This window comes from Podarcis muralis, chromosome 2, assembly GCF_964188315.1.
Source record: "Podarcis muralis chromosome 2, rPodMur119.hap1.1, whole genome shotgun sequence".
In the NCBI taxonomy this organism is placed as follows: Eukaryota; Metazoa; Chordata; class Lepidosauria; order Squamata; family Lacertidae; genus Podarcis; species Podarcis muralis.
Genome location: NC_135656.1, coordinates 21,141,733 through 21,213,821, shown reverse-complemented (window position 1 = coordinate 21,213,821; position 72,089 = coordinate 21,141,733). Strand labels below are relative to the sequence as shown.

The 72,089-nt window shown below is 46.3% G+C and overlaps 1 protein-coding gene across 1 annotated transcript; it reads right to left on the bottom strand.

Annotated features, from left to right (window-relative positions):
• Positions 1-12,859: 12,859 nt before the first annotated feature.
• On the bottom strand, positions 12,860-50,380 carry C1QL4 (complement C1q like 4). Its single transcript, XM_028712021.2, has 2 exons — positions 49,492-50,380; positions 12,860-17,091 (listed from the first exon to the last, which is right to left on the bottom strand). The coding sequence occupies exons 1-2, from the start codon at positions 50,053-50,055 to the stop codon at positions 16,912-16,914; spliced, it is 744 nt and encodes a 247-aa protein (XP_028567854.2). The 5' UTR covers positions 50,056-50,380; the 3' UTR covers positions 12,860-16,911.
• Positions 50,381-72,089: the final 21,709 nt, after the last annotated feature.

The following is a 72,089-nucleotide window of genomic DNA, read 5'->3' as shown; positions in this document are numbered from 1 at the left end:
GAGGTCCGTTTTTAACCTGAAACTGTTCTTAACCTGAAGCACCACTTTAGCTAATGGAGCCTCCCACTGCCGCCGCACTGCCGGAGCACGATTTCTGTTCTCATCCTGAAGCAAAGTTCTTAACCCGAGGTACTATTTCTGGGTTAGCGGAGTCTGTAACCTGAAGCGTATGTAACCTGAAGCGTATGTACCCCGGGTTACATACGCTTCAGTTCATGGGTCCCCCCCCCCCATTTTTCTCTCTCCAAGTAGTTCTTTATAGTAAGCTGGAACTGAACTGAACAGCAAACAGCTCAGCCGGCCTGCTTTTATAGGCAGTCGGCTGTCAACATTGTAACAACAACAACCCAGGGTTTCCCACCTAAAGTAACTGACGTGGACCTGAGTGAAAACTATACAGTATACACGATACTCCTGGTGTCCAGTGTGAGTACTTCAATACATAACAACCCCTAAACATTTTTTTTAAGAAAAAAAGCACTGTATACTATAGAACTACATGAAAATATCTGAGCAAATGATAGGTAAAGGTAAAGGTACCCCTGCCCGTACGGGCCAGTCTTGCCAGACTCTAGGGTTGTGCGCTCATCTCACTCTATAGGCCGGGAGCCAGCGCTGTCCGGAGACACTTCCGGGTCACGTGGCCAGCGTGACAAGCTGCATCTGGAGAGCCAGCGCAGCACACGGAACGCCGTTTACCTTCCCGCTGGTAAGCGGTCCCTATTTATCTACTTGCACCCGGGGGTGCTTTCGAACTGCTAGGTTGGCAGGCGCTGGGACCGAACAACGGGAGCGCACCCTGCCGCGGGGATTCAAACCGCCGACCATGCGATCGGCAAGTCCTAGGTACTGAGGTTTTACCCACAGCGCCACCCGTGTCCCGAGCAAATGATAAGGTTGCCATATTTCAAAGAGTGAAAACCAGGACAAACCCCTAAGTTGTTGAGCTGTTTGGTTTTTTTTTTTTTTTACAGAAAATGCACCAAATATTTTGTGATTGACTTGCCTAAGATCCAGAACAAAGCACCGCCTTTTGGAAATTAACCCCTGGAGGTCGATTCCGCCTTTTAATTCCCGGTAATGTCCAGGAAAATCCGGACGTATGGCAGCCCTGCTTTAGGATTTTGTTCATACAGCAGCCTAAACTGTAGTTAACTGTCTTCTGGGTTTACGAAGGTCCCCACCTCCACAGGGGCAAAGGCGTAGCCTCCTACCCCATAAGGCTACATTCTGGGACAGAGGGGATGTTGCATTTAAAAAATGATGTCTGGCTCCCTTCTATTGCAGCTGTCATGCCCAATGGGTAGTGATGAATGAGGCAGCAGCCTCTGTTCCATTCAGCTACACCCACCTTGCTTCATCTAAGCTAAATGAGAATTAATGACTCTCTTTCTCCTCCCTGTAACCGTTGCAAAGAGATCGAGCTTTTTAACCACCACCTTCCCACATAGGACTCCAGCTCTTAGTCAGAATCCTGCCTTAACTTTCTTCAGCAGAGTGAAGCATCTGTCTCTTGAGGTTCTTCCAAGGTCACTGCTTGCAACCTGGGCAGATACAAGTCAGTGGTTTCCTTTAGAAAAGCTCAACACTTTGAACCTCAGAGCATGGGAAGTCAACCAAAGACTTATAATTTGGCATAAAATTTGGATATTATAATTTCAAATGTTTTTAATGTGGCTTTTATTGGATTGTTAAAATGGAAAACTATACAGTATATATAGTATACACATATATATATATGTAAAGGTAAAGGGACCCCTGACCGTTAGGTCCAGTCACTGATGACTCTGGGGTTGCGGTGCTCATCTCGCTTTATTGGCCGAGGGAGCTGGCGTATAGCTTCCGGGTCATGTGGCCAGCATGACTAAGCCGCTTCTGGCGAACCAGAGCAGCGCACGGAAACGCCATTTACCTTCCTGCCGGAGCGGTACCTATTTATCTACTTGCACTTCATGCTTTTGAACTGCTGGGTTGGCAGGGGCAGGGACCAAGCAATGGGAGCTCAACCCGTTGCGGGGATTCGAACCGCTGACCTTCTGATCAGCAAGCCCTAGGCTCTGTGGTTTAACCCACAGTGCCATCCGTGTCCACACACACACACACACACACACACACACACACACACACACACAATTTTGGGGTCTTCCTAAAACAACATTTGGGGTGTCCTGGTTTTTACTTTTTGAAATATGGCAACCCTGGCCCAAGTGGCAAGACTGCAAAGCAGGGGTGGGGGTGGAGAACCTGTAGTCTTCCCCATGTTGCTGGACTACAACTCCCATCACCCCTGACCCCTCGACCATGATCACAGGGGCTGATGGGAGTTGGAGTCCACCATCTGACTATAGCAGGTATAGGCAAACTCGGCCCTCCAGATGTTTTGTGACTACAACTCCCATCTTCCCTGACCACTGGTCCTGTTAGCCAGGGATGATGGGAGTTGTAGTTCCAAAATATCTGGAGGGCCGAGGTAGCCTCTGCCTGGACTATAGGATAGGACTAGCCCAAGACAATTAGGCAGTGGAGGCAAACCACAAAATAGTGCCCCTCGCTCCTCCAGGGAAGAAGGGGTGAATAAAGATCTACTGTCAGAAGGGCGGCACTGAGGAGGAATGGTGGGAGCCTCTCCCTCCTCCCCCCCCCCCCCGATCCAGATCCTGACTCTTCCCAGGAGCAGGAGGACAGTATAGATTTGGAACAGTGGTTTGCAGAGGGAAATAGTTCAGAAGGCAGAAGCTGGGAAATACTGGATGGGGAACAGCTAGGACAGGGGTCTGCAACCTTTAAGACAAAAAGAGCCACTTGGACCCATTTCCGAAGAAAAAATAATCTGGGAGCCGCAAAACCATTGCGACATTTAAAACAAATATATCTCCGGAGCCGCGATCTGACAGCGGGCGGGAAGTTGACATCGGGACGGTGCGTGACTAATGCACGCACCGCCCCATGCGACGTCACAGCCAGTACAGCGCCCGCCACAGTGGGGAGTGTTGGGGCGCACAATGCGCCTCCTCCCCTCGCTAGTATCCGCCCCAGAGCCGCGGCAAAGGTGTAAAAGAGCCACATGCGGCTCCGGAGCCGCGGGTTGCAGACCCCTGAGCTAGGAGAAGAAGCACTGGGGGGGGAGAGAGTTAACAGATTCACTGTCTATGGAAAGTATTCACCACACCCCCTTCCCCAAGTCACGGAGAGCTCAGAAAGTGTTAGAACAGAAAGTGCAGAGGCTATAGAATCAGACGTAGGAGTGAGGTAGTTTAATGGGGACAGAGGGGCAGAGTAAGTCTTAGCTGGGAGCACCGCCATTCTTGGAGACGTGTTCTTTTGTCACTCACTGTAATTATTACAGAATCTAACTGGTAAGACGTTCCTTTCATTTGATCTTTTGGTACCATTTCCTAGTGAACCAGGCAACGGTATATTGCCGAAAACTGTGACCTGTGGCTCAGGGCGCCGAGGGCTCATTTTTTTGGCCTACCTGGAAATGTGGCATTTGCACCGCCTAACGCTTCAGGGGGCAATATTCAGGTGTTTGGTGCTGTTTTTGAGTGAATCGGATGCATAGCTGTCAACGTTTCCCTTTTTTAAAGGGAAATTCCCTTATTCCGAATAGGATTCCTTGCAAGAAAAGGGAAAAATTGACAGCTATGATCGGATGATGTTGGAATTTTGGCGAAATCTGTGACCCATGGCTGAGGGCTTATTTTTTGGCCTACCTGGAAACATGCCGTTTGCACTGCCAAACGCTTCAGGAGCAATTTGCAGGTGTTTGGCGCCATTTAAGAGTGCATCAGATGACACATATGGTCACAAGCCCCCCCCCCCCCCCCCGATGACTTTATTGGTATATCAGCAGAATATTTTTACTGCAGACTTTATTGACATATCAGCAGGACATTATTATTGCAGACCACAAGCTCTCCTAATTTCTATGCTCCTAACCACTGTATGTTAAATTAAAGCCACTTCCTTATCTGATGAAGACAATTGTTTAACCAACAAGACATAGCACTGTATGTTTGTTTAACCAACAGGCATAGATGTGTCCATAGATACGTGTTCATGTTCCAGCTGCATAGCTACATCCTGCGCACTTTTGCAAGGTTCTCTTAAAGTTCACCTTGTGGTTAGGCATCTGTTCTAATATTTGAAGCAACTAAAGCATTAATAATTGCTAATGCTTAAGGTAAAGAATGGCCAAGCTATAGATCTGAAATCAGTATACTCAAATAAATGTTTGAATAAGTTGAACAAAACATCTTATTTTATAAGCAATGAAGAGGCAACAGTATATTATTTCTGACATGCTATAATCCTGATTCCGGAGCAAATGTTCCCCCCTCAACAGATCCATTATTTTCAAAATCTTGTGCATACAAAACACCATCTTTGGCAAGTGCAGATTTGTTGTGATTCAAATCTACATTAAAACCATGCTTGGTCAGGGTTGGCGCACTCAGCATATTGCCTGTTAATTCGGGCAAGTAAACTACACCTCTCATTTCATTACAGTCAGTTTTTCTGCTTGCAACACACTTGAGCGAACCTGCTCCTTTCCCTTGCACAGATATTTTATTGTCATTTGCAACTGTAACTGTCTCTGATGAGTTTTCAACTCTGACGTCATCCGATTCACTCCAAAGCTCCTGCAAATGTCAACACGAGTCCCACTGCAATGTTTGGCGGTTAAAACATGTTTCACAGTGCCCCACAAAATGATCCCCTCAGTGTCAAGATTTAACCCAAAACGACACCGTCCAATTCACACAAAAGCGGATCCAAACACCGGCACAACCCCCCTCAAAGGTTTGTTCGTCAAAACTCCACATTTCACAGCGCCCCACAAAATATCCCCTTGGCGCCCTAACCCACAGGGTCAAGATTTCGCTGTAAATCTGACGTCGTCCGATTCACTCCAAAGCGGCGCAAAACGCCAGGACATGGCCTTCTACAAGGTTTAGCACTCAGATCTCCACGTTTCACAGCGTCCCACAAAATGAACCCACAAGATTTTGCCAGTAACCCAACGTCATCTGATACCCTAGAAAGTGGCACCAAAGGCTAGCACAAGTCCTACAGTTTGGCACCGTTTTCGAGTGAATCAGACGATGTTGGTTTTTTTGGCGAAAAGCGTGACCCACGGGGTCAGGGCTCCGAGGGCTCATTTTTTGGCCTACCTGGAAACGTGGAGTTTGGTAGGGTGTTGTGGTATTTTTAGGGATGTGGGGGAGGGGGTATGCCTGCGGTTTTCCTTTCTTTTCTTTTTGTATTTACCAATTTTGTGTTTTCACCTTCACTTCCCAGGCTGAGCATGCACTGGATTCCGGGTTTGGCATCACGTAAGTACAGCAATGTTCTGCCCAGGAAATTGCACAGCCTTTGCTAAGTTTTCACATTTTAAGAGGATGATAGTGAATTAATGTCTGCTCACCCTAATGACACACTGCTTTTTGAAAGTACTTTGAGCCTCGAAGCCACTTTCCTCTCATTTTCATTGCTGTAGCTTTGAATTTTATTTTTTTTAAAAAAACGCTTAAGACAAAAATGAAAGCCATTGACTTGCCTGATCCTCGCTCGAGGTTCTAATGACTGTGGAAGCGGCAATATCTGCAAATGTTCCTTTCAAAAAAAATTGCTTTAAATATCAAAATGTAAAATGGCCATTGAGTGTACGATGGCAGATGAAATTTGGAGTCTGGGCACAAATATCCATGTCGTAGGGGCATGTAATCTTCAGACGCTCTTTGAAGATGAGGTTAGAGACAGGATGCTTGAAATAAACGTTGGCTACAGACAGGGAACTTAGCAACATAATGACTTTATATCTCAGTGAATAGAAGCCGCAGCAGGGTTGGTTAACCTAACAATCGACGTTCCAACAGAGGTAGCACCTATTGCAGGGGTGAGGAACCTCCAGGTGTTGCTTGGTCATGTTTGCTGCAACTACTGGTCTGCAACTACTGGTCCAACTGGTCATGTTGTTCAGATGCCTGATTATCATCTTCCAAAGCAAGTACTCTATTCAGAACTTAAAAATGGAAAACGTAATGCGGGTGGTCAACAAAAGAGGTTTAAAGACTCTCTCAAGGCAAATCTTAAAAAAAAGTAGTATTAACACCAACAACTGGGAAATACTGGCCTGCGATAGCTCTAACTGGGGAATAGCCTTTAGCAAAGGTGTCATGGATTTTGAAGACACTCGAACTTAGGATGAAAGGGAGAAATGAGAAATGAGCATGTTTGGCAAACCCTCACCGTGATCAACTCCCACCCAGAAACCTATGTCCCCACTGTGGAAAGACGTGTGGATTCAGAATTGGCCTCCACAGTCACTTACGGACTCACTGTTAAGAACATGTTTATGGAAGACAATCTTGCTCTGCTACAAGTGATTGCCAAAGAAGAAGAATGTGGTTCAGCAACATCTGAACCAAAAGTTCCCCACATCACATGTGACCTATGGAAATTTTGTTTTCTTCCTAAATGTATAGAATTTATGGGGAAATCTGGTACTCTCTAGACGTTGCTGGGCTCCATCAACCCTAGGCAGCATGATGAGAAATGATGGGAGTTGGGAGGGCTGCCAAAAGTCCTGATTTTCCTGGACGTTACTGGGATATCAAAGGCAGAAAGGAATTTCCAAAAGGTGGCGCTATGTCCTGGATCTTGAGCAAGTCAATTGAAAAAATGCGGTGTTTCAGCTCAACAACTTAGAAAAGCTCAGCAACTGGTTTTGACTTTTTGAAAAACGGAACATCTGTCTGACAACATCTGGTGGCACTTCAGCTTCCCCATCCTTGGCATATGAAAATTTATAGCTATAGCTTATTCACCTGAAACAAGCTGAGTTCGTTGGGACTTATTCCCAGGTAAAGGGGTACATTGGCAGCCTTAAAATACCACTGAGTTGCTTCATGGCCTGTTCTAAACTTTTATTCAGAATTGAAGTGGATTTTGTATGTGTCCCCCTCTGAGGTGTCCATTTAATAGTCTCCTTTTTGTGGGCGCAGGAAGATTAACTTGGGAAAGAGAGACAGCGAGAGTGCTGTATTCTTTCCTTTTATTGCTAATGTACTCCTCAGACCAGACATGTTGGAGTTAAGGCATCTTCTCCCGTTACGGCTGTATATTCCTTGACCTTGGCAACTGCCATTAAAAGGGGGGGGGGGGGACACACACCATTTTTATGAGACTGGTCTGTGGTAAGCATGCATGGTGTACAGCGCTTGTTAATATGTTGTAAAACCCCTACAAGCTATTATCTGTAGGTTATTAGGCTGAAGACAGGCGATTGGAAGGGCATCAGCGATGAACCTGAGACCTTCTGAATTTCCAGTAAAACAAAACTCAGAAAGGCCCAGAAAACCGTTTGCTATAGAAGGACGGATGGTCTGATAGCATATACAGCAGTTTCATATGATCGATATTTCCACCCCCAGATAGCTGAAAGTGGTAAGAATTAGATATTGCTGCTCGTGGCATAAATATGTGTATTTGTGTGTCCACTCTTGTCACTGCTTGTAAACTCATGTCACTACCAGTATTATAAGAAAAAAACAAACTGCTCCTTTCCCCTTATGGGGTATCCAAGAGCCCGTATAGAGTCCTTAAGTAGGTTCCCTATCGGTAGGAGAAAATAACAGAGGCCAACCAGAGAATATTGAGAAGCAAAGTGGCTAGTAAGCCTGATCTTTATTAAACTGTTGCAACAGGGTCCCCACTCACCACACACAGGAGGGAGGAGAAACCCACAACAATGGTGTGCAAGCCCTTATATGTTGTTGTTGTTTAGTCGTTTAGTTGTGTCCGACTCTTCGTGATCCCATGGACCAGAGCACGCCAGGCACCTCTGTCCTCCACTACCTCCCGCAATTTGGTCAAACTCATGCTGGTAACCTCGAAAACACTATCCAACCATCTTGTCCTCTGTCGCCCCCTTCTCCTTGTGCCCTCCATCTTTCCCAGCATCAGTGTCTTCTCCAGGGAGTCTTCTCTTCTCATGAGGTGGCCAAAGTACTGGAGCCTCAGCTTCACGATCTGTCCTTCCAGTGAGCACTCAGGGCTGATTTCCTTTAGAATGGATGCGTTTGATCTTCTTGCAGTCCATGGGACTTTCAAGAGTCTTCTCCAGCACCATAATTCAAAAGCATCAATTCTTCGGCGATCAGCCTTCTTTATGGTCCAGTTCTCACTTCCATACATCACTACTGGAAGCCCTTATATAGACTTCTGAAACTGCCCGCCCTGTAGCCCAAGACCACCCCCCTGAAACATCATACATACATCACAGAAGGAGGCGGCGTACAGCAGAAATCCTGCCTGCCAGGATACCTGATAATGGTCACTGATTGCATTACCTGGGCAACCTGGCCATTCTTTTGTGATGGTTAATACTTTCGTTCCTGAGTCCAGGTCACAGGCTCACCCTATTCGTACACAAATACGCCCTTAAGACAGGATTTGTAAGCAAAAGACAATGGGGAGGCTTTCCCATTTCCTTCCTCCTTGCAGAGAACTATTTGAGGTCAATTTGGGAGAGTCAAAATGGCTTCAGGATTGCTCTCCTGTACTATCAGACTTATTAGCTACTTTGCTTCTCAATATACTCTGGCTGGCCTCTGTTATTTTCTCCTATAGGGAACCCACTCAGGGACTCTATAAGGAAAAGGAGCAGTACCTCCCCCCCTTACAACACCTTTTTCGGTCCTCCATATGACCTGTCCATATAACCTGGAAGGACAGCTTCTGCATGCCCAAATGCTCCTGAAAGTCCATCTTTCACTTCTGCAGCCTCTTGTCATTGCAGCTCCCTCTTTCCTCGGTGGGTGGTTTGCCTATTGCAAATTCTGGCCATGAGATGAGAATCAGCTAGTGGGGGGGGGGGGGGCGGAGGCAAGATGATGTGATGAGTGGGGAGGGGGGGTATAGGTCAGGACTGGAGGGAATTCTCTCTCCTACTCCTCCCCCTGCTTCCCCCCCCTATTGATGAGTTCTGCTGAATTATTCGTCCCAGAAGGCACCACATGATTCCCTGGCCCTTGGCTCCTTCTCATCGCTGCCGTTTCACCAATCTGATCCGTCAGGAAGTTTTAAATCCCCAGTTTCCCACCTCAGCAGGGCTGGGGAGCTCATTACGGCAAAAGCGCCTCTCATCAGCTGTCAGCCTGGTGACAGGGGCCAGCGTGGAGCAGCGCCAAAGAGCCATTGGTTGCAACAGATATGGAGCATGGGGGGGTGGGTGGGATGCGGGGAGGGGGAGAACGGACTTCACACAGATGGGTCCAGGGAAGAGCCACATCCGCTGGGCGCAGATGCCTTCCCGCACATGGCTCCGGCCACACGTAGGAAACGGCGCAGCAGTGAGAGCGGAAGGAGTCTCAGCGCCGTCGCTGCAACATGCGAGCGCAAGTGCCGGCATGCCGCACACAACTGCGTGCGCAAAAAAAAAGAACAAAAGTTCCATCACCAGGCGTGCGAATAACGCCACGTGCATTTGCAGTGCTCTGATGCCAGAAATGTGGGAGCAGACGTTGCTTGGAGTATGCACCTTGACGTGTTGAAGTACGCATGGTCCAGCTCATGCGATCCATGCAGAATAATAATAATAATAATAATAATAATAATAATAATAATAATAAATAATAATAATTTATTATTTATACCCCGCCCATCTGGGCAGCCACTCTGGGCAGCTCCCATTCGAGTGTTAAAAACAATACAGTGGTACCTCAGGTTACATACGCTTCAGGTTACAGACTCCACTAACCCAGAAATAGTGCTTCAGGTTAAGAACTTTGCTTCAGGGTGAGAACAGAAATCGTGCTCTGGCGGTGCGGCGGCAGCAGGAGGCCCCATTAGCTAAAGTGGTGCTTCAGGTTAAGAACAGTTTCAGGTTAAGAGCAGACCTCCAGAACGAATTAAGTACTTAAACCGAGGTACCACTGTGCACCATTAAATATTAAAAACTTCCCTAAACAGGGCTGCCTTCAGATGTCTTTTAAAGATAGGATAGCTGCTTATTTCCTTCACATCTGAAGGGAGGGCGTTCCACAGGGCGGGCTACCGAGAAGGCCCTCTGCCTGGTTCCCTGTAACCTCACTTCTCGCAATGAGGGAACCGCCAGAAGGCCCTCAGAGCTGTATCTCAGTGTCTGGGCTGAACGATGGGGGTGGAGACGCTCCTTCAGGAATCAAATGTGTGAGCTCCAACCCCACCCAGGGCAGGTCTTGTGCGTTATATGTCCAGTCTTCCTGTCGCCTCTGGCGATGGGTGGGAAGATATGCGCATTTGTACTGGCCCTCAGCACAAAGCCACTCGCATGAATTCCTTTTAGCAATATTGATAGCTCCTAGGCGAGGTGAATGGAGGGGGTTTTTGTGGGGGGGAAGCGAAGGGAGAGAGGAGAGCAACTGTGGATGAAATTCAGGGGAAAGCTCAGGGGATGCACTCTCTGTCATGAGAAGATGTCAGCTGAGGATGCGAAGCATACCCAGGGGCATTTGTTAATACAGGGTAGGGTGATGTAATGATATGAGCCAGGAAGGAACTGAGAGAAAGCCGGGGGGGGGGGGGCTTTTCCAGGGATTGACTGCAACCTACATGCTTTACGCCATTGATTCATACCTTCTCAATGAACACATGCACCTCCGTGCATAGGGGACCACTTTATGCATCTGACAAAATGGGCACTGGCCCATTCAAATCCAGGCCACAATATGTTTTCCTTAAGACAGGGATTGCCATATTTCAAAAAGTAACAGCTGAAAGTGCTTGAGCTTTTTGAAGACAAACCCCAGAGTTGCTGAGCATTTTTTTCTTTTCTTTTTTACAAAAATGCCAAAGAACCGTGATTTTGGGTTGACTTGCCTAAGATCCAGGACAATGCGGTGCCTTTTAGAAATTCCCCCAGATGTTAATTCCGCCTTTGAAATCCCAGTAACGTCCAGGAAAATCCAGACTTTTGGCAGCCCTATCAGACTACAACTCCCATCATTGCTCACCATGCTGCCTAGGGCTGATGGAAGTTGGAGTCCAGCAACATCTAGAGAGTACCAGATTTCCCTGTAAGTGCCATATGCTTAGGGAGAAAACAGAATTTCCAATTCCGCCTTTGAAATCCTGGACATATGGCAGTGACCAAAATGTTCTCCTACAGATTTTGCTGAACTGCAGCTTCCATCAGCCCCAGCCGGAATGGTCAGGGATGATGGAAGTTGTAGTTCAGTTACATTTGGAAGGCCATAGCTTAGCCACCCCTGCTTCAACACAGCTGCCCTGCTGGAATCTGAGACTGAATTTTGTCTTTCCCTTCTTCTTGGTGCCCCGAACACTTGAGCCCCCATGTAAAAAGGTAAAGGTAAACCCTGGACAGTTAAGTCCAGTCAAAGGCGATTATGGGGTTGCGCTGCTCATCTCACTTTCAGGAGCCGGCGCTTGTCCACAGACAGCTTTCTGGGTCATGTGGCCAGCATGACTAAACCACTTCTGGCGCAACGGGACGCTGTGATGGAAACCAGAACGCACAGAAATGCTGTTTACCTTCCTGCCACAGCGGTACCTATTTATCTACTTGCACTGGTGTGCTTTCAAACTGCTAAGTTGGCAGGAGTTGCGACAGAGCAACGGGAGCTCACTCCGTCATGGGGATTCGAACCGCCGACCTTCTGATCTGCAAGCCCAAGAGGCTCAATGGTTTAGACCACAGCGCCACCCACGTCCCTAGGCCCCACATATCTGGAATAACAAGCAGAAGGAAACAAGAGTGCAGGTGGGAGAAAGCAGTTTTAAGTGCACCTCTCCATCACACACAAACACAAATCTCTCGGTGGAGAGGGCTAAGGTAGAGCACGTCTCCCTGCTGTGCCGGGTCCCTCTCCCTGACCCAGGTTTTGTTTAAACACGAGGGAGCATTTAAATCCCTCATTCCCCCACCGCCAGCTACAGTTTGAAGCGGTATGGTCCCCTCTGCCACTTCGTTCTGCTTCTTTAGATCATACATGAGAGAGGAAGTCCCGGTGTGTGTGGATTGTTGAGGCAGGTAATAAGAAATATGTGTACAGTACTTGTACACATCCGCTTTGAAGGGGGAAGAGACTCAAAGGCATTTATTTTGTGTTGATATCACTCTTTAAATGCATAGCAGCAAACTTGCATGTGTGGTTTTTGTGTGTGAAAGAGATCCAGGAGCTGAATTCCAAACCCAGTAATAAAATCCTGTATTTGAGAGTTCTGTGGTGGTGTAAATAGGCTGAAGAAAGAGGTCTGTAGCCTGGAGGGGAAAAAAACACAAATGTGTGCAGGTGTGTGTGTGTGTGTGTGTGTTCTACATAGGGTTTTGCTCATGTAGCTATACATCTGTATGCATGCAAATGCTTCTGGGACTGTGTAAGTAAAGGTAAAGGTACCCCTGCCCGTAGGGGCCAGTCTTGACAGACTCTAGGGTTGTGCGCCCATCTCACTTAAGAGGCCGAGGGCCAGCGCTGTCCGGAGACACTTCCGGGTCACGTGGCCAGCGTGACAAAGCTGCATCTGGCGAGCCAGCGCAGCACACGGAAACGCCGTTTACCTTCCCGCCAGTAAGCGGTCCCTATTTATCTACTTGCACCCGAGAGTGCTTTCGAACTGCTAGGTTGGCAGGCGCTGGGACCGAGCAACGGGAGCGCACCCCGCCGCGGGGATTCGAACCGCCGACCTTTCGATCGGCAAGCCCTAGGCGCTGAGGCTTTTACCCACAGCGCCACCCGCGTCCCAGCTGGGACTGTGTATGTGCATGTAAATGAACGCTTTAGAACTTGGTAAATGTAAATATTTGCATGCAGCTAATGCGATTGTTCCCTGAACGGACAGCAGCAAAGGCAAGATGTGCGTCAAAAACCAGAGTATCTTTATTAACAGGTAAAACACAGATTCTGATCATTTAAAGACACAGAGTTGAGTGGTCCCAGAGGCATTCACCTTCCTGGCAGCAAAACCATCCCGACTGCTGAGTTCACAGCCATGCCCTGGGGCCTCTCTGGCAGGTTTCTGTCTATAGTATGTACGAGGCACTGTCCAGATCCCTCCAGGGATTTGAAAAATTGCTAATGAAAGGGCACACATGCAGTGGGGGGACTGTGCAAAATAGCAAGGCTGCAGACCGGGGGTCCGGCCTGCAGCCACCAGCAACAGAAGCTGAGGATTTCTTTTTCTGTCCCTGGAAGGACGAGGAATGAAAGAGGCGGCGGCGGCGGGGGGGGGGGGAGAGAGACAGAAGCAGGATGGGGTTTAATAGCTGAGGAGGGGATATGAATTTCGGTAATATAAATGTACAGATAAATCATGCACGGCATGTTTGCGCACTAATACATGCGCACTCACATGTTTGTGTGTGTGTGTATATATATATATATTTGTAAGTTATAATTTTATATACATTTTAGGTGCTATAAATAATAATGTACACGGTTGTGCACAAGTAAATTTGCGCACATGGTTGTTGCTTTCTTTTACCACGTGTATGTTTTGTTGTGCAATTTGTGGAGGTTCACATACGGTCTCGGTTTCACAGATTCTCCTCTGTTTCACCCCAAGCTTTCAACTGAGATCTGTGCACCCTCAAATTCAAATGTGCCCACACACACAAATGCAGACAATGGCGTGCAGAGATGGCAGGCATTTGTGAGCACCAATACATGCAGGCAAACCTCTGCGTATTTAATAGGGCTGGAAAAATATCGGAGAAGCCACTGGTTATTTATTTCAGGAATACGAAATTTGAATGATACATACAAGATTCTGGCCTGACCTGACGTTGGCTCTGAGAATTCTTCTCTCTTTCTGTCTCCTGGCTCCAAACCTTGCACATGTAAACTTACATCCATTCTGGCATTCGTGTGGATGTTAATTATAGTGCTGGGGATGCCAGAGACTAGATCTTAATTTGGCAATCCCAATAGATGCACAGGCCAGCAAATGCATGTACACATAAGAGGTCAAAAGGCATTGGTGCGCCTCTCAATGCCCGAGCACAATTACATGTGCAAATGTTCACGTACATGGAAAAGAAGTTTGCAGAGCTACATAAGGTGGGCAGAATAGAAAGGTTCTTCTTTTGTCTTTAGGAGATGGGACCTGTTGCTAGGCAAACCTACAGAGGGAGCTCGTGTCATCTGTCTGCCTGTCTTCCTTCCTCATCTGAACCCGGACGCATGAGAAAGGCAAGACCTTTAAGTCTGATTTGGATGCATATATTTTTATGCAGTGATTTTTGTTTTAATCTTCTATCTCCTTTTGTTATATATATATATTGTGTGTGTGTGTGTTTTGAAATGTTATTTTATGGTTGATTTGAATTGCCACCCTGAGTGATGCGTGGGCACCAGAAGTTCAGGAAGTAAATTTATATTTTTTAAAAAATATTTAAAAGTGTGTGTGCAAGTTGAGGGATTAGGCATGCACAAATGGGAATGTGTTGGAGAAAAGATGTGGGGTGTGTGTGTGTGTGTGTTTTAAACGTAATTTCATGGTTGATTTGAATTGCCACCCTGAGTGGTGTGTAGGCACCAAAAGGGCAGGTAGTAAATTTATACAGTGGTACCTCTGTTTTCGAGTGTCTCGGAAGTCGAACGTTTCGACTTTCGAACGCTGAAAACCCAGAAGCAAATGCTTCCGTTTTCAAATGCTTTTCGGAAGCCGAACGTGCTACACGGTTTCCTTATTGAGTTTTCTGGATGTAACTGCTTCCAGAAATGCATGCTTCGGTTTTCGAACGTTTTGGAAGTTGAACAGTCTTCAGGAACAGATTACATTTGAAAACCGAGGTTCCACCATATTAAAAAAAAATATTTAAAATCATGTGTGCAAGCTGAGGGATCAGGCATGCACAAGTGGGCATGTTTTGGAGAAAAGATGTGGTTGCATTCATTTTGGGTTGGTGGCGATGTTTATTTTTTAATAGATTAAGCTCTGCGGAAGTTAGGTTGCAGAGCTCTCTGAAGGAGAGTCAAAACAGTGGTGTTCTCCCACAAACAATTTGGACGCCCATTCTTGCATCCATCTCCCTGCACCCCTGACCTTCATGGTGCCAAATGAATCAGGTCACTTCACTCTGCGTATGTGTGGCGGAGCTGGCCCTGTCAGATCGTATGGCTGTTTGATACGGTATCTGTTGTGTTCACACCGATGCACTTGGAGCGCGACCCAGAGAGTTTTGAAAGCAGGGTGAAGTCAGGCAGTGCAATTTGCTTGCAGCGCTGCTGCACTATTGAGAGTGTGGGTGAATTTTCTGGGTGAATAGCACACACTCAAAATCTGATTACGACAATGCATGTTTTAGCGGTGTACAATCTTGCGGGGAGGCGTGGTTTTACGTGGCAGGTGTTGCAACGGCAGGTCATGAATGGGAAAATGCAATATATTCTGGTCACCTATCTTGCAGTGGTTTATGCATCTGGGGGGTGTCTGCGGTGGTCTTTTGGCACACAACACACCCTCCCATCCATCAACCCCCTTAATAGACTCTGGTAGCAATGTTGAGCCAGGAACTGTCTCTGGGACATGCTCCCAATCACTTCAGCATGTCCCTGCACTGTTGCGGTGTGCATGTGAGAATCATCATTTGCAGCACAAAGTTTTATGATGCAGTCACCGTCGTCCCCAGTTCAGGGTGGCTGCGGTGAGATATTTACACACAAAGGTGCAGAGACTCCCATTTGTCCCAGCTTGAGGTCTGAAACATGGATAATACCTATATATCTTCATGCAGGTCAACAAAAGATCATCCTATTGGCAGCTGCCCAGACAGACCTGTGGGTTAATGTACAAAGGTAGGAGGAATCGGGGCTCGACCCCCTTCCCCATTCGTACAAGAGTCTCCAGGGCACCTGTTTGATATAGAAGGGGACTGGAGATTTTATTCGGATGGTTTTGTCTCTTAAACGGAGCAGGCTTAAAACAGTGAACCTTGCACAACACACGCTTAAACAAAAAGCCTAACCCTTTCTTGCTGCTGGCATGCAACATCACCAGAGCAAAAGATGTATCTCCCTCTGTATATGTTCATGGTCTTGCTGGCATGTTGGGGGAACACTGCTATGGAGAATGGGGAAATTAAACCCAACTGTACTGCCCCCTGTTCCCGCAGAAGACCTCCTCATTCTCCCCCCCTTTCCTGTTGGATACATTATGATTTATACAGATAATGAATCCCACCTCCATAATTGACCAATATATATATATATATATGAGGCATCTTGAGTCAGCAGCGGGTGTAATAGAGTGTTTGGACTAAGATAGGAGAAACCCAATTTCAAATCCACACTTGACCACGGAGCTCGCTGGGTGGACTGTGGGACTGTCTCTGGGCAAAATGAGGGAAGGGAGAATCATATAAGCCTGTCCTGAGCTCACTGGAAGAAGGGCGAGATATAAACGCAATCAATAAAACATTTCCTGTGAAAAGCTGATGAAGGGACCGGACTGCACTAATGAAACCACCCCTCTATGAATATTTGTACCTTACATCTAAAGGGATGCTAAGGAAATGGAATTACAGAGCCAATCTGCAGCAAGTCTGGGCCTTGTTCCCCATCCGTCGCCCTTCCCTTCATCCTCCGATCCTGGACGTGGCCTTGCTTCCATTGACCAGGGCCCACCCACCATGACATTATGCTCCCCTGTATCCACCCCCTCCCGGATTTCCCCATGCACCAAAAATCCCTTAATCCTCCCACCCCTTTTCACAGTCGTATGAACCCAAGGGGGAGGACCTCCTCCCCCAAAGTTTCCGTTTCAGTCCTTATTGGCCGGACCTTGCTGGAAGGACCTTCTGGGTCCAGGGAGTTGGTAAAGCCAAGGGGGAACAAAAGCTGACCCAGAGCGGGGAAAGGGTTTGGGTAGGCAAAAAAAAGGAGGCGGGGAAACAGGAGCCGGCGGGGCTCAGTCTGGGTAGATGATGAAGCCAGAGAAGGTGCTGTACTTGTTGGTGTTGCCTCCATGAACCTTCCCTCCGTCCAGCTTGATGAAAACTTCGTCGCCCACGTCCAGGTGTAGAATCACGCTGTTGCTGGCGTAATCGTAGTTCTGGTCAGCATCCTGAGCTATGGCACTGGCCCGGACCTGGGAGAGAGAAGAGAGAGGTTAGCAAGGGGCTGGCAGTGTTATGGCACTCTGCCACGAAGGTTCATCGCGCAGCCAAAACCAAATTACCAGGCCATGGGTAGCAAAGTGTTATGTACTGAGTTGAATAAGACCCAAAATGCAGCAGTCTGATTGGTCCTAGAACAATAGGATCCAAAATGCAGCAGTCTGATTGGTCCTAGAACAATAGGATTCAGAATGCAGCAGTCTGATTGGTCCTAGAACAAAGCAGCAGTATGATTGGCCCACAGAAGCCACCCAATCCAGCTCCAGGTGGAAGTGAATCCACAACCTGATTGGCCAACAGGAGAATCCTGGAATTAGCCAATCACGTGCAGCCCATTGTGTAAACAATGTATATAAAGCAGATATTTTGGGGGAACTTTCATTCCTCCTCACCACTATGAGCTGAATAACGAGCATGAAATCCACTCTCGACTCCGAGTATATTTCACAAAGGAAAACAGAATTTATTCATGCACAGGAATGGTGCATCATCCACCTCACGGTGTGGCCAAGAGACCCCAATTACAGGTTACACATATGCTTTCACAAACCCTAGGGATGCGGGTGGCACTGTGGTCTAAACCACTGAGCCTCTTGGGCTTGCCATTCAGAAGGTTGGTAATTCGAACCGCGACAGGCTCAGCTCCCGTTGCTCTGTCCCAGCTCCTGCCAACCTAGCAGTTCAAAAAAGTAGATAAATAGGTACCACTGTGGCGGGAAGGTAAATGGTGTTTCGGTGCGCTCTGGTTTCGCTCATGGTGTCCCATTGCACCAGAAGCGATTTAGTCATGCTGGCCACATGACCTGGAAAGCTGTCTGTGGACATATGCCGGCTCCCTCGGCCTGAAAGCGGGATGAGTGCCTCAACCCCATAGTCGCCTTTGACTGGACTTAGCCATCCAGGGGTCCTTTACCTTTTTACCATCACAAACCCTCCAATTGCCTCTATTTTCCTGGGACAGTCCCAGATTTACAGAAGCATTCTTGGTTTCTGATTTGATCCCAAAATGTCCCTCTCTTCTTGGGACAGTCCTATTTTCATTGGAGAAATGTAGGAGGAGGTGTCTCTATTTTCACTGGAGAAATGTTGGAGGGTATGCTTTTATAGTTTCCCATAAGCATCTTGATACCTCATTCCCTCCTTGCTTGTCCCACCGTTATGAAATAGCTATAGCCCAACCATAACCTTTGATGAGCAACCTTAAACTATGCATTTGGGGAGAATTTCCACTACATCTCTCTGTCTCTGCTAAGCCCTTTGGACTTCCTTGCTCTATTTGTAGTCTGGATGGCCTTTTGTTTCTTCTGCGGATATACTTCCCTTACAAGCTTCAACTTTTGACATCTGGCTTAACCACAACTTTTTCTGCTACTTCGCCTCTGGTCTGGAGGCTAGGTGTTCAGAAATGCAGCTATTAGCAGCTTAACTGTTATTGCTGCCTTAGCTCGTTTCTCTTGACCAGAGTGCCTCTATTTTCCAATACAATGGGGAGTTGGGAGTTAGGAGCAGCCTTTCTGGTCCTCTGGATACTACTGAGACTCCAGCTCCCATCAGCCCCAGCCAGCATGGCTAATTGTTAAGGATGATGGGAGTTGTAGTCTAGAAACATCTGGAGCACCACATGGAACACAGGAAAATGCCTTATAGCAAGTCAGAGCACTGGTCCATCAAGCTCAATATTGTCTACATCTGAGGTGGAGAACCTTTTTGGCCCAGCCGGCCAGATCCTTATCACAATCCATATAACGGCTAAGGCACTACAGTCATACCTCGGGTTACAGACGCTTCAGGTTGTGTTTTTTCAGGTTGTGGACCACCGAAACCTGGAAGTACCGGAATGGGTGACTTCCGGGTTTCGGCAGTCGCGCATGCGCAGAAGCGCCGCTGTGGGTTGCGGATGTTGCGGGTTGTGAACATGCACCCCACATGGATAATGTTTGCAACCCGAGTGTCCACTGTAGTTAAAATCAGGGATTTCCCCCCCAGTCAGAACTCACCGGAACTCAGTTCCGGCACCTCTCAGGAGGGCGCCATTGCCATTATAAGAGAACAAGGGAGGCGTTCATGGTGAGTTCCAAGCATCTCTTTTTCTACAAGAATAGCACCGGTTAAAATTATTCCGAAAAACAGAAAAAACTTCTTTAAAACGCCTACTGAAACAGCTGGCTACATGAGCAGTGCAGAGCGATATGGTGCTGAACCTGTACTCAAATGTTCTGAAATGTCACAAGGCAGCCAGTGCTTTCTTCTTTTGAAGCTTAGCTCCTCATCCATACAGGCTCTTAAAAAACCACAACACACACACAACCCAAACATTAAGACAGACACGTTTGAGATGCTGGATTCGGTTCGAGGTGCAAAAAATCCTGTACTTGCGTGGTGCGATCACAGACCCATGTAACAAACGCAGCTCTGAGCATACCAAGCAGCTATTAAACAAGGAGAAGCAGCGAATAATTGTAGGCTTTCGATGGGTAGCAGCAATTCGCCGATACGAGCTGGGGCTAGTTCAGGCATCTGCCTGTACATCCTAAATGGCCATTATTTCAAAGCCCTATCCCAGGTACGCAAAAGGCATCTGAGAAATATGGCCCTGAGATCTTTCACCTAATGTCCTTTTGCTTCAGTAGCCTGCAAATCCAAGGAAGCTTTTTTTGTTCTGCATCTTCACATCAGTGGAATATGACTGCAGGGGGGCAGATTAACTATTAATTCTGGCCAATGCATGTTCCCATTGGTTTAAGCAAAAACCGAACAACCGCCCAACCGCCTTGCTTCAACGCATGCAAACACCCTGCGCATCTAGAAGCCTATTCACCCCAATGGGACTTGCTTCTGAGTTAAGCATCTCCACGATCAAGCTATTTGTGTGTCTGTTAAGGCATCTGCTTCAGGGCTGCTTGTTTTACTATTTTATTTTCTTACATTTATACCCTCTGCTCCTTCTGTTATGGAACCCAGGAATGGCATCCATTCATTTTCCAGGCAGTCACCCATCCAAGCACAGATCAGAGCCAGACCTGCCTAGTTTGAGCAAGGTGATGACCTCATCTACCTTCAAACCATGTCCTGGGGAAGACAGAGGAGGCAAGCTTTAAACCGATGCCTTGAAGAATATTGTTTTGGGAAGGCATATTTGGCCAAAGCACACCTGGCCAACAGCATTAGGGGCCCGAGGGTTGTTAACTTTCTAACCCTTTCCTGAATCCTCTTTCTGTGCTATGTTTAAAGTGATGCACTGCCGATTTGCAGCTTTCTTTGCACACACGAAGCCTTCATTCAGCAACAAGCGGTTGTGAGCAGTTGTCCCCCTGGCTCATGTGAGCTGGCCCGCCGGATTCCGAGAATCAATCTGACTTATAAATAAAGCATGAAGAAAGATTAAAATGACCAGGACTGTTTACTTAAGTGAAAAGGCAATTAAGAGGAGACTTGTTCAAAGTCCATAAAATTTTGTGCCAGGAAGAAAACGTTGCTTTGAGGCTCCTTATATTCCACAAAAACAGACAAGAAGGAAAAAACCCAGTGAGGTTTTTAACTCTATCCTTCCCAGGCTCTGGTTCTTTTACCCCTGAATTCCAGGAAAATTCAGGTGTCTTGTGCTTTTCAGACATGGATGTTATTCTTGTCACTGTTGAGTGAATGATGTATGAACAATAGCCTTTGTATTATGGCTAGGTAGTCATCTCAGTGATAGACCAAACTTACTGTATGATTGTGAAACATGGACCACTTATAAACACCATCTCCAACTCCTCAAAAGATTCCATCAACGGTGTCTCCAAAAGATTTCACACATCACTTGGGAAGACAGGTGAACTAATGCCAGTGTACTGGAAGAAGCAAAGATCACCAGTGTTGAAGCAACATCAGTTGATGTTGACATCGACTTTGTTAAGCCGGTTGTGTTGTGCGGATGCCTGATTATCGTCTTCCAAAGCAACTACTCTATTCCAAACTTAAAAATGGAAAGCGTAATGCTGGTGGTCAACAAAAGAGGTTCAAAGACTCTCTCAAGGCAAATCTTAAAAAATGTAGTATAAACACTGAGAACTGGGAAACACTGGCCTGCAAGCGCTTCAGTTGGAGAACAACCTTTACCAAAGGCGTCATGGGCTTTGAAGACACTTGAACTCAGGATGAAAGGGAGAAACGTACAAACCCTCATTATGATCAACTCCCCTCCCTGCCCAAACCTATGTTAACACTGTGGAAGGATGTGTGAATCCAGAATTGGGCTCCACAGTTGCTTACGGACTCATTTTTAAAACCGTATTTATGGAAGACAATCTTACTCAGCTACGAGTGATCACAGAAGAAGAAGAAGAAGAAGAAGAAGAAGAAGAAGAAGAAGAAGAAGAAGAAGAAGAAGAAGAAGAAGAGATTGCATGCAAAAGGTCCCAGGTTCAATTTCTGGCAAGTAGCTCTGGGAGGTAGCACTAGGAGACCCCAGTTCTGGAGAGCTGGTGTCAATCCTTATTGACCAGTGGTGGGGAACCTTCAGCCCATAGGCCAATCTTGGCCTTCCAGTGGGTTCCAGTTGGCCTGCGAGGCCACTTCCCTCAAACCGCACCCACAGTGATATCCATTTATGGACAGTGCAATGGGGTTCAGTTCTGCATTGGCCGCACAGGTCCCCTGCATTAGTTGGCATGGGCAGCCAATACAACAGGATCTAACCCCCACTTAAGAGCTGAGGAGCTTGGGGTTAAATCCTCATGTGTTTGGCAGGGTTCAGTGCAAATCTCTTCTTGAAACAGGAAAGGGGCTGCATTGAAACACCTACTCCAGCAAAGGGGGGGAAATACCTTCATCTTAAAGGTAAAGGGACCCCTGACCATTAGGTCCAGTCGTGGCCGACTCTGGGGTTGCAGCGCTCATCTCGCTTTACTGGCCGAGGGAGCCGGCGTACAGCTTCCGGGGTCATGTGGCCAGCATGACTAAGCCACTTCTGGCGAACCAGAGCAGTGCACGGAAAACACCATTTACCTTCCCGCCAGAGCAGTACCTATTTATCTACTTGCACTTTGAGGTGCTTTCAAACTAGGTTGGCAGGAGCAGGGACCGGGAAACGGGAGCTCACCCCGTTGTGGGGATTCGAATTGCCAGCCTTCCGATCAGCAAGCCCTAGGCTCAGTGGTTGAGACCACAGTGCCACCTGCGTCCCAGTTAAAGTGGTACCTCCGGTTAGGAATGGTTTCAGGTTAAGAACGGACCTCCAGAACGAATTAAGTTCGTAACGAGAGGTACCACTGTATGTGCAGAAGAGCTGTGAGGGTGGTGCAAGGACATAGCAATACAAGAGTCACGTGGGAAGAAGGACAAAAGTATAAGGTATAGCCATAGAACTGTAGAGTTGAAAAGGACCACGAGGATCATCTAGCCCAACCCCTGCAATGCTGGACTCTTCATGCCCCACGTGGAGCTCGAACCCACAACCCTGATGGATGGGAGGATGAATGACCCAAATTCTTTACTGTATAGTTAAATCATGTTGGTTGTACGCAACATTACGGGCCTGATTCTCTTGACTGCATGCCCTCCATTGTGACACACCTAACAGACTCTCAAAAGTGGTTTAATTCAGACGACCAAACAACCCAAGTTCAGAACAATCTGAAGAATATATCCCCCCCCCCTCCTGAAAAAGGTCAAGAAGATAAACTTGAAGAAATCTGATAGGTCTGGGCGGGAGATACAGCGCAGGCAGCATCAGCAATTTTTCTTTGTTGAAATGTAATTAACACATGTTGTATTAATTCTGCTTAATTAAATTTGCATTATTAATCAATTTGGTAACAGAGCATATGCTGCTTAACCATTCTCTCCTGCCCCCCATACAACGCAGCTGAATTCTGCTTTGCCAACCAGCTACATACAGTGCCAGATTTACATATACGCTAAACAAGCTATAGCTTAGGGCCCCACTCTTTTGCCCCCCTCCAAAATTTAAAGGTTAAAAAAAACCCTGGATGTACATTTCCAAAATATAAGATAAAAAGCAAATAAAATAAAACCTACATTGTTTTGTGTTGTGTTGCTACACCAAGCAGCTTACAAAATTGTGTAAAAGTTTTGAGATTTCGTAACTTTGTGTTGTGTTTTGTGTTGTCTAGGCTCTTATGATGTAAGTAATGGGCCCCGCCTGTTAGCCTGCTCCCTAAAATACCACTGGTTTGCTTATTTCTATATATAGGGTGCCTACATTCTGCATGGACAGATTGTATGGCAACATGTGCAAATGGCACATGTTACCTAATAGGTAATAGATACCTATTAGGTCCATAAATTACCATATAGCTTATATTCAACACACACAAAAAGCAACTATTTGTTGTTGACAAAGGACAGCTGGACATATAAAGGGCCCCATTACATTCAGTAGCTTACGGCCTCAATAAACTTAAATCCAGCCCTACACAGCCCTACGCATTCAAACACAGACCGGGACATGCACAGACCTTGAATGCCCACCCAAATTCTCAGCCTTCTGAGCATATGTGTACATGTGCAGATACATGCCCCACATTCCCATCCAGAACAGTCATCCCCATAAGCCAGCAACAGGATTTCTTATTCACCTGGATATATATCCCTCTTGCTTCCAGCTGATCACCACCGGCCTCCTGTCCCGATCCCATCTGCATACAAACCTCGCTAGTCCAAATTTGTGAAAGGTCAAACCCATCTTTTTACTCTGGGGGAAATGATAATACAAGCGAATGGAGGAAGCCAAAACCACCCTGGGGCCTTGGGTGCCTGAGCACTCACAAAATTCCCCATGAAGGGACCGGGCACCCACAAATTTCGGTGCCAGAGCTATGCACGCTGCATGGCACCCACAGCGCCTAGTATTCACGATTGCAGGGCCAAGTTGGCACTCCTGACACTGTAGCAGCTTTTATGCTTTGCGTTATAAGTTTGCAATAATGTATAAAAGTCATAATGCTGGCCTCAACCTACATCTTATAGCATATTTTTAAAAAATCCAAGGTAGAGGCTTTTGTGGTAGTTTTTAACCTTTCTTTGCGCTTATCCTCATCCAAAAATACAACAACCTTGGGCTGGAGTTCGCTGAAAAATGAAATGGAATAGACAGACACGGAAACGGATTAGTCACCTGTGAAGGGCAGAAAGTGGAATCCAGAGGGGATATGAATTGCTACATAAATAAAAGAACGAACGCGTCGCTTCGTGCGCACCACTGCTAGAATTCTGTTGATCTCCTACTGCATGCCAACATTCACATCTGTGATCAAGGGCATGTTGGATTGATTTAAATGGAGGTGATTTTAAATCACAATGAAATGAATTTTCCCTGTTGCGTGATCCATGTGTTTCCAGAATGTGGAGGTGGATGCATTGGTGCTGTGTGACAAAACCAAAGCATAACTGGTTTGCAGTAGAGCCTTTATGGAAACTAGGAGCGTAATCCAAAACCTTTGGACAGTAATCATGCATCTTTTTTTTGCACTGCAGAGTTTTCTGCTTAGAGACAAAGTAGACAGGTGTGAAGGTAGGGAATTTCTTTTTGATTTTCCATGTGCTTATGCAAAGGCACTAAACAAGACCATTTACTCGCTGGCTAAATTCCCAGTACCACCCAGAATCAAGAATATTGGGTTAGAATAGTGTTTCTTCAGGAGGTGGGAGAGTAAAACATCAGGCTAATATTTCAACATTGAAGTCAATAGAACATAACATTGCTTAATCCAATTTTATGCTAGTTTATTCAGAAGTAAGTTCTCTTGATTTCAATAGGAGTCACATCCTACTGCATTTAGGACGGCAGTTGATTATTCCCTAAATGTCTCTGCTGCTCAGGTGAGTCATAAATATCCATAATTTGCCAAAACGGCCTATTGTGTGTCTAATTTTTATAATGTTTCACCTCAAAAGTCACACTCCCCCCCTTTTACATAGAAAAGTATGATTCATTAAATCAGCGTTTTCTAGAGGATTATAAATGCAGGTTGGGGTTGTTGTTTTTCAAGTTCTATATAGACTGAAACATGCTGGTTTATGTTTTAAGTCAGATTTCATATTAAACCATTTTTTAATGGCACTTAACATAACTTTAACAACAAACACTTCAGACTTAAATTATATTTTAAAACATAATTTTAAAAACTGTGTTGTTTCTGAAATCATTGATTCCCCCCCCCCCCCATCCACTCCAGCAAAAGAAAAACAGTGGCTTTGGTTCCCTAGACATCCAGCATGGCCGTGCTACTTTAAATCACCACCCCCTTCTCCTCCGGCCCCTAACCCCTCAAAGCCCCCGTGTCTGATCCCTACTCTTTCCGCTGGAAATGGGGTCATGGTTATTAGAAAACAAAGAAGGTTCTTTTTGTTCGAGGGAGCCACTAAAGTGAAGAAGATGCAAATTGCTTGTGTCTGGAGTTAGCAAGGGCTAATCAGCAGTTTTCATCTTTCCGTCCAGCCCAAGGGACAATTAGACTGGGCAGAGACAACGTAGTCTGGTAGTCTGTGTTGACCACCAGATGTGGCATAATATAATTTGGCAACCGGATTATAATATAACATAATACAATTTGCACAAGCCCTACGTGCCTGGTTAAACTAGCCTCCTCTTTTTGATGCAAGATAATTTCCTCAACACCAGACAAGCTGCACAATCTGTGTCCCAGTCATTTTAGTTATATATACCACATAGATAATTGTGCTCAAAGTGATTTTCATCACGCAAACAGACATTGTGGGGAAGTTCTTGCAGTGCGAAAAAGTTCTAGATTATTTGGGCAAGTGAACCAAGCTTGGCAGGGAAGGAGAAGGCAAATATTGTCCAATCAAGATGCCACTTCTCATTTCCCAAAATGCATTGGCACCGTACGAAGTCGGGGTGCTTTTCAGAGTACCTTTCACACATAATGTATCAGGGTGCTGATCCCACGAGCGGATAGGTGCTAGGCCTGCATAAACTTGTCAGTTCAGTACAGGAGACGCTGTCCATCTCAAAGCAGCGGTACTTCTCTGAGGTCATTCCTATTGTTTCCGGAACCTGTGTATGTTTGTTTATTTTTAGTTTAATTTATTCATTTAATTTGTATACCTACCTTTACCCAAAGATCACAGGGCGGTTCGCAACATAAAAAATACAAAATAAGGACACACTGTAAAAACAAGAACAAGCCAGTACCTCCCACAAACACATTCAAAAGGACATAGACTGTTAATCAGCCAAAGTCAAAGGTCTGGTTAAAGGGAAACAATTCCTCCTGATGCCTAAAGATATGCAAGGAAGGTACCAGGTGAGCCTCCCTGGGGAGAGCATACCACAAACAGGGAGCCACCACAGAAAAAGCCCATTCTCATGTTGCCAACCTTGAGACCTCTCATGAAGAAGGGTCTCAGATGATGATCACAGTCAGTTCATATGGGGAGAGGTGGTCCTTTAACATATTGCAGTTCTGAGCCATTTAAGGCTTTATAAGACCAAACCAGCACTTTCAATTGTGCCCGGAAAGTAATTGGCAACCAGCGCAGTCGGACCAGGATCGGTGTGATATGCTCAAACCGCCTTGCCCTGGTAAGCAACCTGGCTGCCAAATTCTGCACCAGCTGAAGTTTCCAAACCATCTTCAGAGGCAGCCCTACTTATAACGCATTGCAGTAATCTAGGGTTGCCATATTTCAAAAAGTGAAAATCTGGACACAGAAGTTGTTGAGCTGCCATATGCCCGGATTTCCCCAGACATTTCAGCGATTTCAGCCCAGACGCTGATTACGAGGGCTATGTCTGGGAAATTCCAGACATATGGCAACCCTAAGTACAGTGGTACCTCGGGTTAAGTACTTAATTAAGTACTTAACTAGAGGTCCTTAGTTAAGTACTTAACTAGAGGTTAACTTAGTTAAGTACTTAAGTAGAGGTCCGTTCTTAACCTGAAACTGCTCTTAACCTGAAGCACCACTTTAGCTAATGGGGCCTCCCGCTGCCGCTGCGCCGCGAGAGCACGATTTCTGTTCTCATCCTGAAGCAAAGTTCTTAACCCGAGGTAATATTTCTGGGCTAGCAGAGTCTGTAACCTGACGCATATGTAACCTGAAGCGTATGTAACCCGAGGTACCACTGTAATCTAACCTAGAGGTTGCTGGAGCATAGACAACAGACGTTAGGCCATCCCTGTCCAGATATGGGCATAGCTGGGCCACCAGCCGAAGCTGATGGAAGGCACTGTGCACCACTCAGGCCACCTGAGCCTCAAGCGACATAAAAGGATCCAGAGAAAAACCCCAAGTTACGCACTCCAAGTTATGCAATCAAGAGCAGGCAATCTTCTATCCATCTGGTTTAGGGGACCACCAACTCCTGTCACCAGCCTGACTCATCTCTTGACTTCCTTCCTCCAACTTGCCTGCTTCAGCTTCTGCCTCTGATTCTGACTTCTCTCTGCCACCAACTCTCCCAGCTCACTAAGACCTGTTCCCTCTTCCCAATTTTCTCCCACTGACCACTCATCGCCATCCCACCACCACTGTCCGTTCTCTGAGTCTTCTTCCCTCGGTGCTTCCTCAGATGGTTCCTCCCACCATTCTTCTGCATCCTTCTTCTTCTTCTCTGGTGATCACTCGTAGCCAAGTAAGATTGTCTTCCATGAACACAGTCTTAACAGTGAGTCCGTAAGTGACTGTGGAGGCCAATTCTGGATCCTCACATTCTTCCACAGTGGGGACATAGGTTTCTAGGCAGGAGTTAATCATGGTGAGGGTTTGCCAAGTGTGCCTTCCTCTTAGCACGTTTCTCCCTTTTGTCCTGAGTTTGAGCATCTTCAAAGTCCATGACTCCTTTGGTCAAGGCTGTCCTCCAATTGGAGCGCTCGCAGGCCAGTGTTTCCCAGTTTGTCAGTGTTGATACTACATTTTTAGATTTGCCTTGAGAGTCTTTAAACCTCTTTTGTTGACCACCAGCATTACACTCACCATTTTTAAGTTCAGAATAGAGTAGTTGATGATAATCAGGCATCCGCACAACATGACCAGTCCAACGAAGTTGATGTTGGGGAATCATTGCTTCAACACTGGTGGTCTTTGCTTCTTCCAGTACCCTAGCATTAGTTTGCCTGTCTTCACAGGTGATGTGTAAAATTTTTCGGAGACACTGTTGATGGAATCTTTTGAGGAGGTGGAGATGGTGTTTATAAGTGGTCCATGATTCACAAGCATACAGTAAGGTTGGTAGTACAATCAGTTCATGACAGGCAAGTCCTTTAATCCTTCAGTGCTACAGTTTTCAGGAAGAGGCCTGTGTTGTGCACCTCGCCTCATGGCGTGTGTGTTTGTGTGCGTGTGTGACAATGTGAGGAATTCACAGGCTGCAGGGACCAGGGCCCAGGTAATAAATTCCTTAGATAGACAGATCAAAAGAGGCCAGCATCAGGCCTCTCTAAACAAATCTCTGACAATAGAGTGAGATCTTACATGGATCAAGCTGTCACCAGGGGAGATGAAATACTGCCCGTATCGCCAAAGAGAGGGATAAACCTGTCATGTGGGGCTTATGCTGGGGCCATAAACATAGGGCACCCGCCATTGGGCAAGGGACAGGATTTAATGGGGAATCTGCTGCGTCCTGAGGTTGCTGGTTCAAATTCTGCTTGGGGAATTTGCTCTCTGTTCTGTAGTCTTTATGAAATTGACTAAAAATCCCCAACAACCCTCCAAGGGTAAATCTCTTGCTTATTTTTCTTGACGCTTAAGTGTGTTTAAGACCACAATATAAAAAGCACCGACACTTTTCTTCCCAGCACTGGGAGAGAAATGGCTCCTTCAACCCTCCAGATTAAAAACCAGTGGAGATTATCTTCTTCTTCTTCTTCTTCTTCTTCTTCTTCTTCTTCTTCTTCTTCTTCTTCTTCTTCTTCTTCTTCTCCTTCTTCTTCTCCTCCTCCTCCTCCCCTCCTCCTCCTTCTATGATTTGGGATATGGGAGTGGGTGGGTGGTGGTCTAAATCTTTTAACACACAGCCAGGGTATAATAATGTACACAAATCAGTGAGTTTGAGCGATGCAACTTGTTTCTTGCAGTTCAAACCTAGGCATGTTAGCTGGATTAATGGAGTTCACACACCAAGTTGCATGGTTGTCTCACAAACTCAGTCCAGCACAATGGACAGAGACTCTCGCAGAAAAGCAACACATCCACTCTTACAACGGGCAAAAAAACCTTATGGAATAACCTAGATGTGCAGGAAAAAACCTGCATGTACTTCGCTGCACGAGAGATTTGGGCAAGCTAGTGACACAAACTGTAAATACTCCAGGTACTGTGTGTAATTGAAATATGTTCTTGCCTTGTTTGCCCCATCTCCATATCTCTTCCCCTTCTCTGCTGCCTCCCTCAAGTCCCTTTTTAGATTGCAGGCCACTTGGGGCAGAGACCTGTCACCCTCATCCCCTTTCTAAAGCACTCTGAATGCAGATGGTGCCATATAAATAAATTAATGAATCATAATAAATACAGAGCTGCCGTAAGTCTGTACATTCACTAAGAACTGCAACATTACAATGCACGCTGTTCCATAACATGGAGACAAAGGATGCTGTAACAAAGGCGTTCTCCGTATCACAAGACACACGCCAGGCAGTGTCGAAATACCTTTCAGCTTCTCTGTCTCCCAGTGAGGGGGAATTCCAAAAGAAACTTGAATAAATTAATGCATGGAGTGATTGTGTTAATTATACAGCCAATGGGGAAATGGAATGAATAGGCATGAATAGGTGGAATGGATATTTATGGTCTTCCTGGAATAAGACTTGCATCTTTAGTTCTGCACAAGCTGGTTCCCTTCTTTCTAGAATTTTAGGAATTTTAGGAATCTTAGGAATCTTAGGAAGTGTGCTTGGATGCTTCCACGTGAAGCTTTGCTGTGGAATCATAAATTTCATCAAAATGTCGGCCCATGTTTTGTTTAATCCATACAGTATTTCCTTTTACCGTGGAAAAACTGGTAAATAAACATAACTCTGTTATACATCCACAGTCACTGTTGGTGTGGGTAGCTTGTTAGCTCAATTAGGGGTGCGGAGGGTTTGTCAGTGTTGTGGCAATAGGGTTGCCATCTTTCAAAAAGTAAAAACCAGGAGCTTTCTTTAGACCTGGGGTCTGCAACCTTTAAGACAAAAAGAGCCACTTGGACCCGTTTCTGAAGAAAAAAAACTGGGAGCCGCAAAACTCGTCATTATAAAAATAACTTTTTTGTCACTTTTTAAAATTATTTCTTTGTTTGACCCCTCAGAATTACTCTTCCTCATAGAAATAAACGTTAAATTAACAAGTTACCTTTTTTTGTGTGTGTGTTCTTCACTCCCCTTCAAAACAGTGACCAGCGTACATGCCCCCTTTCAATGCAGTGACCAGCGTACATGCCCCTTACAATGTAGCGGGCGGGCAGACGGGAAGGTGACGTCGGGACGGTGCGTGACTAACGCATGCACTGCCCCCATGCGACGTCACAGCCAGTACAGCACCCGCCACAGTGGGGAGTGTCGGGGCGCACAATGCGCCTCCTCCCCTCGCTAGTATCCGCCCCGGAGCCGCGGCAAAGGTGTAAAAGAGCCACATGCGGCTCCGGAGCCGCGGGTTGCAGACCCCTGCTTTAGACAAACCCCAAAGTTGTTGAGCTTTTCGGAAATTCCCCTCGGACGTCAATATTCCGCCTTTGAAATCGCAGTAATGAGTGGGAAAATCCGGACGTATGGCAGCCCTAATTTATTTATCCTGAATCTTCCACTTTTGGGCTTCATTGAATGAAGGAGAGAGAGAGACAGAGGAGGAAGAGAAGAACAGTTCGCTCTATCGCCTTTCTCTACACTGTGCATAAATTTATACAATTTTGTCATGTCCTCCCTGACTTCATTCAGCTCTTAAACTAGGGGAAGAGCCAAACCATACATTTAAAGTGCATTCAATGCCCATTTGAAACACATGAGTACCCTTAACAAATCACAGTGCCCAGAATTATTTGAAGGAAGTCATGGCAGGCCTAAATTGTGATGTTTTGGTGGGTAGCCCCTAACACTATATTCCCCACTTCTGTTTGCTCCTCACTCAATCACAATCTCGCCATTTTGTTTCTAATGGTCCAAAAGATCAGAACATGCCCATTTCCACCGATTGCCACATGCTGAAAGCACATTGCAGTTTCAGCAACTTACCGTATTTACTCAAAGCCAATGCTCACCTTTTTTGGCCAAATTATGTTGCAAAATTGTACAGTGGTACCTCTGGTTACGAACTTAATTCGCTCCGGAGGTCCGTTCTTAACCTGAAACTGTTCTTAACCTGAAGCACCAGGTTAGCTAATGGGGCCTCTCGCTGCTGCACAATTTCTGTTCTCATCCTGAAGCAAAGTTCTTAACCCAAGGTACTATTTCTGGGTTAGTGGAGTCTGTAACCTGAAGTGTCTGTAACTTGAAGCGTATGTAACCCGAGGTACCACTGTACCCCTACTATATGTAGGCTACAGAAGCTGTGATATATTGCTGAGGGTGGGGCTGCCACCACACGATTTCTGTTCTCATCCTGAGGTAAAGTTCTTAACACGAGGTACTACTTCCGGGTTAGCGGAGTCTGCAACCTGAAGTGTTTGTAACCCAAGGTACCACTGCATTAGATTCGATGGTGCATTTACATCCGCCAGCAGATACTTTTTCGAGTTTCAAGGTTCTGAAAACTGAGGTGGCACATTAGATTCAATGACGCATTACACTCGAGTAAATATGGTAGTTTGGAAGAGCAATTGTCTCAACATATGTGGGAATGACATTGGAGCCTATAATCGCAGTACAGCGGTACCTCAGGTTAAGTACTTGATTTGTTCGGGGGTCCATTCTTAACCTGAAACTGTTCTTAACCCGAAGCATCACTTTAGCTAACGGGGCCTCCTGCTGCCGCCATGCCGCCAGAGCACCATTTCTGTTCTTATCCTGAAGCAAAGTTCTTAACCCGAGGTACTATTTCTGGGTTAGTGGAGTCTGTAACCTGAAGCGTATGTAACCTGAAGCATATGTAACCCGAGGTACCACTGTACATACGTTAGGGCTTTTTTTTTTAATCAGGAAGCCTTGCACGATACCTTTTAATTAAGATTTCAGTTTAGCTAACTATCAGTCTGGCATATCTTTGCAATATTAATTTTTCAAGAATGGAAATTGATAGCCACACAACCCCTCCCCCCCAAAAAAGCACAAGCCTCCATTATGCCCAGGGCCGGATTTAGGTTTGATGAGGCCCTAAACTACTGAAGGTAATGGGGCCCTTTATATGTCCAGCTGTCCTTTGTCAACAACAAATTGTTGCTGTTTTTTGTGTTGAATATATGCTATATGGTAATTTATGGACCTAATAGGTATCTAAAGCCATTTGCACATGCAGAATGTAGGCACTCTATATTGTTGAAATGAGCAAACCAGTGATATTTGAGGGAGCAGGCTAGCAGGCGGGGCCCATTACTTACATCATAGGAGCCTACACAACACAAAACACTGTTACTGTATATAGGTTTTATTTTATTTGTTTTTTTATCTTATACTTTGGAAAGGTACATCCAGGTTTTTTTTCCTTTAAAATTTTTGGGGGGCCCCAAGAGAGTGGGGCACTAAGCTATAGCTTGTTTAGCTTATACAGTGGTATCTCTGGTTACAAACTTAATTCGTTCCAGAGATCCGTTCTTAACCTGAAACCATCCTTAACCTGAGCTAATGGGGCCTCCTGTTGCCACTGCATGATTTCTGTTCCCATCCTGAGGTAAAGTTCTTAACCCGAGGTACTACTTCTGGGTTAGCGGAGTCTGCAACCCAAAGTGTTTGTAACCCGAGGTGCTTGTAACCTGAGGTACCACTGTACGTAAATCCGGCACTGATTATGCCCACTGCGAACATAACTAAGACTAGTAATGTCTGTTCTTGCCCAATTCCCATGATTTTTTAAAATAAAAATGGCGTGCAGAAAAATGGTACCGAGAAACCTGTGTGTAAGCCCCAAACAGGAAAAAGTAGTCTAGGGCTGGGGAGTAATGACTATGAGGTACAGAGCTGGCCTACCCAGGGGCAAGGTGCGGGTATTGCCTCAGGCGGCAGAATCCATAGGGGCAGCAGATCCCAATGTAGATCTTTATTCCCCCTCCTTGTCCCTGATGTAGATTTTCACTCACCCCTTCTTCCCTATAGCATAAAAGCAGGACAATCCCCGCCCCAAATGTTTGTGTTCCAAAATGATACAGTGGTACCTTGGTTTTCAAACGCCAAAAACCCGGAAGTAAGTGTTCCGGTTTTCGAATGCTTTTCAGAAGCTGAACGTCCAATGTGCCTGTAGGCTGTTTCCGGGTCATCTGCACTGATCAGAATCTGTGCCTTGGTTTTCGAACATTTTGGAAGTCAAACGGACTTCCGGAACAGATTAAGTTTGGCGCTTTTGTTTTTGCTATTTAATTTGCATTTTTGTTTGGGAGGCTTTTTCAATTAATTTGTTTTTATGACTGTGTGGAACCCAGTTCAGCTACTGACTGATTGATTGAAATATATATAAAAAAATTAAAAATGTACTGGACAATTTTTTAATTTTTTTATATATTTTGACTGTGTCAGACCAACACGGCTACCTACCTGATTGATTGATTGATTGATTGTGTGACTGCAGAAATGGATAAAAGCCCCCCATCCAAACAATGACTAGCATCAGGGTTTAAGGGGGGAAAAATTAATTTTTTTTATTTACAATACTGTCTTATTTTATAGTACAGTACATTGATTATTGCTTTCATTTTATGGATCAATGGTCTCGTTAGATAGTAAATTTCATGTTAAATTGCTGTTTTAGGGTGTGTGTTTTTAAATTTTGGAACGGATTATTCTGTTTTGCATTACTTTCTATGGGAAAGCGCGCCTCGGTTTTGGAACGCTTTGGTTTTGGAACGGATTTCTGGAGCTGATTAAGTTTGAGAACCAAGGTACCACTGTACATGATTTTAGTAGGAAGCTGCAGAACAGGCAGCCAAACAAAGCAGTTTGGCGGCCCCAAGACTTGTGCACACGCAAAACGTATCAAAAGCGGGATCAAGTATTACTGCTCCTTATACTATCATGAGCGCAAATGTCATAGGCCAGAAGTCAGCTTCACCTGCTGAGCAGCAGCCTGAAGAAGCAGAAGGCAAAGTGACTCCACCTGCTGCTGATCAGTCTTCTTGCCCTGATGAGAACCAGCTGACTCCAGCTTTCTTAATCAGGGTTTCCAGCCTCAGCCAGTTGCTGAAAACAACATTCATTGTTCCTGGCCAGACCTTTTTCCTTTTTACTTCTTGTGACCTTGGACCCTTAGGTTTCTTGACCCCTGGATTGTCTGACTATATGGATACTCCTGACCTTAGGACAGGACTGGATCTTGTATACGAAGAGACTGGACTGGTTGGCTGACCTCTACCATGGCTGGCAGCACAGAGCTACGACAACGAAGTATCACAAATACACAATAAAATTGAGATCTGGCAGGGCCATAACCTACTCTCCTAATTAAAAGCAGATGGAAATTGAAAACGTCCTCTGGACCTGCTTCAAAGAGAATAGAGAGGGAGTCAATCTTACATCTTGGCCGAGGGATTTCTGCAGATATGGGGCAACCACTGAGAAGGCCCTGTCTTTCAACCCTGCCATCCTAAGAACATCTTCTGCTGGAGGTCTGCTATGCTGGCCACCTGCTATTGACCCACTGCTAACCAGAGCCCATCCGTTGCTGCTCCTATAACCGTTGCCAGCTACTAAACTCTGTTGCATACAAAATAAATACGGTTGACCAATGACCAAATGGTGTCTGTTGATGGAGGACACACAACCACGCCGGAAACCAGTCACCCACAGAATCCTCCCATGCACTGCAGATCATTTTACCACCTAACCAGAAATCTGGGGGAACAGGGCTTTTTCTGCCGCCACCCCATTAGCAATCTGCGTGCCCTTTCCGGCCCCCAGAATGGACTTTTCAGTCTTTGTCACTTGGACAGATCCAACCTGCAAACAGGATAGAGACAAGCGGGAAATATTGCAGGGCGTCCTCACCCGGGTTCTAGCCAACCATCTAGAAACTCCTCCAGGAAATGGTAAGGGACTTAAACAGGCCATTTTGATTCCTTCCCTCCTGGTGCCAATTTTCTGCTATTGTTTTGCAACTGACACCCTTAGGTGGCTATTGAATGGGACGCAGGTGGTGCTGTGGTCTAAACCACTGAGCCTCTTGGGCTTGCCGATCAGAAGGTCGGCAGTTCAAATCCTTGTGACAGAGTGAGCTCCCATTGCTCTGCCCCAGCTCCTGCCAACAAAGCAGTTTGAAAGCACACCAGTGCAAGTAGATAAATAGGCACAGTGCGGCAGGAAGGTCAATGGCATTTCAATGTGCTCTGGTTTCCGTCACTGTGTTCTGTTGCCCCAGAAGTTGTTTAGTCCTGCTGGCCACATGATCCAGAAAGCTGTCTGTGGACAAAAGCCGGCTCCCTTGGCCTGAAAGCAAGATGAGCGCTGCAAACCCCTAGTCACCTTTGACTGGACTTAACCATCCAGGGGTTCTTTACCTTTACCTACCTATTGAGCATGCTCAGTTCTTGGTGGATTGTTTTAGGTCCCCCTCACTTGTATAAAATGGGATATTGGGTTGGTTGTATTTTTGCCAATCTCAGGTTGCCCCTCCAGCATGCAGACACCTCTCTAATTTCTCACTCCTTAGAACGTCACTATTTTCATCCGAGAATTGTCAGAGGGTATGGAGTTATCCAACCCCCCCAAGCCGCCTGAAGGCAATCCTGGATAGGGAAGGTTCTTAAAATGTTTAACGTTTTATTATGTTTCTATATACGTTGGAAGCTGCCCAGAGTGGCTGGAGCAACCTAGTCAGATGCGTAGGAATATAAATAGTAAAATTATCTGTATGGAATGCGACGTCCCTATTTTCATGGGAGAAATGTTGGAGGGTATGCAATCCCCTCCCCAAGAAAAACAGCCTTATGAGGACTGAGCATGCTCTCTACTAGACACAGAATGTTGACTGATAGTTGGAAAAGAAAAACAGAAAATGGGGGCTGGAATTGAAGAGCGAGGTGGGGCGTTCTGCTAGAGGACAGCATGGCTGACTGGCTTGTCGCCCTCCTGTCAGGTGAGGTTCACTGCAACGTTTTGTTGGAGGTCCCGCTTTCATTGCACATTGTTGCCAGTGCAAATGAAGCATGTCGTGGTTTTGCTCGGCTGATAGCAGTTGGGGCCAGGACACTTGTGTGTAAGGACATGTTTGCTCTCTCTGAACATTAAGAGCTGAACTTGGTGAAGGATCTACTGCCCTTGAACGGCTTCTCTGACACAGAGGTGCTTCCGTGTCTGCGATGGGGTATGGGATTACTTCTGAACAATCCAAAGGTGTTAGAGGAGGTAAGGCTTTTGTATCAGTGTTAGAAACTGAGATATGAAAGCTCAGAGCTATATGGCACCTTAGACCTAGGTTATGGGTGCAACCACGAAATGTCTGGGTGCACTTTTTTATAACAGGAATACAAAGCTGAAAATGAATGAACTGCAGCTAAAATCTTATGTTCATTTTTCACATGGTCCAGTCCTTCCCCTGCCCACCCCCCTAATATCCTTAAGAGGGTCTCTTCTCCAGTCTTTGGAGAGTAGCTGGAAGTGGGGAGGCAGAAAAAGGTCCTCCTTTCCTTCCACTCCACAGTTTTAATCTGAAATCTTAGGTGCAGTACTGCACCCAGAGCTCAGAAACCGCTCACGCTAATGAAATTACCTATCACAAAATGTGCCTAGAACAATGAGAGTTTCGAACACAGTTTTATATGTAAAATTGTCAAGGAGCCCCAGGGAATCAGCCCTTACCCAGGGGCTCTTAGCTGCATGGTATACACCTGGGCTGCGGGAGTGGGTGGCACTGTGGTCTAAACCACTGAGCCTCTTGGGCTTGTCGATCAGAAGGTCGGCAGTTTGAATCCCCGCGACGGAGTGAGCTGCCTTTGCTCTGTCCCAGCTTCTGCCAACCTAGCAGTTCAAAAGCACACCAGTGCAAGTAGATAAATAGGTACCGCTGCGGCGGGAAGGTAAATAGCATTTCCGTGCGCTCTGGTTTCCACCACAGTGTCCCGTTGTGCCAGAAGCGGTTTAGTCATGCTGGCCACATGACCCAGAAAGCTGTCTGCGGCCTGAAAGCGAGATGAGCGCCACAACCCCATAGTCGCCTTAACAGGACTTAACTATCCAGGGGTCCTTTATATTTTACCTTCACTTATATACCTGGGCTGCTGGCCGCCGACAGGGGATAGCGCCCCCTGCTGATCCACCAGAGTTCTCCTCAGTGGCCTCCTGTCCAACTAGTGAGGCATCTAAACTCGGATGAGCTGACAGGATCACAGCCTGAGCTGGCAGGGCTTCATTCGATGAGGGTGTTTATGACAGTGTGTCGGAGAGCAGCACGGTGTCCGGGAATGTAGATGTGTTTTAAAAATGACTCTGGAGAGAAGTCGGAAGGAATTGCTGTCTGTTGATGAACTGACCGTAATTCCTCTAGCGTTTTCTCTCACACACCGAGTGACGGCTGTGGAATTGGGACTGAAACCTGGGGCAGATTTCAATCAGAATTAGATAGACATATATATATATATATATATATATATATATATATATATATATATATTTGGGGGGGGTATCGAAGGCAGAGGGCAGGGGACGAAAATATAAACATAATAGAAATAGCTAGGGTTGCCATATTTTGAAGAGGGGAAAAAAAATGACGCTATGACGACTCTCATTTGAAATACAGTGGTACCTCGGGTTAAGAACTTAATTCATTCCGGAGGTCTGTTCTTAACCTGAAACTGTTCTTAACCTGAAGCACCACTTTAGCTAATGGGGCCTCCCACTGCTGCACAATTTCTGTTCTCATCCTGAAGCAAAGTTCTTAATCCGAGGTACTATTTCTGGGTTAGCGGAGTCTGTAACCTGAAGCGTATGTAACCTGAAGCATATGTACCACTGTACCCCTACTATATGTAGGCTATAGGAGCTGTGATATATTGCTGAGGGTGGGAGGGCAGGAGAAAAGAAGAGGAAAGTCTTCAGCCACCAGTTATGTCTATTTCTCATCCAGAAAGTATAGCAAGAGACATTTTGGCGAATTTTTAAAAAATCCACCCGGACGGAAATTTTACCCCTGAAAAAGAGGACATGTCCTGGAAAAAGAGGACATATGGCAACCCTAAAAATAGCTGTTGTTGCCATCATCTCCTGTCAGGCAATTTGGCATATGGAAGGGACAGGGGATCTGGGGCCCTGCAGATGTTGCTGGGCCACACCCCCTGACCATTGACCATGCTGGCTGGGGCTGATGGGAGTTGTAGTCTAACAACCTCTGGAGGGCCGCATCTTCCCCATCCCTGGTTAGGGGTCAGGATGCCTGAACTCCAGCTGTGACCCTGAAAGGGTTCAGTGAGTGAGTTAAGGAAACCAAAGTGCATCTTCTCTTGAGAATTAATTAGAAGCCCAAAGCTGAAGTGGGTTTGAAGGCCACATCTCGGTGGTTGATCTTTAGGCAGAGGTAAGCAAAGCGATTCTGGATGGTCCAGAGCTTGCATCTTTAGCTGTGTACACACCATTTAATCAAAAAAGAAAATAATCCTGGGCATTCTAGTTTAAGGGAGCTGGGGATTGCAGCTCTGTGATGGGGTAAACTAGTTCCCAGGATTCTCTAGGGGGTGTGTGTGCTTTAACTATGATTTAAATGTATGGTATGTACAGAGTCCTCGTTTTTACAAAGGAAGTAAGGCATAGCGTCACAAAACTGGAGGCGGCAATGAGATATAAAAGGGTGGTTCTGGGCAGCCAAGTCAGAGCAAATCTATTCTTTGCAGTCTTGACAGAGAACCGGTAACTATGCAGGCTCCAGTGATTTTCCCCGCTTCTTTTTCCGTACCTCGGTTTCCACAGCTCTGATTTTTTGGTCCACAAAGCAAGGCTGAGGCCCTTTGGGAAGAAGCTCCTAGTACTGCTGAAACATGCCATTATTAACAAGCGCTTTCTGTCCCGTTATTATACACACACAAACACACATAGCACACACAAATTGGGTGTGTGGGTGGGTGTGCATTGAGGGTGCGTGTGTCTTCTTTGTGAATGATCCAAAGACATTGAGGCACCACCAAATATCAGAAGTGGTGTTCCAGAAGAGTAAATTGATAACGGCAGTGTTTAAACCTTATGTGTCATTCCATAACATTATCTCTGGTGGCATAAAATTGGTGCACTAAGCCCCAGGTGCCGCCTGATGTTTGCTATTTGTTTCTGACGATGCTGTCCCCATACTGGAACACCTCTAGTGGCTTGTTCCTGCTTTTTACTCTACTGCACTGTTCCTTATTATTTTTAGGAAGCTTTCTCATGGACAAAACGCTTGAATGTCCTTCTCCCATGTATCCTCATAACAACTCTGCAAGGGAATGACTTGCCCAAATGAACATCACCGGGAGGAGGGATTTGATCAAGCTTTGGTTTCCCGTATCCAAACCTATGCCTGTGCCCACTGCACCACGCTGCTTGAGCACATGGAGCTAATAGCTCTGATTATGAAAGAGACACCACCAAGATAACGACCTAAAATACTGAGAGATGGTGCAGCAGGGTTGCAGTCGGAGCACTAGACCTGGATTCCCAAGAGCTGGGTACTCAGCAATGAGGCTCTCCACCCCCGTCGTTCAGCCCCAGACACAGAGGTCCAGCTCCGAGGACCTTCTGGCAGTTCCCTCAGGGCGAGAAGCGAAGTTACAGGGAACCAGGCAGAGGGCCTTTTTGGTGGTGGCGCCCACCCTGTGGAACTCCCTCCCATCAGATGTCAAGGAAATAAACAACTACAGTGGTACCTCAGGTTACATACACTTCAGGTTACATACGCTTCAGGTTACACACTCCACTAAGCCAGAAATAGTGCTTCAGATTAAGAACTTTGCTTCAGGATGAGGACAGAAATCGTGCTCCGGCGGCGCGCGGCCCCATTAGCTAAAGTGGTGCTTCAGGTTAAGAACAGTTTCAGGTTAAGAACGGACCTCCGGAACGAATTAAGTACTTAACCCGAGGTACCACTGTACCTGACTTTTAGAAGACATGTGAAGGCAGCCTTGTTTAGGGAAGTTTTTAATGTTTGATGTTTTATTGCATTTTTAATATTCTGTTGGGAGCCGCCCAGAGTGACTGGGGAAACCCAGACAGATGGGTGAGGTACAAATAATAAATTATTATTGTTATTTTATTATTATACTCCCTGGGTGACCTTGGTCATGTCCTGTCTCTCACATGGCAGAGGTGAGGATAACATGCGCTGGGTGGGTGGTGATCCCATCTGAATGCCATCCTGAGCTTACTAGTGAAAGAGTGGGATACAGGGGTTGGGGGGGGGTTGGACAGAATGGCCAGCTTTTCACACCCTATTTCTGACAGGTGTCTCTGCCTTCAAGACCACTCATCCAAAAGAAGGCAGAACAGATCAAGCTTTCCCCGGTAGTCTTTGCTTCGCACGCACCACCACAGCAGAGCTTTCCAAACTTTTCATGTTGGCGACACATTTTTTAGGCACGCATCATTTCGTGTGGCCCGGTAATTCAGTTTTACTAGCAAACCGGAGGTTAAACTAACCACTTTCCAGCCCCGGAAGGAGTGTTCGCATGACACATCGACACACTGCAGCCGACACACTAACGTGTCACGACACACGGCTTGGAAAGCTCTGCGTTGCGGTATTAAAACATTCCAAACGGCACAGAAGCTCGTGGGGCAAACGTACTTATATATTTCCCTGCTTGTTTGTGAGTTCTTAAACGGCAGTGCCTTTGAGGTGCAAGAACAGTCTTCGTGGCTTCTTAAAGACATCTCCTTGTACAATTTTATTTTTGCACTTTTCTTTAAAAATAAATCCTAGTTGCCAAGTGATTATTGAATCATAGCAAACTCTTCTGTGTTTACCCACACGATTGACACAGCTGGGCGAGCCCCTGACACCCACTCTCCAATTCTATGATTCTATGACACCCATGACCCGGGCAGGGGACCTACTCTGAAGGGCCCGTGGGTGGGTGTTTAATTTCTGTCTTTCCCCTCCAATTAGTTCTGTCAGTGTGGATGCCTGCCAACTGCCATGGGTGGGGATCTCAGAGAACTCTGCTGAGACAAAAAGGATATCTCAACTCCGGCCCCCCACATGCAAGCTTTCTGTGACTCTGGAAGGGAAAGATGTTTCATTTGCTTAACTCGGAGAAACGGAATCTCCCTTGGAAAATTGCATAGAATTATGGCGTTGGAAAGAAGATCCAGGGGTTTAATATGAGCCTCTATCTGTCCTTAGAGCCAAGCGAAAGAAGACAGTTCGTCGAGGCATATGCAGAGAGCTCAGACTTGTCTCCCCTCCGACCCATACATCTTGAAGTAGGAGTAAATATTTGCAGGGCAGAGGTTATAATTTCCAGGCAGGTTTGAGCCTTACCTCTGCCCTGATTATTTAAGATTTAAACCACTCCTGACGTCGCCTAATGCCTGCTAAATTCTATGTACTTGAGCCATTCTGGAAGTGTTATGTGTAGACTCTGTAAGCGAGTCTTGGCAAAGAAGAGCGGAGGGGGGAGCCTTAAAACACACACACAAAGCTCAGAGAAGGATAGGAGCCAAGAACATGTCCCCCCGGTGTGGGATTTGGGACTGACTAAGTGATGGATATTGAGAGCGACTGGCCAGGAAAGGCAAGAACCAGTTTGATCTACTTGGGAACGCTCCAGGGTCTTACTACAAGGAGCCGCTGCCCTGTGTCTCCCAGATCAAACAGTTTCAAGAAGGAGTAGCAGCCTGGCCCTTTCCAAAATGCTGCGTGTGTTTGTGTGTGTGTGTTTCAATTTTTACACCCTGCCGAAGGCATGGGAATTCCAAATCCTATGCTGCCCCAAAGTCTACTGGTCTCGTTTCTGTGCCTCTTATCTCCTAGGGAGCTCCTTTTGGACGTTAGTGTATAGTCCAATGGTTAGTGGGTCCAACTAAGGCCTGGGAGCGCAGGGTTCGAATCTCCACCTAGCCATGAAGCTCACTGGCCCACCTTGGGCCAGTCAATGCCTCTCAGCCTAACCTATCTCACAAGGTTGGATGTGGGGATTAAAAGAGGGGCAGAACCTCCAGCTCCTTGGAGGAAAAAGATGAGACATAAAAGCAGTCTATGTATGCATGTTTGTACTGAGGAAGAATGAAATGGGCAGTGAGAGTTAGATGGGAGGGCTGAAAAAATGCTAGTTTTCAATAACTGCATTATTATTTTTAATAGCTAAGATGAAAAAGGTAAAGGACCCCTGGATGGTTACGTCCAGTCAAAGGCGACTATGGGGTGTGGCGCTCATCTCGCTTTCAGGCTGAGGGAGCCAGCGTTTGTCCACAGACAGCTTTCCAGGTCATGTGGCCAGCATGACTAAACCGCTTCTGACACACAGAGGACTGTGACGAGTGCCAGAGCACACAGAAACACCATTTGCCTTCCCACCGCAGCGGTACCTATTTATCTACTTGTGTAGGTGTGCTTTTGAATTGCTAGGTTGGCAGGAGCTGGGACAGAGCAACAGGAGCTCACCCTGTCGCAAGGATTCGAACCGCTGACCTTCCGATCAGCAAGCCTAAGAGGCTCAGTGGTTTAGACCACAGCGCCACCCACATCCCTAGCTAACATGAACACAATGCCAGGCCACTGGTCCATGTGGCTCAGTATTTTCCTCACTGGCTGGCAGTTCTCAGGTTCTGCTTACGGGCATTTACACATCTGATTGGCCACTTTGAGAACAGGATGCTGGACTTGATGGGCTGCCGGCCTGATTCCGCAGGTTCTGTTTAGTAGATCTCCAGGATTTCAGACAGGAATCCCCATCCCACCCCCTGCCAATTCTGCTGCAAGCCATTCCTGGGGATGCCAGGGATAGAACCTTCTCCAGGCAAAGCCGGCACTCTCCTACAAATTCACCATTAATTTCTGGTGAGAACCCAGGATAGGGCCCCAGCTTGCCTAAGCGCCATGCCATTCCCTCTAGCCTTTGAAACCTTGGCCCCTTTGCTCCAGATATTAGTAATAATAATAATTATTATTATTTATACCCCGCCCATGTGGCTGGGTTTTCCCAGCAACTCTGGGCAGCTCCCAACAGAATATTAAAACATGATAAAACATCAAACATTAAAGGTAAAGGTAAAAGGACCCCTGACTGTTAGGTCCAGTCGTGGCCGACTCTGGCGTTGCGGCGTTCATCTCGCTTTATTGGCCGAGGGAGCCGGCGTACAGCTTCCGGGTCATGTGGCCAGCATGACTAAGCCGCTTCTGGTGAACCAGAGCAGCGCACGGAAACGCCGTTTACCTTCCCTCCGGAGTGATACCTATTTATCTCCTTGCACTTTGAGGTGCTTTGGAACTGCTAGGTTGGCAGGAGCAGGGACCGAGCAACAGGAGCTCACCCCGTCGCGGGGATTCAAACCGCCAACCTTCCGATCGGCAAGCCCTAGGCTCTGGTTTAAAACAGGGCTGCCTTCAGATGTCTTCTAAAAGTCTGGTAGTTGTTTATTTCCTTGACATTTAATGGGAGGGTGTTCCACAGGGCGGGCGCCACTACCGAGAAGGCCTGGCTTCTTGGACCAGCAGGGAGAAAAAGCACGTTGTTGTACCTATGTTCAAAAGCAGGTTTTTGTGTGAGTGCCATTTTTGTATTTACAAGCTATCACGGGCTCAAGCTGCAACAAACATTTGGGGACTGAATGAAAGCAAACCCTGCTTGGCGTTTAAGCCCTAGTTGGCTTTGCGCTATGAGTGGGATAGACTGCCACTGAACTCGGAGAGCCACACAAGGAAAAGGGCCGATCAAATGTGCTTTGGCTTGGCACCTGTGCAAGAACGTTTCGGGTCAGGCAGGGCCAATGTGGTGTCCTGCATATGGTGCTCCCATCCTCCCCGACGAACCGTTATCATGCTTGGGGCTGATGGGACATGGAGTCCAAGAACATTTGAAGAGAGCGGTTTGTTGGCCACCCGTCTTCCAGACGCTCAGGTCTCAGATGCGCAGGGTCTTGTTGCATCTCTCCATATTACAGCAGTGTAGCCCCCTCCCCTTACGTTGCTGCTCGATTTATTGCCACAGTTATACATAAATCTTACAGTGATTTTTCTATTTTAATACCCTGGCTTTTTTATTTTTATTTTTTAAAAAGCTACATAAATTTGAGAAAAGAGTAGGAGGAAGGGTAGCGATGGGGAAGAAAAAAAAGGCTGTTTTATTAGTCTGGGATCAGAGGTAAAGACAGGGGTATCGCTCGCCCCTGATCTCAATTGACAGGAGGCATTTTGGTATTAAAACTCAAATAAAAAAAGAGAGAGGTCCTTGCTGACAAATTGACTGCAAACAGGTCTCCAGGGACGAATTGACTGAACCAATATTACCAGTTGCCATGTCAGTTTCTATCCTCCCCGCTATTTATTATTTAATAAACAGGCAATTGTTCCTCTTCACCAAGCACAAATTGTGAAGGTGTCGAAATCTATTTAAAATCTTCCTGGAAAAAAGCCACGTATTAACCCTTCCATCTCAGTGTTCATTTTCTTATTACAGGGTGTTGTTTTTGTGTGATTTTAAGGAGGGAAAATCTTTATTCTAAGCTGGTGGGAGGGAAGAAAGGGGTTTGTGTGTAAAAAAGCCCATGAAGCATAAATCATGCTCAGCATTACTTAGGTCTTTAGATGTTTTCTTGTATCACTTGTGGGTGAGGCGGAGGTGGAGATTTGCCTTGATGTAAATTGGCATTCAGATCAATAGAGCCACGCCATTATAAATTTTTTCCCCTCACACCAATCAGGGGAAAAACTCCAAATTTATCCTTAGTGGCACTTTTGATATCCAAATATTGCTAGAAATTAATTGATTTTTTTGATTTTTTTTATTTTTGCAAGGGAGACAGAACCGTGATATTAATGTTGAAATTATCGAAGGCCTGCCTGGGTGAAATTGACTCTCTGCATTTTTTTTAAGAAAGAAGTGACTGAAATCAATGAACAGGCTGAGGGGGCGATTGGCACTCTCCCTAATATATTTCTGCAGGGGAGGAAAGTGGGGTGAGATTAATTCGGCTGCAGAATCTCCCTACCCCACCCGCCAAAACTAAAAATAGATCATTTCAATCACTTCTATGAGGAAACTGTCAAATACCTGGAAAGTATGTTTTAGTTTAGAAAAGCAACGGAATATGAAACGGTCAGTGCTGGGCTTTCTTAAAAGTGTGGAGACAACAAACTCCTAGTAGGCGCATGGACAACAGCCTAGCTCCCTGGCACTGGGGCCAATTCTGACTTGTGCTTCGAGATGCCCTGAGGCTACTCTATACATTACAGCAGTGGTTTTCAACCTGGGTGCCTTGAATGATGGTCAGGGGTGCCACGGGAAACACCATCCTCTGTCCCTCTTTCCTTCTTTCCCTCCTCTGATGCCCTCTTGCATCTCTGCCTCCCAAAGGCTGGCACAACTGTTTGTTGCAGCAGCAGCAGCCCTGGCTACAAGTTCCTCGGGCGAATGGTGCCTCTGGGGCTGGCCAGGGGGTGCTTCCCAGGCCCCTGTGGGGCAGTGTGAGGAGGCACTTCTCTTTGGGGCAGCTCAGAGACCAGGGGCAGCAGCTGCAACTGCCCAGAGGACTCCCAAGGAGAAGGGAGAGGAGGCTGAGGGAACACTTCACAAAAGAGGGTGTTCAAAAAGCAGTTGGCGGCTGCCGGCTCTGCAGCCAAGGGGTGGCATATAACTGGCCTCCTGAGCCCCACAGGGGTGCCGCAGAAAGAACGTTGGTCAAGGGAACGGTGGACTCAAAAAGGTTGAAAACCTCTGCATTACAGGTTGAGTGTGTGTGTTCACTGTCTGGTTCAAAGCAACTATGTTTGCTGCTCCAGAGTCACACTGTGTACACTCCTAACCCATAATGTGTGAAACAGTCCGTCCCCCCCCCCAGTGGCGTAGCGTGGGGGTGCAGGGGGGCCGGCCGCACCGGGCGCAACATCTGGGGTTAGGGCAAATCCACAGGTTAGGGGGCGCAAATCCACGGGTTAGGGGGCGCAAATCCATGGGTTAGGGGGCGCAAATTACTTGCCTTGCCCCGGGTGCTGACAACCCACGCTACGCCACTGCCCCCCCCATTTCTGATGTGGATTTATTTATTTATTTAAAAAAAAACAATGTGCAGGGCAGTAAAAACAGACGCTTACTGAGTTTGGCTGGTCCAGAATTTTGAACAGCAGGGTTATATATCTGGCGATTCAAGGATCTTTTGCCGACGTAAAACTCTCTCTCTCTGTGTGTGTACATGCAATCGATGCGTGTTGCATTCACATTTAACGCTAGTGTCTCCTATAGTCTTTTTTTTTTTTTTTTTGCTTGAACTCGGCTAGCATATGTAAATATGCCTATTGATTCTGTGGAGATGACAGATCCCCTTCTCCTGAGAGGTTGCTTTCATTAGTTCAGGGATGTGGGGGCTTGCTGAAGGAGAACGGGGATGTGTTTAAAAAAATTCAGATCAATTGCTTGTTTATCTTCAATAAATGGAAAGCATTGAAAATGAGACTCGAGTGTAACTTCGCCCGTTTAATAATGTGGTGTCTGTCCTAGTTGCGGAGTTGTGTGTGTGTGTGTGTGTGTGTGTGTGTGTTTACTTTTAAATTTTTTTTGGGGGGGGGGAGTCCTCTCCTGGCAGATGGCTTCTAGATCTTGCCTTTCGGACTCACGAAAGCTCATTCAGTAAACAGATGCACACACCCCTTTAAAAACAACCAAATAAGATGTGCTTCTTGAAAACTTTGCACCTGCCTGCAGCTTCGGATTGCTAATAAATATAAAGATGTGGCAGAGGTCATGGAAGTGAGTTTATTGAAATCTAGCTGAAGAAGAAAGGCGAAAGGGACTTTTGATGGACAGAAAGACATATAGATGAAGGGAAATGAACTTGAAGTCCTATAACATGTGAGAAGATATTGAAGTGTTATTGGACTGCATTTGGGATGGAGTTGGTTTATTTAAAAAATAAGTAGCTCTGCTTCTCTTTCAGATTCATATAACCCCATGGCGTAGCAAAATGCTCTCTTTTCATTTGAACATCTTACATGCAGTTCATGTAAAAGCAAATCATTATGTTCACAAGGACGTGTAACTGGAATGAAACTGTTACCAAGTTTTGTTTTAATAATTTATAGTTATGAGTACAGAAAAATGTGCATGTAGAAGGGATTTGCAAGTATGTATAGGTAATATCATGCAGATAACTGGTATAGAAAAGTGTTAATTGTTGTATGTTATTCACTGCTAAAAGTGAAATTGAAGCTAGATTGTGAGTCACAATTCTTTATGTATAGGATAAAATAGAACACACACTCCCTGCAACAATTCTACATAACTGAATACATCTTAATTGTAAAGCACAAAATTGATGTATATGATCATAATCAATTAGTATTTAATATGCTTATATGTGTTTTGTAATTTATGTAGTTTAGGTAATAAAATAATTAGTGTTTAGCAATACATATTGGGCACAATTTACACTATGTTCACACTTCCATGTATATATCATCTTTTAAGTAGCTTAGATAGACATATTTCCCCATATTTCCCCATATTTCCCCATATTTCCCCATATTTCTTAATAGAGATGCACAGTGGGCAATTTTTAAAGCTGTTTAAATACCCATGCAGTTATTCTATATATCTTGTTTGACATACAATTTATAGACGTAGGCACACAACTTTAGCAAATGTGTGTGTATGTATGTATAAAATAAGCAATTTCTATAACATTCCATAAACTGGAAGATTATCTTACATCTACTGACTTTCTTGCAGACTAATAAGGTCCATTCACACAATTTTCAAGCATTCAATAGGCTCCAATTTCTCTCTGATCAATGCAAATCCTATTAAACTTCACTAACTAGATGCACCGTATTTAGGAGAATGCATGTTTGTCTGTGCACTGGACGTGATGTTTGTTGCACAAAGTTTAGATTTCACGATTCTGTGTAAGCTGGCAGGAAATATTCGTTTAGTTATGGCATTTTAAAGTCGTTTCACACTGAATCAATGTAAGCAGCATTTCTAAAAAGAAAGTAGAACCCTGCCCCATATATGTGTATAAAGAAAATGTGGAAATCACTCTTTTCCTTTAAGTTTGCTCCGATCCTTTATGAAATGAGAACCTCTTCTCATTCTGGAATAATGAATAAAATTGCTTTCTGCACAGTGTACTGCTTTATATTTTATCATATATTAAACCCTCCCGTCAAAATTTTTTAAAAAGCTAAGCACCCCAAAGCATGGAGAGAGGAGAAAAGAGGAAGCAGGTTTGACCCCAAAACAGCTTCCAATTTAAGGTGATTTTTAAAGTCAACGGAGAGTTATGCTGGATTGCAAATCCGAATATTGTAGCATTTTGTGTGGTGTTGTTTGTGGGAAAAGGGACGTCAAGGAAAGCTCAGTGGGATTATGTGTCGGATATTCATTTGTTAAGCCTTCCCCCCCCCCCCCAAACTCTTAATATAAATGCCTATTTATAAAGACAGGGTTATTTTCAGTACTCTGTAGCTCCTCTGATTAATAAGACGTGTAGAGCTTTGTAAGACCAATATACTTGTGTTGTTTAATTAATAGAAAGCCTGCCTGGGAAGAAGTAAGCACACATCATTTGCAGGAAAGTAATTTCTTACTAAAAAGTACTCTGGAGTTAAGAAGAATTATCACACCCCGCCCCCTGCTAACTTTGGGGTCAGGCTGGGTGGGATGTTCTCCTGATCTTTGTGACAAATCCCTTATTCAATCCCCATAACTGAAACGCGCTGTGTTTGGAGTGTATGGCGAGGTTTCTGCGCATAAAGTAAATGCGGGCTTTGACTACATAGCAGATGGTACCATAGTGGTCAAGGAGCAGAAGCCACAGGGCAAAAGAACTTTTAAAAGGTGAGTGGGTGGAGTCGGTGTGAAAGATTGGGAGGAGCTAATGAGAGTGGGTGTGGTTAGCACTTGGCCTGGGAGGGGCCAGGTGTGGGAGCAGGTAGCATTGGGAGTGGGCAGGTAGGTGTATTTGTCATGAGGAGGAGGACGCACAAATCAGAGGGGCTACAGGTGAAGTGGAACTGGGATGCTGAGGCTATTGATGGAGGGGTCATGGGAGGATGCAACAGGCTTTGTTTGTAGGCACAACAGGGAGAGTCAGAGAGCATGGCACACAAGCGAGACAGAGGGGGCACAGAGGATGACCCAGGAAGGAAAAGTTCATAGGGTTAGAGCGTCACCTTACCTGCCCGTTCTTCATCAGGTCTGCCCACATGCTGGTGCCGTCCCCGCCCCGCATCAGGACATGGTAGGTGAAGAAATAGATGCCGGGCAGAGGGCAGGTGAACTTGCCACTGGACGGCTCGTAGTAGTTCCCCACATTGGTCACCACGTCATCGAAGCGCAAGATCTCGTACCCTTCGTGCGGCTTCCGCAGTCCTGCATAAAAGGCAATCTTAGGGCTGTAGAAAGATGGGATATATCCCCCAGGCCCTGGGCCGGGCGGGCCTGGAGGGCCCGGCCTCCCTGGCTCCCCGGCTGGACCTCTGGGCCCAGGTGGCCCCGGAGGGCCCGGCGGCCCACGAATCCCCGACTTGCCCTTCCTCCCCGGGTCTCCTTTCCCTCCGGCCACGTGTGGCGGCGGCGAGATGACGGCCAACTCCTGGCTTGCCTCTGCCGAAGCCGCCCCATGGGTTTGGGGCGTGTAGGGGTCGCAGACCATGCGGCAGCTGCCCAACATCTCGTAGTGCGAGGTGGTCTTGGAGCTGTGGACCAGCAAAGGGATGGCCACCAGAAGGACCAACACCATGGCCACCCCGATGGCGGCCCCGATGACCCTTTTCTTGCGGCTCAGCCTGGAGGCGGCCAGGGTTAAGAAGTCGTCTTCGCTTTTGGAGGTAATGGTGGAAGTTTCTCTGGAGTCGAGAACCACCCGGACGGAAGTCCCCACCTTAGCGTCCTTGGAGTGAGGAAGGGGAGGAGGACGGCGGTGCTCCACTTCGACGGCCTCCTTTTCCAAAAGGGGCACTTGTTGACTGGCAAGGCAAACCCACGTTGCTCGGCTGCACTGCTTTCCTTCTTGTCTCTTCCCTCCACGAGAGACTTGCTTCGGTTTACAGTAGACTCTTTGGCTCAGTCACACTTCGTTGGGAACGGCGGTGGCGGCAGGAGCAGGAGATGCGTTAGGGATGGAGATGGCTAGGGGAAAACAAGTGTGTTTGTGAGTGTGTGAGTGTGTGCATGCATGAATATGTATGTATATATATTTGCCTTCCTTTCTCTCCTCCACTTGAGAACTCAGCTGGTGACCGGGTAGCAGCTCCAGGCTCCTGGTGCCAGATCATATGGCCATCAACGGGAAAACCAGAGGGAGAGAGAGAAGGAGAGGGAGAGAGGGAGGTTTCTCAACCACCAGTTCACCCAGCACCCCTCCCTACCACATGCAAAGCCTTTCCCACAAACTCAAGAAGAGGAGATCGGACTGAGCTGCCCAAGATGCAAAAAGTAGCTTTAAGCCAAGCAGAGCGACCTCTGCTGCTTCACAGAGGAGGCGAGGCTCAGCCACTGAGCGAGATCTGCCTGGAGCCTGGAAGTGTCTCATTCCATCCATAGCAGCCTGGGCTTCTGCTCGCATTTGCATGAGCCAGGGGCGGATTGTCAGGAACGTGGGGGGCCGGAGGCCTCCATCCTCAGGTGCTGCTGGTGGGGATCCATGTGGACAAACATCACTGTCATCTCCCTGTAAGGAACAAAAGGAGCTCTCAGAGAGGTGCACACACCGTCATTTGCCTTGTTTTGGGGGGCACTTGCATCGGCGTGGAATGACTGATGCTGTGTTCCTCCTCCTCCTCACACCCATTCCATCTCCTGGACCGGGCTCACTGCCTGCATCCCGCAGCCCCGCTGGCATCTAGAGTCATGTTTAAGGATGTGTTTTATATGCCGGGGTTGTATCATTTCCCCCATGCAATTAAGTGCTTTACCTTTGTGCCTTCTTTTGCCTCTCTCGGCGGAGATTGATTAACAGCTGACAGATCCAGCAGGAATCTCCTGGAGGGGCTGCAAGCCATCACATTCATTAATTAATCAATTATTCCCCCCCCCCTCTCCCCAAACACCCATCACACACACCAGAGAGAGAGAGAGAGAGAGAGAGAGAGAGAGAGAGAGAGAGATGCCGTTTTAACTAATGGTTCGTTTTTTTGAGACTGCACAGAGAGCAGATTTGGGGGGGAGAGAGAAAGAGGCATATTAGGAACTTATAGGTATATATTGATGGAAACGATATAGACAGGTGTGGAAGGGAGAGAGAGTGTGTGCGCGTCTCTGTGTGTGCGGCATTGCTGGTACATGTTTGTGTAATGTAAAATAGTGCACATTAAGATGTGCACAGAAGAAAGATGTGTGAGTAATTTAAGGAGTGCGCATATAAAAGAGAAGATAGCATTTGTCATGTACATGTGTAAATATATAACGATACATTTTTTAAAAAAATATTTATGCTTTTCAGGTTTATACATTTCACTACTTACAATCATCTTCACATTTCAAAACTTGACTTCCTTACCCCTCTTTCTGCAGTTCCTTAAATTTATTTTCTTTAATATCTTCTGCATATCCAAGTTAACTTAATTTGCTCATTTATTCATCTACTTTAAATATATACTCTTATGAAACTGCAGGTTATTACAATAATCATGCTAATGTTTTTATCTGTTTGCAATTCAATAAACCATTTTCATTCTTTTATAAAAAGTTTGTTATCTTGATTTCTTATTCTTCCGGTAAGTTTTGCCATTTCTGCATATTCCATAAGTTTTTGTATCCGTTCTTCCTTTGCTGGAACTTCTGCTTCTTTCCACGCATATTAGGTAATCAGTTGAGAGATACATGTACGCTTTAAGCATGTGAGTTCTGCCTGTATCACGTATGGGTGATGTAGGAAAGGTGGAGTTTTATACATGAACAGAAAACACAGATTTGAACGAGAGAGGAGGATGAAAGTACAATGCACACACACACACACACAAAACCCACACATCTGTGTGTGGGAAAACAGAAATGGGTTGTATTTAAGACAATGCTTTTGCCCCACCGATTGCAAGAGATTTTGGATCAGGCTTCTATGGCGGGAAAATGATTGATTGAAGACACATCTTGCGAAAAGGGCCAAATTCATTTCACCTTTCGCCAAGAAGCTGTGCTATGATTATGCTGTTATGGATATATGATGCATCCCTTTTTCTCCTCGAAGGTGCTTGTCTGTAAGACAGGAGCATGCAAGTTTCTCAGTGCTGATGTGGCCAGTTCCTTAGCTTCCATGGGTGAGCAAAAAAAGAAAAAAAGGGGGGGAAAGGGAAAGGACCCCTGGACGGTTAAGTCCCGTCCAAGACGACTATGGTGTTGCGACGCTCATCTTGCTTTCAGGTGGAGGGAGCCGGCGTTTGTCCACACACAGCTTTCTGGGTTATGTGGCTAGCATGACTAAACCACTTCTGGCACAACAGGACACTGTGAAGAGTGCCAGAGCACACAGAAATGCCATTTACCTTCCTGCCACAGCGGTACCTATTTATCTACTTGCACTGGCGTGCTTTCGAACTGCTAGGTTGGCAGGAGCTGGGACAGAGCAACAGGAGCTCACCCCGTCGTGGGGATTCGAACTGCCAACCTTCTGATCGGCAAGCTCAAGACGTTAAATGGTTTAGACCACAATGCCACCCGCATCCCTCTATCGGTGAGCACCTGCATGCAGGTCTGCAAACCTATTTCTTTTGTGTGAAAGATGGGTATCAATGTTCGAATCGGTGCTTGGCTTATATTCTCTTTGGTATCAGCCTTTATGTTAGTATTATGTTAGGGGAAGACCAGTGGCTCAGTGTTTTAGAGCACCAGTGTTCCATATGGAAAGTCCCAGTTTCAATTTCTGGCATCTCCAGGTATGGGTGGGAGAGACTTTCTGCCTGAAACCCTGGACAGGTGGTGACAATTCTGAGCTAGATGGACCAGTGATTTTGACTCAGTATAAGTAGCTCATTTTATTCAACCACTGTGGTGTAGTGGTTACAGTGTTGGCCTAGGACCTGTAACACAAAGGTTCGATTCCCCACTCAGCCATGAAGCTCTCTGGGTGATCTTGGGCCAGCTACTGCCTCTCAGCCTAACCTATCTTGCAGGGTGTGGTGGTCTTGTAGTAAGATTAAAGCTTACTGGGGAATGATATACAATGAATTGAAAAGGATGTTCAAAATAACTTTTGTAAAAAAAAACCCCAGAAGCTTTTCTTTTGGGAATTATAGGGACAGAACTACCTAAATTGTATAGAAATTTATTCATGTATGCTACTACAGCCCAAGAACGTTACTTGCCCCAAAGTGGAAAGAAGCAGAAGTCCCAGCAAAGGAAGAAAGGTTACAAAAACTTATGGAATATTGCAGAAATGGCGAAACTTGCCGGAAGAATAAGAAATCAAGGTAACAAACTTTTTATAAAAGAATGGAAATGGTTTATTGAATATTTACAGATAAAATGCAACCAGATAAAAACATTGGCAGGAATATTGTAATAACCTGCAGTTTCATAAGAGTATATATTTAAAGTAGACGGTTAAATGAGCAAATTAAATGAATTCGGCTATGCAGAAAATATTAAAGAAAATAAATTTAAGGAACCGCAGAAAGAGGGGGAAGGAAGCCAAACTTTGAAATGTTAAATTGATTGTAAAACTAATGAAATGTATAAACTTGAAAAGTATAAATAAAAACTAAAATAATAATAAAAATAACCTACTTCGCAGGGTTGTTGTGGGGATTCAGTGAAGAGGGGGAGAACCATGTATGTTGCGTGGAGCTCCTTGGAGACAAAGGTGCGATATAAATGCAATAATTTTTTGGGGGGGGGGGGGAAACCACTGATCATTTCTTTGTTCCATTTGCACCCCACTGTTCCTCATGAAGATGCTCAAGATAGCAATGTTATTTTCAGGATCCTCTGTGCTCATGTGTTTTCATTCTTACACACACGTTGTATCTGCCTATATATTGGGGTCCACGTATGTCTCTGTGCACAACTTTATTAAACACCGATTTGTTCCTGCTTTGTGACAAAACGGAGCTGTCTTAGAAGTCCCCTTTGCTGCCGTTATGCCCAGAAGCTAACAACCCAAAGAGTCCAATATATCTCAGTAGCAACACATCTCAGCGCCCCCAGCCCCTGTCATTTACTTTTGCACTTTCTTCTGTGCTGAAGAGCAAGAAGAGCCATTTGATTTATGGGCTGTTATTTTGCAATCTTTACTGGGAGGGGTGGTTTGGGTTTTTTTTGTGTTTGTGTGTTTTTAAAAAAGAATATTTACAGAATAATGCTCCTTTATGCAAAATTTAACTTTTGCCCCCAGAGTTCACAGGAGTCTGAATTTCCTTCAGAAGGGATTAAAATCTGCATTTTCTGAGCAAAAAAAAAAAAAAAAAAAAAAAAAGAACAAGCAGGGAAATGCAAGTCTGTGTTCTGCCTCGCCAACCTTCCCCTCAAAATTGTTGTTTGGATGAGTTGTTCAGGCTGGTTTTGGGTTGGGAAAAGGGATAGTTTCCTCTCTCTCTCTCTCTCTCTCGTTTGCCATAAATTCCGTCGCTCTGAATATTTACTGAAATGAAAGATGTACCTGCATCTCACACTAAACTCCTTGTCAGTGTGCTTTGTACGTATGCTCACGTGCCATTTCTGCCTGTGTGGGAAAACAGCTGTGCAACTTTCCCCTGGCTGAACCTTTGCATGTGCAGGTCAGTGTGCGTATGAATTGTGCCTTTTAGCCCCTGTGCGTTATTTGTGTGCATGTGTTAACTTATGTACGCTGCTCATTGTCCATCAAACTGTGTGTTACCTTTTAGTACATAAGATCCATTTTTGCATGCATTAACCAGGGTCCTCTTGCAAATTACGTATTTTCTATCTGCATTCATCACTCTCCCTTCTGTTTCTCATATGTTTCTTGCCCAGCATACATTTCTGTGCCTGCCCTTTCTAATGTCTCTGTGATGACTTTTTTGGGGGAAATGTAAGGGAAAATTAACTTGTATGGTAACTCTATTTGGGGAGATGCAAATCTGTGTGTATGGCCATTATGCCTTCCCTCCGCCTGCCCTTTTTCCTAGATGTGTGCATATTACCTGTCCTGTTTGTGCCTGTTTGCGATAACGTTATATTACATATCTTCTTTTGCATGCTGTACTAGGGGCGCAATATTCTGTTGGGCTGCAACGGCACTGCCTTTTTGCACGTCTTTTTCCGGAGGCGCTCTGGTTGCATCCATGCACGCGTGTCAAATTGATCCCCGGTTTTGGGGAACGCCGCATGCGCTTGAGTTCCCCTGCTCCTGTTTGCATGCTGTCGCCCCCCCCCACACTTTTGCGACGCTATGTGTAATTTACCAATATCATTTTCGAAATTTGCAGTCCTGGACCAGAGTCCTTTCAAAGGGCAATAATCAATCAAGCCGGGATATTAGATGGATTTATGGGCGCTTTATGCACTGGGATCAATGCAATTCTTAAAAGAGGCGGTGGGAGGGGGGGGGAAACACAGCCCGACAATGTTTGTGCAGCAAATTACACTTGCCCCCCTCCCTTTCCTCCACACAACAACTGAGCAGAATATATTCTGGGGGATTGTCACAGGATCGATTCCCTGATCTTCAGCTCCACCTTGGCTAAAGACGATTGCTATTCCCCACTCCTCCTCTCCCCCTCTGGTCAGAGGCTGCGCTTGGGGGTGGCAGAGGGGGGTTTAGGCCTGTTTGACCAGCCGCTTCAGTCCTTGCCTTCTCAGCCCAGGGGCCACTGGAAGAGCTGCATCCCAAGCAACCTCTGCAGGCTGATCCTAATGAGCAGCAACAGCAAATTAATTAGAGGGAAAGAAACAAAGGCGGCGGCAGGGGAGGGTTAAGGCCTCCATGTTAATTAGCAGGAAGGGCCTGGGGGTTGTAGGGATACGTGGCAAGCACCCAGAGACCCCAAAGGAAAGGCCAGCGCCAGCTCAGCCGCCCAGAGGGATCTTTTCCTTTGAGCGAAGAGGCAGCGGATGAGGATGGGCTTTTCTGAGGATGTTTTCATTTCCCCACAAAACATGGGGTGCAGTTCTTAGCATCCTCTGCCTGTGTCCAAGGCTCACAGCATGCAGCGTACACAGTGGATGGATCGTATAGTCCCATATTGCAGATAGGAGACTGACGCACAATTAGAGCATATGGAGTTAACCGCAAATCTGATTGGCTCCCATGCAGAGTTGGGCATGCAGGAAATGTGATAAATGCAAGCACCAGCCAAACATTTATAGGACCACATTGACTGTCTGATTCTTTTCCAACTTTCTTAATGCTCTAATTTAGTTATGTATTTCCTTTTCCTTCTTTCCTTTTGCAAGCTGCCTTGAGCATGATTTGAACTGTGGAAAAGCAGCATACAAATAAACGTATGTATGCATGTTCGGTAGGGATGCGGGTGGCGCTGTGGTCCAAACCACTGAGCCTCTTGGGCTTGCCGATCAGACGGTCGATGGTTCGAATCCCCACAATGGAGTGAGCTCCCGTTGCTCTGTCCCAGCTCCTGTCAACCTAGCAGTTCGAAAGCACACCAGCACAAGTAGATAAATAGGCACTGCTGCGGTGGGAAGGTCAACAGTGTTTCCGTGCACTCTGGTTTCTGTCACAGTGTTCCGTTGAGCCAGAAGTGGTTTAGTCATGCTGGCCACATGACCCGGAAAGCTGTCTGTGGACAAACACCAGCTCCCTCGGCCTGAAAGCGAGATGAACGCCGCAACCCCATAGTCGCCTTTGACTGGACTGAACCATCCAGGGGTCCTTTACCCTTACCTGCATGTTCAGTATGTATGCTATGGAAAGTGGAAATCTGTGCTGGATTTTAATACAATTAATTGGATTGTTTAGTTACTCAGTGGGGAATGACCATAGCTGAGCTAAGGGTTAGGGTATATGCAGGGCATGTGGAAGAAAGGGGCACCACACCCAGGTTCAGTCCTTGCCCTTTCCAGTTGAAGGGGTCTCAGGTAGGAAGTGATGGGAAAGCCATTGAACGGCCGCGCTTGCTAGTTAGAGCAGAACTACTGGGCTAGCCTGAAATGCAACCTGACTCTCTCTAAGGCAGCGTCATATGCTCAATAATTCCTACTCCCAACGTCCCTCCCCTGTGCCCTCTGGTATCTTCTCTTTGTGCATGTTAATAATAGTTAGCCTTACTGGTATATGTGGATTAAAATACTTCTCTCCGCTGCTGCGCCTGCTGAAGGAGGGGAAACTGCAGAAGGGCAGCTTTAACCTTTATAAAGACACTGGCAAAATGCCCATCATTATGATGGATAGCGTGGTTGCCCGTGTTTTGTAGAGATAGAGCAGGTACATTGCAAGGATCCTGAAGTGTGCAGGGCATCACTCCCCTCCATGGTGTTCCCTGCACTGAGGGTGGGCAGGTGACCTTACCCCAATACAGTCTTTCACACACAAGCCCCCAAAGTACAATTCTTTATGGGATTGAATGGGACCACAGCATTGCCTTTTGAGTTAAGTGGTGAGTAAGGTTGAAATATTTCAAACAGTGAAAATCCGGACAGAAAAGTTGTTGAGCATTTTTTGGCAAAATTGGCCAAAAAAAGGGACATTTCCGTGCGCTCTGGTTTCCATCACAGTGCCCTGTTGCACCAGAAGTGGTTTAGTCATGCTGGCCACATGACCCGGAAAGCTGTCTGCAGATAAACGCTGGCTCCCTCAGCCTGAAAAGCGAGATGAGCGTCACAACCCTATAGTCACCTTTGACAGGACTTACCCGTCCAGAGGTCTTTTACCTTTTACCTAGCCCATGTGGTGTCCTCCAGAGGTTGTTGGACTACAAGTCCCATCCTCCCTCGTCCATTGGCCACGCTGGCTGGGACCGATGGGAGATGGAGTCCAACAGCTGGAGGAGAGCTGTGCTTTACCTCCTATGTTAAAGATAAAGGGACCCCTGACCATTAGGTCCAGTCATGACCGACTCTGGGGTTGCGGCACTCATCTCGCTTTATTGTCTGAGGGAGCCGGCGTACAGCTTCCAGGTCATGTGGCCAGCATGACTAAGCCGCTTCTGGCGAACCAGAGCAGCGCATGGAAACGTCATTTACCTTCCTGCCGGAGCGGTACCTATTTATCTGCTTGCACTTTGACATGCTTTCAAACTGCTAGGTTGGCAGGAGCAGGGACCGAGCAACAGGAGCTCACACTGTTGCAGGGATTCGAACTGCCGACCTTCTGATCGGCAAGTCCTAGGCTCTGTGGTTTAACCCACAGCGCCACCCACGTCCCACCTCCTATGTTACAGGGGCCCAAATGGCCTTAACAGGTCAGGCATTTGGCATCCCTGGTCTCGTGCTGTGGAACATCCCTCCAGCCGAGATTTTTCAGGCATCCTCACTCCTGATTTTACAAATATAAAGTTATAACAATCCAAATTACATATCCATATTTAGATATTTCTCTGAATCTCTGAACTTCCCACCTTCCTCTCCCTGGGTCCTATTGTACACCATCTCAACTGCATATTATTCCATTGTCCATGTTTTATATCTCTCCATATTGTCCATAATATTTGCTACATTACAAGTGAGATTAAAACCCTACCAATGTTTTCATCTGCTTGTAGTGGTCTTCTAGATTAAGTTATAAATTTTTCCCATTCTTTGTTGAAGTTTTGAACTTCTTGGTGCCTAAGCTTCTCAGTCAGTTTTGCCATTTCAGTGTAGTCCAACAGCTTGGTTTGCCATTCCTCTCTGGTAGGAACTTTGTCTTCTTTCCATCTCTGGGCTTGTAACCAGAGCCGTCTTTCCCATTGGGCTTACTGGCGTGTTGCGCCTGGGCACCAGCTTCTCAGGGGCGCCCCAGCGAGTGGGGGAGCTGCACAGCTTTGCCGGCGGCCTCCCCTTTCCCTCCTGCATGCCTGCCAGCTGCGCCCTGTCAACCATATGGCTGGAGTGCGTGCAGCTTGCCTCCCAAGCCTTGCGGGAGGAGAGCGATCCCCACAGAGGCTTGGGATGGAAGCTGTGCCCCGCCAACTATATGACTGGCGGGCATGCAGCTTCCTTCCCAAGCCCCCGCAGGAGGAGAGCAATCCCCGCAGAGGCTTGGGAAAAGGTCAACAACTCTGGGAAACGGGGGGTGGGGCACCGGAGGAATCTTTGCACCACAGCGCCAGATATGCTTAAGATGGCCCTGCTAGTAACATCCGGGCGGCTGTTGTTGCATACATAAAAAGTCTTTTCTGTTCCTTTGGAATATTGGTACCTACAATTCCTAATAAGAAAGCTTCTGGTTATTTTTAAAAAGGTTATTTTAAACATTCCCCCCCCCCCAATTCATTATATATCATTTCCCACTCTTGACTCTCAAAACTCTTGAAGACACCACAAGACAGTTAGTTCAGGTCTCCTCGACCCAAATCTTCTTGCTACATCCATTTGGTTGCAAGAATCACCCTTGAGCCACTGCATGGCAGTGGAGTGTCACTCCACCTTACACAGAGTCGCAGCATCACTTGCAAGGTTTCTAAAATCAAGGGACCTGGATGTGCAGAAGAACAACTTCACAAGCACAAGTTCAAGTTGGTGTATATTATTCTCAGGGACGTTCTGGGAGGGCTGAAACCTAAGGGTGAATGAACTCTGAGAGTTTGAAGGAGTCTAGCTTGGATTTTTGTCAATGCTGCTTCCAGTTCTGCAACAGCCCCAACTATTAAGCAATGTGTGTTAAAACAAATGGAAATTAAACAACACAAAGGCAAAATGTCTCCACTAGAGAGGTGGTAGCTGCTGCTGTGCATATATTGAGAGTTCATCTTCCTTTCTCTCCTTGACCCAAGGTATCCCCTGTTTTGGTCCCCGCTTAAATCTGAATTCTTATCAGCACTACAGAGAACCAGAATCCTAGGTTGTTCTTTAATTCATGACTTTGTGATTTGTAATTCATGACTTCATTATTTTGATATTTAAGCCACCAGGATTTCAGACAAATGGTATATTTTACAGGGCTGCTCATTAAACGCCCAAAATAGCAAACAATAAACGGTCTGCTTGCCAATTACAAGATGACCTACAACTCTGGTCCCACAGAGACACACAGTTGTAATGGTAAACTGTTTGGCTTGGCGCTGACATCACTCTGGCAGGCAGGACACCTGGGTCCACTCCTGCTATGATGCACAGCACTGCAGTCCTCTGGTAGATATTTCTACCCCAAATTTGACCAGTTAGCATCGTGGCCAACGTAGCTAGCTCATGGGGGTTGAGATGAGCCAAACCTTAATGAGCCAAATCCTGGAACCAGGAAAATGATGTACTGGTGGTATTTGACTCCTAGTAAGCCAGCAAATAGGGACACAGGTGGCGCTGTGGGTTAAACCACAGAGCCTAGGACTTGCCGATCGGAAGGTCGGCGGTTCGAATCCCCGTGACGGGGTGAGCTCCCGTTGCTCGGCCCCTGCTCCTGCCAACCTAGCAGTTTGAAAGCACGTCGAAGTGCAAGTAGATAAATAGGTACTGCTCCGGTGGGAAGGTAAACGGAGTTTCTGTGCGCTGCTCTGTTTCGCCAGAAGCGGCTTAGTCATGCTGGCCACATGACCCGGAAGCTGTACGCCGGCTCCCTTGGCTAATAAAGCGAGATGAGCGTCGCAACCCCAGAGTCGGCCACGACTGGACCTAATGGTCAGGGGTCCCTTTACCTTTACTTTAAACTAGCAAAAATGTATAGAACAAGTACAAATAGCTGCTGGAAATGTAAAGAAAAAGACGGTACCTTATAGCATATGTGGTGGTTGTGTAAGGTAATAAAGGCTTTCTGGGAAATGATATACAATGGACTGAAAAAAATGTTTAAAATAACTTTTGTAAAACAAACAACCCAGAAGCATTCTTATTAGCAATTGTAGGTACCAACATCCCAAAGGAGCAGAAAAGACTCTTTATGTATGCGACAACAGCAGCATGGATGCTATTAGCCCAGAGATGGAAAGAAGAAAGAGTCCCTAAGAGAGACGAATGGCAAACCAAGCTGTTGGACTATGCCGAAATGGCAAAACTGACAGAAAAACTCAGGGACCAAGAAGACAAAAACTTCAAGAAAGAATGGGAAAAAATTATAATTTACCTAGGAGATCATTGTAAGCACGTGAAAACATTAGCAGGATTTTAATCTCACTTGTAGTGTAACAAATACTATGGACAATACGGATAGATACAAAATACAGACTATGAAATAATATGCAGTTGAAAACATTGGCAATCGGACCCATGGAGAAGATGGGGGAAGTCTTGAGATTCAGAGAAATCTCTCGATATGGATATGTATTTGGTTTTCTTATAAATTTATATTTGTAAAATCAAATAAAAATGATTAACATACATGCACACACACACACACATACACACACACCTGGAAGTGGTAGTGGTAGCCAGCTTTCTCCAACAGCACAGCATTCTGTACCAGCTTCTGGCACTGCATTAGGTTAAAAAACAAAGGTAAAGGACGCCTGGACGGTCAGGTCCAGTCAAAGGCGACTATGGGGTTGCGGCGCTCATCTCGCTTACAGGCTGAGGGAGCCGGCATTTGTCCACAGACAGCTTTCCAGGTCATGTGGCCAGCATGACTAAACTGCTTCTGGTGCAACAGGACAGTGGCAAGTGCCAGAGTGCACGGAAACACCGTTTACCTTCCCTCCGCGGCGGTACCTATTTATCTATTTGCACTGGTGTGCTTTTGAACTGCTAGGTTGACAGGAGCTGGGACAGAGCAACGGGAGCTCACCCCATCACACGAATTTGAACCGCTGACCTTTCTATTGGCAAGCCCAAGAGGCTCAGTGCTTTAGACAACAACACCTGTGTCCTGTTTCTTTGTGTCTGTAGGAGAGAAGCATCCCAGTAAGGAGGTGGTGGTGAGGTTGTTGGTGTGTTTGTCTAGATTCATAGACAACAAATGCCTTTATTTTCTCTGTCTTTCAGTGCACTGAATTCCCTATAAGCACACTTAAAAAAACAAAAATTCTGCCACACTTCAGGAGCCAGATTCATCCCCTGGGTTCTGGTGCTGGCTAAAAGCACCGTGCATGTTTCTACAAGAGTCAGTTTGGGATGGGGAGTAGAGTGGGAAATGCCTCTCCTGGCCGCCCCCTCCTCCTCCCTTCCCTACCTCGCAGACTGTGCTAAAATCCATCTCTCAGCCATGACAAGAAAAGACAGCAAAACCCAGCTGGGGTCATTGTAAGCCCAATGCATGAGCAAAATGGAACACATCTTGAAAGAGCTCGCCAAGAGGAGGAAAGAACTCTAAAGGTTTAGGAAAGGAGTTTTCTCAGTTCTGGCCTCCTTGGATTTCGTTTGCTGGGCAACAAGACCCTGCGCACAGAGCAACCCCCCCCCTAATTTTTAACCCATTATGGTCAAGGACATGATTTAAGACATCCGCTCTGTGTGTCAGAGAATGGCTGGACACTGAGGAGTTGTGGCTCGATACTGATGTGTGGGCACTCAGAGCAGGGCGGGGGGCTAGAGATTGACTTGGAATAAGAGATCAATGATTGGGGAGGGGGGGCTGTAACAGCCAGGAGGTGAGAGGCTTCTTCTTCTTTGGCAATCATTCGTAGCTGAATAAGATTGTCTTCCATAAACACGGTTTTAACAGTGAGTCCGTAAGTGACTGTGGAGGCCAATTCTGGATCCACACGCCTTCCACAGTGGGGACATAGGTTTCCGGGCAGGAGTTGATCACGGTGAGGGTTTGCCAAGCGTGCCTTCCTCTTAGCACGTTTCTCCCTTTCGTCCTGAGTTTGAGCATCTTCAAAGTCCACGATTCCTTTGGTAAAGGCTGTTCTCCAACTGGAGCGCTTGCAGGCCAGTGTTTCCCAGTTGTCGGTGTTTATACTACATTTTTTAAGATTTGCCTTGAGAGAATCTTTAAACCTCTTTCGTTGACCACCAGCATTACACTTTCCATTTTTAAGTTTGGAGTAGAGTAGTTGCTTTGGAAGAAGATAATCAGGCATCCGCACAACATGATCAGTCCAACAAAGTTGGTGATCTTTGCTTCTTTCGGTACACAGGCATTAGTTTGCCTGTCTTCCCAGGTGATGTGCAAAATTTTTTGGAGACACAGTTGATGGATTCTTTTGAGGAGTTGGAGATGGCGTATGTATATATATATATATATATATATATATATATATATATATATATATATAATATTTATTAATTTTCAGCAATTTAAACACAACACTACAAAAAAAAACCAATACAACAATACAATACCATACAAAAAAGACTACACAACACTAACACAAACAGTTAACAAAACAAAACAAAAACCATTCAAAACACAATCCAATTTCAATATCTTATCTTTCATTCACTTGTTTCCACGACCTCCTCACACTTCCCTTTTTGTCTTCCACTTCTATTAATTGTTTCAGCAATTCCTCTCCATCTTCCTCTGTTTTCTATCCTATAATTGTCTTAACACATTCTAACCTTATTTTTCCATTTAATACCCTATTAATCTATCTATACCTAATTCCTTATAACATTTCTACTAAAGCCATATAACTTCATTCCAACATTTTTCTAACATTCATTAATTTTACAGTATTTCTGTAAATAGTCCTTAAAAGGAGATAGCGTTTATAAGTGGTCCATGTTTCAGAAGCATACAATAGCTCCTGGTTTCCCTTTGAATCCCTTTGAGTCCTCAAACTCTAGGCAGGAGCCAGCAGGATTGGAGGGTGAAGGATTGGAGAATCAAGGATAGGTGCAGGAGGAGGAAGAGATTGGTCCAAGTGATGGAGAGTCAAAGGCTTCCAATCCTCCTCCATTTGCCCCCATCTCTCCTGCTCCACTGTCTCCCAGGACCAGAAGAGGACTGCAGTGAGAGGAGCAGAAGCACACAGGCATAGTCTCTGCCTGCTTGCACACAGCTCAGGTGAGGAAGATACATAAGCTGAAGTCTGGAGTGGGGCCTCTCTTGCTGCAACTACCTCATTGGGTACACATCTAGGAGTAGCTGAGAGATGTGGGACTGATGGACATGCCTTTTTCTAACTCGTAAGTGTATTTTGGACAGTAAAGAGTCAATTCCTTTCTCTGGACATTTCTGTCGGAACTCCATTTGACCGAGCTACTCCTCCGGTTGAGTCTTCGGAATCTCCTCCAACGGTGATTAACAACCTAAGCCTTTGATGAGGCTTCAGGCACATTCCCATTCCGCAGAGTATACAACCAGCAGCAGGAGGACAAGAAATATGAGCTACATCGCTACGTTTTATTTCTAACTACGTAGGACAGAAAAGAAATGCATCTGTTTTCTGTGAGAGTCAGTGAACAACTGGAACAAAGAAACAGGAAACCAGTAACATCAACATCCGTCTCCCATCTCCTGTGAGACTTCCAACAGTCTGGAATGTAAACAGAGTCTTGTGACTCCAAAAACTGCACAGTGGCATAAACAGAAACCTAACAATTTCTAGTCTGACAGCGCCATGGCACATTCCCAGAACAACCTCATAGGGTCAATTCATTGGTCCATCTTAGTTGTCATGGTAGGGACAACGTTCCTAGCTGCCATCAGTGAGGCAGGGATCAAAGATCAAGTGTGGAACTGATTTTAATCTCACTTGTAATGTAACAAATACTATGGACAATATGGATAGATACAAAATATAGACTATGAAATAATATGCAGTTGAAAACGTTGACAATAAGACCCATGGAACTGAACTCGCCACCAGTAGGGATGAGGGAGAAATGTGATTCAGTTCACATTTAAAAGTGAACTTACCTAATTTGCACTTTCCGATGCAATATTGACCTGAAACCCAACACCAACCAGAGATTCACACTTCTCTGAATTTTGCAAGGGAGTTCTCCAGCCAAGCAATGTGCATATGTTAGGATTAAATGGGCACATAAGTGCCTTAATTAGTGAAAATAACATACAAAAACTCATTGAATTATGAAAACTACTTTGCAAAAATGTGTATATTAGAAGAGATTCACACTAAGATACTGATTAATTTTCACGACGACTCATAAACTAATAATCCACAAACTGGTGTGGAGATATGGACTGGGAAAATGAGAAACCCAAATGAATCCTGTTAGGCTGCCATGAATAAGGCTGGGCCTCCTGACAAAACTTCTAGGCTGTCTATTTGGGGAATTTGCTTTTGATAAGGACCCTTCCTCTTTAACCCAGCCCTAGAAATATTAGTAAGGAGCTTTGGATTTTCTTGGTCAGAGCCCATAAGGCACAGAACTTTTAAAAAACCCTTACAGTATAAGGGGGCAGCTTCACAAGTGTGCAGTCTAAAATGTAGGGGGAAAATTGGTGAGAAATTCTTTTCAACCCATAAAGCCAAATATCCATGTTTTTAAAGGAAGAATCTTGGGTTTCAGAGCATGTTAAGAGTTCCTTGCAGGAGTTTTTGGAAGAGTGTATTTTTCGACTCCCGATTTAGATGCTTCAAAGAAGCACAGAACTGAGGGTAAAGATTCACATTTTTATGGTGAATCTTGAGACCAGTAAAAGCTGCCATCTTAATGGAGGTGGATTGAGACCAATGGCAAGGGAGACGCTCTCTCTCTGTTGTAAGTGGCCTCGATATCCAGTTAGAAATTTATTTAGAAGTTAACTCCACCTCCTTAACGGTTGTGGATTTGTGTTACAAAAGAACTAGTTCAGGCCAGTTGGCTCTTGTGAAAACAGGATTACACTGAGAATGTATATTCAGGAATAAAATCTAACATACCGTATTTTTCGCTCTATAAGACACACCCAACCATAAGATGCACCTAGTTTCAGAGGAGGAGAACAAGAAAAAAAATATTCTCTCCCTCTCTGCCCAGCACCTCTCCAGCAAAGCGGGAGGAGAAACGGAAGGGGCTCCGTTTCTCCTCCCACTTCGCTGAAGGGGCGCTGCGCAGCTTTCCCTCTCTGCGCAGCACCACTTCAGCACTGAAGAGGTGCTGTGCAGAGAGGGAAAGCTGCGCAGCGCCTCTTCAATGAAGTGAAGTCAGAACAGCAAGAGGGATCGCTGCGCAGTGAAAGCAGCGATCCCTCTTGCTGTTCTGGCTTCTGGGATAGCCGTGCCAAGCCTCTTCAGGGCAGGGGGAGTGTCCCTCCCATTGCCCTGAAGAGGCTTCAGCAATAGCTGCGCAGCCTGCATTTGCTCCACAAGGCGCGCACACATTTCCCCTTACTTTTTAGGAGGGGAAAAGTGCTTCTTATAGATCGAAAAATACCTGTCTAACATGGCTCATTGCAGGGGTTGTCAAATCCAAAGCACTTTAGGGGGCGCTGTTGGGTTACGTTGGAAACAGCAGTAGGTCAATACAGGCTTATGCGCTGGGGCAGTGTCTTTGCACCTGGAGCACATGAATCAGCTTCACTTGGTGGTAGCAACTGTAATTGCACAAGCTCTTTCCTGCTTCCTAGGTTGTTTGCAAAGGTGGCAGCTGGGGGAGCGGCAGTGTGCCCTGCTGAAAAGCTTGCCACTGCTTGATTCCATCCACGCTCTGTTCATCAGCTGTGGTTACGGAGGAATTGTTCAACACGCAGAGCTGGGAAACAAGACCTAGTCTTGAGCTTCGCTTCTGGAGCTCAGTTTTGAGGGTTCCGTCTCCGGAAGCACACTGAAACATGATAGGAAAATTCCGTCCGGAAGGAGCTCAAAAAAATGATAGAAGAACAGAGACAGCGACTGAGAGTTGTTGAAAAATAGTGTTCACAAGGCTTCTATTCTGTGTCCAGGGCAGCTGTCTACCAGCTCCATCTGGTAGCAGGCTGAGATCCTACCTGCCCGCAGACTATCTAGCCAGGGTGGTGCATGCTCTAGTTATCTCCCGCTTGGACTACTGCAATGCGCTCTACATGGGGCTACCTTTGAAGGTGACCTGGTAACTACAACTAATCCAGAATGCAGCAGCGAGACTAGTGACTGGGAGTGGCTGCTGAGACCATTTAACACCGGTCCTGAAAGACCTACATTGGCTCCCAATACGTTTCTGAGCACAATTCAAAGTGTTGGTGCTGACCTTTAAAGCCCCAAGCAGCCTCAGCCCAGTATACCTGAAAGAGCATCTCCACCCCCATCTTTCAGCCCGGACACTGAGGTCCAACTCTGAGGGCCTTGTGGCGGTTCCCTCACTGTGAGAAGTGAGGTTGCAGGGAACGAGGCAGAGGACCTTCTTGGTAGTGGCATCTGCCCTGTGGAACACCCCTCCCATCAGATGTCAAGGAAATAAACAACTATCTGACTTTTAGAAGACATCTGAAGGCAGCCCTGTTTAGGGAAGTTTTTAATGTTTGATGTTTTCTTGTGTTTTTAATATTCTGTTTGGAACCGCCCAGAGTGGCTGGGTAAACCCAGTCAGATGGGCGGAGTTTTAAATTTATCATCACCATCATCATCTATTGAAGCATTGGGCTCCATCAGTTGCACTGCAATACCTGGTTCCTCTGCCTGCTGGCCTTACCAGAGTAGAGCAAGTTGTCAGACAGACTTGAATTGGTGCCTGTTCTGCCCCTGCTTACAGACGAATATTCCCTCTCCAAAACACCTTTTTCTGCACCCTCATTTTCTGCCTTCTATTTTGGGGAGAATGGTGTTGACTGGACGGCAACTAGACAGCTTCAAGCACACCTGCATGTTGTCAGTTTCTTGAACTCGTTCCATCTTGGCTTGTAACCCAAAATATGGCACAGAGACAGTGCAAGTGCCCATGACTGATGTCCCCCCCCGCCCCCGCACAGAGATCAATAGAGGAAATTGTACCTTATTGATCCTATTAGATCTCGCTGTGGCCTTTGATACTGTTGGCCATACGGTGTTGGCATTATAACTGCAAGGCCAAGTGTGTGTTTATGGGTGGCCTTGCTGAGTTCTGGCAGGGAAATCCCAGAGGATGGTGATGACAAACGATTCATGCTCGACTCCCGTCTTATTTTCCGTTCTGCTTAAGAGATGTAAGAAGCCTCCAGCATTCCCATTTGTTTTCATTTCTTTCACAAAGGAACAGCTCTACCATTAGGCATGTTGAGGCAGGCAGTTCAGACAACGGATGCTGTCGGGTTGAGAGGTGAAGCAGGAGTAATGTCAGGAGCTGGAATCAGGAGCAGCTCAGCAGTGTGTCAGTGAAGTTAACTCTGTATTCAAAGAAACCTAAAACAGCTGAGTGATCACAGCAACACTTCCCAGTAGGTCTTGTCCCAATGAAGCAGTTTTGAGGACTTCCCAGCACTCTCTAAGACTCCTCCCCAGCAACCTGAGGCTGTCTTGTCTTGTCTCTCTTTGCTCCACCATCGTCATTTCTCTCTGTGTTCTGGGAGATCAGGGGAGAGGGAAACAGGTCACACGACGAGATGGAGACTCCCTGTCTTCTTCAGCAACCTGCCTCCACACTGCCTCCTGGCCCCTCTCCTCTCCAGCCTCTGCTTCTGCCTCTGCCTCTGATTCTGAACTGCTCTCTGCCACAGCCTCTCCCAGCTCACTTAGCCTTGTTGCCTCTTCAGTTTCCGACACCTCCTCATCCCAGTCTTCTCCCTCTGATCACGCTTTGTCACCCCACCACCAATCCCCTGGCTCTGAGCTTTCTTCCCCTGGCGGTTCCCCAGCTGGTGCCTCCCACTGCTCCTTGGCATTCGGCGAGTCCATGACAAGGGACTTGCTGGAGTTGTGTGTGCCGTGTAGCCCTAAACTAGCCAGCTGTTGCCCTCAGCTGCAGCGGAGGATGCTGAAGTAAAATTACACTGCCAGTCTAGACGATTTCTGTACTTGGAACGAAAGTGGGCACCATCTTGTCCTTTGCCTTGGGCAGCAAAAGGTATTGGTGTCAGGCATCAGAGGGTCCAACCCCCCATGGTAGGTTGCCAGGAATGGATAGGACAAGGAAAGTTCTTACCAATATTGTTTGTTCAATATTCACAGAGAGTGGCTTAAAAATGCAGCTTCTTGTAATAAGAATTACAGTGGTACCTTGGTACCTTGAGGTTACAGACGCTTCGGGTTACAGACTCCGCTAACCCAGAAATAGTACCTCGGGTTAAGAACTTTGCTTCAGGTTGAGAACAGAAATCGTGCTCCGGTGGCGCGGCAGCAGCGGAAGGCCCCATTAGCTAAAGTGGTGCTTCAGGTTAAGAACAGTTTCAGGTTAAGAACGGACCTCCAGAACGAATTAAGTTCTTAACCCGAGGTACCACTGTGTGTGTGTGTGTGTGTGTGTGTGTGTGTGTGTGTATATATATATATATATATATATATACACATACACATATACACACATGCAGCCTTTTGGAGTAATAGTGTTGCTCCAAGTAAATCTCCACCCCCCTTCTCTCCTCTTTCCTTGTTTGTCAACAGCACCACCTACCTTACGGTTGCCGCTTAGGGCCATCTGTCTCCGAGCCCTTTGCTCTCCTACTTTCAATGCTCGCTCGGTTCTGGGAGATGGTGGGTCTGGAATGCTTTCTAGTGAGAACGTGTTAGCCAGCTGCCCCAGCTCTGCCTCCCTCTCCCCCATTATTTCCCAGCTTTCCCCCTCATCTGCCTCTGACCTGTGACCTCCTGCAAACCACTGTTGTAAATCTATACTGTCTTCCTCTTCTCTGGAAGGGACAGGCTGGGGAGGTGGTCTCTACCATTCCTCCTCTGTCCAGTCCCTGACAATTGGACTGGCCCTGTTTTTGCCTGTCGTTTGCCTGTGGCTTGGCTTGTCGAATAAGCCTCCGCTCTCCATCTGCCCTCGGTCACTAAGAGCGAACAACAGTTTTAAAATTATACGTCTCGTCTGCAAGATGCTGAGGCTCCATTTACAACTTGAGGCAGGTGGATTGGCTGTCATTGGGATCTCCTGCTGTGAGTGCTTGCCAGATGGAATCCCAGCCAGATGGACGGGATATAAATATTGTTATTGTTATTATTGCCAGGGTGATGATCCACTTGTATGAGCAGGCACATGTGGAGGTTCCATCCCAAATAGAATTGCATCTGGGGATCCCTCTACTTCTTCCACTGTTTCCTTCTCAAGCCTTAGTTGCAACTGGCCTGAGCCATGTGGGCGTCTTTTCCACGCAAGTGTTTTCAATGGGATTGCAGCCAGCATAACAGATGATCTGCACTGAAGTTGGGTCTCCAGAGGGAAGGCTTTGTACAGCATTAGATAACACCTTTTGGTGGACTCTTGGTGCCGTCATGAGATCCTGCTAAGGAGATTCCAAGTTGATCTTGGTGCTTGTGATGAGACGGAGACTATCAGGTGTGCAGGGATAAATGCAGGCCAGTTAGGGCTTTGGGATGGCGGTCCTCAATAGTAACAACAACAACAACAACAACAACAACAACTTATTTATACCCTGCCCATCTGGCTGGGTTTCCCCAGCCACTCTGGGCAGCTCCAAACAGAATATTAAAAACACGAGAAAACATCAAACATTAAAAACTTCCCTAAACAGGGCTGCCTTCAGATGTCTTCTAAAAGTCTGGTAGTTGTTTATTTCCTTGACATCTGATGGGAGGGCGTTCCACAGGGCAGGTGCCACTACCGAGAAGGCCCTCTGCCTGGTTCCCTTCAACCTCCCTTCTCACAGTGAGGGAACTGCCAGAAGGCCCTCAGAGTTGGACCTCAGTGTCCGGGCTGAACAATGGGGGGTGGAGACACTCCTTCAGGTATACTGGGCCCGAGGCTGTTTAGGGCTTTAAAGGTCAGCATCAACACTTTGAATTGTGCTCAGAAACGTATTGGGAGCCAATGTAGGTCTTTCAGGACCGGTGTTATGTGGTCTCAACGGCCACTCCCAGTCACCAGTCTGGCTGCCGCATTCTGGATTAGTTGTACAGTGGTACCTCGGGTTAAGTACTTAATTCGTTCCAGAGGTCCGTACTTAACCTGAAACTGTTCTTAACCTGAAGCACCACTTTAGCTAATGGGGCCTCCCACTGCTGCCGTGCCACCGGAGCACGATTTCTCTTCTCATCCTGAAGCAAAGTTCTTAACCTGAAGCAATATTTCTGGGTTAGCAGAGTCTGTAACCTGAAGCGTATGTAACCTGAAGCATATGTAACCCAAGGTACCACTGTAGTTTCCAGGTCACCTTCAAAGGTATGCCCACGTAGAGCGCATTGCAGTAGTCCAAGCGGGAGATAACTAGAGCATGCACCATTCTGGCAAGACAGTCTGCAGGCAGGTAGGGTCTCAGCCTGCATACCAGATGGAGCTGATGGACCTGGACACAGAATTGACCTGCACCTCCATGGACAGCTGTGAGTCTAAAATGACTCCCAGGCTGCTCGCCTGCCCTTCAGGGACACAGTTACCCTGTTCAGGACCTGGGAGTCCTCCACACCTGCCCGCCCCCTGTCCCCTTGATCCATCTAACTCAGCATCACCCACACGGACTGGCAGCAGCTCTCCAAGGTTTGAGATGGGAGTATGTGGTTCTCTTTCTCCCAAATCTACCTGAAGATGAACCTCACACCTTCTGCATACAAGGCCACTGAGCTACGGCCTTTCCCCAAATGGACGCAAAGTGCTCCAACCTCCCCATCTTAAGAAGGCAGAGCGCACCATTTTGCCCAGACTTAAGTCTTCCCAGCAGCCCCACGCAGTGCATGTTGACATTTTCCAGCCTCAAAGGTATAAAGGTGTAAATTACAGTTGTGCTGGGAGAAACAGCCATAAGAGGCTTGCCTGGGGAGTCGTGTTTCTTCGTGTTTCTTACATTCTTGCCTTCTGTCTATGGAATGGCACAGCGAAATCCGTGTTTACTATTAG

Bases quoted from the DNA above. Each gene is read 5' to 3' on its own strand.
- C1QL4 (XM_028712021.2), bottom strand. From the start codon at position 50,055: ATGGTGTTGGTCCTTCTGGTGGCCATCCCTTTGCTGGTCCACAGCTCC. The intron at 17,092-49,491 runs GTAAGGTGACGC...TCTCTCTCCCAG, and splicing joins ACCTGATGAAGAACGGGCAG to GTCCGGGCCAGTGCCATAGC.